The 61624-nt window shown below is 44.8% G+C and overlaps 1 protein-coding gene across 1 annotated transcript; it reads left to right on the top strand.

Annotated features, from left to right (window-relative positions):
* The first annotated feature begins 3977 nt into the window (after positions 1–3977).
* CDRT4 (CMT1A duplicated region transcript 4) lies at positions 3978–46395 on the top strand. The gene is made up of 5 exons (XM_072730400.1): positions 3978–4203; positions 10809–10981; positions 28195–28276; positions 40411–40485; positions 42558–46395. Exons 3-5 carry the CDS (start codon positions 28207–28209, stop codon positions 43013–43015), a joined length of 603 nt encoding a protein of 200 aa, XP_072586501.1. The 5' UTR covers positions 3978–4203; positions 10809–10981; positions 28195–28206; the 3' UTR covers positions 43016–46395.
* Positions 46396–61624: the final 15229 nt, after the last annotated feature.

The following is a 61624-nucleotide window of genomic DNA, read 5'->3' as shown; positions in this document are numbered from 1 at the left end:
GCATACACATATATGTATATTTATATGAATTCTATGTAATTCATTCTATCATCTATCTATCTATCTATCTATCTATCTATCATCATCATCATCATCATCAATCAATCATCTATCTATCATCCCCATGCTTATGGTACAGAATGTTTCACAATGCTTTCTTTCTTGTGTGTTAATCCCAGGATAAAAAACAACAACAAAATGACATCTAACCCGACTAGTAGTGATCCTGCTAGGATTCTTCTTACTTCCTTGAGCACTGTTAGAACCTCCCCTTGAGACTGCTGATCACCTGGCCCAGCAGCTTTGAGATCTGGGAAGAGAGGGGCAGAAGCTGGAGTTGAGGGCTACCCCAGCATGGTGGAGTTCGTGTCACAGATCAGATCTCCTCTATGGCAGATCCACCAGGAGTTGAACTGATGCACATTTCTCCCTCAGGCTAGTTTCTTAAACAAGTCCCCAACAGAGTGGTGAGAATTTATTTCATGTCAGGCACTGTTCTAGGTGCTGAGGATGCAAAAGTAAACAAGAGAAACAGAGTTGGATGTTAAAGAGCTTACATTCTAGTAGGGTTAATGGAGTCTCCATGTCATTCTGCGAAGCCAGCCCAATACCATAAGCCCTTGACCCATGTTTTAGTGAGAATGCAAGGTGTAGAATGGTCTTATTTTCATGTTACCCTTGTAGACCACGCCCATGTGCCTACCACCTCCTCTCAGAGTTCTTCAGGATTTTATGTCGTCTAGACCCTCTTCCAAAAAGACACAAAGTCCAGCAGCAGTCTAATTTTTAGTTGCAATTTTTGGCTGCTGTTGTCCTTATAATCTTAATATATCTGCAGGTACTTTCTGTACCTTGAACCAACATATATCATGAAAGCCTTTATCCTTTTATGCTTAGCAGATTTTAGCTCCATCGTGAAGAAAAAAAATTTTTTTTTTGAAGAAAAAATTTTTAATTGTTAAATGTACTACATCAAATGCATCAAACACAGAGTGTTTTGAATTTTTATTGGAAAAGTCTTTCGAGCTTTCAGGCTAGCCTCTCAGGAAAATGGAAATGACCTCTACTCTGTCCCAGGAAATGAGAATTCAGAGTGTCTTCTCACAGGAGACTGAAAAGTATCTGGATGGCCCTGGGAAATCTAAAAGCGCTCTTTGGGATGTGGGTGAGGTAAGGCAAGAAAGACTGGACCCCAGAGGACCCCTAGATTTGGGTGTCAGTCTGGCTGTTTCATAGCTGCATTGTTTAGGGTAAGGCCCACTGGACTCAGTTTCCTTTTCTAAGAACATTGAAAAAGAAAACCAATTTCATGGGGTTGTTTAGAGATGACACAAGACGCCTCTATGGGGTTTGGAGTGGGTACCAGTAGGGGGCGTCTAAGAACCAATGCCCCGAGAGCAGCTATGCTATGACCAAGAGGGCTTCCTATTGCAGAACTTCAATCTACAGATACTCCAAAAGGTTAATCCATTGTTGAATGAAAACCAAACTGAAATTAATCCAAATGATCAGTGCTATGTTAGGGGGAATTGATTAAACCTATAGAATTTGGGGACTCAAAGTCTGGCTCTGCCACTCTCTAGTTGTGTCTGGAAGCAAATTATGTACACTTTCTGTGCTTCAGACTCTTCACCTGTAAAATGGAGCACATATCTTATGAAGTTGCTGTTAGTTACTAAATAAGCACTTATAAAATGTTTAGATCAGGCCTGGCACATTATAAATTTTCATTATATTTTAGCTATTATTATAAATTCCCCATTTGGGAAGAGCTAATAACCCCAAGAGCACCTTGCAGCCTGGGAGAGTGGGTAGAGGATCATATTGGAATCATGATATTTAATTTCTGATATTTATGTATTTGAAACTCCAAATAATATGAAAAATTTCTATTTTCATTTTTCAAAAGAAGCATTAGATTAAAAAAGGTTGTCCTGCTACACAATAAGGTTAGGTTTGCCTTTTACTGTGTGCATTATTCCGCTCTTGCTCCATATGATGGTGAGTATACTCTATGTCAAATGTTTTCTGCTTGTAAATGGAGCTATTCCCCATATCAAGCCTGGCTAATCCGCTTATAAAGAAGAAGCTGAGAGCAAAATTCTTACATGTGCGTGGTCCTTGAACAGTTTAGGAACATTTCCAAATCCATTCTTTAATACTCAAAGCATCCTTGCAATATGAAGAGGGCAAGTGTTATTATGATCTTTCTTTTATAATGAAGAAATCGTGTGCTTTGAGAAGGAGAAGGAGCTTCCTAAGGCTCCTAGGTTAGTAGGAGGTGCCTGGAACAGGAATGCTTTGTGCCTGGGGCTTCTAGGTCATCAGTTGCTAGGGGAAAAATATGCCAGGAAGTAGACCACTGTTGTGCCAGGTCAGTAGGCAGGGACACGCCTTTTGGGATTATTATAGGCACCCAGCATCCTATAATCTAGGGCTAGAAAGGAAATGGAAAGATATCCAGTTTGTCTCCTATAGAAAAAGCCACCATCTCCTGGCACTGATCCATCTTAAAGGAATTTGGCAACGAAGTAGCAATTTATCAGCAGTCACTTCCCTGATACTTTCTGCGTAGGACTTTTGATGTGTGCCCGGGGTCTGTTGGAGGTCAAGAGAGCCACAGGCCACTCCAGAGTTCCTAGAATCGTAAGATGCAGAAATGACAAGTTTCCAAACTCTCTGTGATATCTTGGATGCTCACATTGAAAGTGTAACGTTTTTATGCTCCACATTATGGGTCATTGGGGAATTGCAAATTTAAACAGTGGGATATCTGCCACTACATACCTATTAGAATGGCCAAAATCTGGAACACCAATGACACCACATGCTGGTGATGATGTAGAGCAACATTGACGGTGGGAGTGCAGCCACTTTGGAAGACAGTTGGCAGTTTCTTACAAAATGAAACACACTCTTACTATATGATCCAGCGACTGTTTTCCTTGGTATTGATCCAGGTGAATGGAAACCCATGTCCACACAAAAAGCTGTACACAGATGCCTGTAGTTGCCTTATTTATAATTGCCCAAACTTGGAAGCATGCAAGATGTGTTTCAGTAGATAAATAGATAAATAAACTGTGGTACATTCAGACAATGGAATATTATTAGCGTTAAAAAAGGGCAGCCCAGGGCACCCAGCGGTTTAGCACCACCTTCAGCCCAGGGTGTGATCCTGGAGACCTGGGATCGAGTCCCATGTCGGGCTCCCTGCACGGAGCCTGCTTCTCCCTCTGCCTGTCTCTCTCTCTCTCTGTCATGAATAAATAAATAAAATCTTAAAAAAAATAAAAAGAAATGAGCTATCTGGCCATGAAAAGACATGGAAGGACCATAAATGCATTTTAATTATGAGTGAAAGAATCTGAAAAAGGTGCATACTGTGTGATTCCAACCATATGATTTTATGGGAAAAGCAAAACCATGGAGACAATAAAAAATCGATGTTTGACAGGGGAGGGAGAAGGGAGACAAATATGTAGAGCACGGTGGATTTTTAAGGCAGGGAAATATTCTGTATAATATTATAATAATAGACGTATGTCAGACATTGTCCAAACCCACAGAATATACGATACCAGGAGTGAACCCTACGAGAAACTATGGACTTTGGGTTATGATGATGTGTCAATATGGGTTCATCAATTGTAACATGTACCACTCTGGTGGGGGATATGATCATAGGGGAGATTATGCATGTGTGGGGGCAGGCGGTATATGGGAAATCTCTGTATCACCTTCTCAATCTTGTTTAAACTGAAAACCTCTAAAAAAAAGTTTTAATAAAAAGTAATGCTTTTCAATATGCTAAGAGTGTAGTGTAATATACTTGCACTATTTTAATTAACTATGGGACTTCTAAAAAAAAAATCATTCAATAATACACATGGGAGGTGGGGCAGGCACGTTGCCCGCCCTTTATGTCTTGGATACAGCAGTAACTAAAACACGGTTGCTACCCTCCACAAGCCACTGACCCACTGGAGTAAACAGATGTGAAGAGCCAACAATATTACAATGAGCTAAGTATGAACTGCATGTTAGGGGAGGTCCAAAGGAGGAGTGGCAAGCTTTGCCTGGAAGGATCAGAGAAGGCCTCACAGAGGTCTTGAATGGTGGGTAGAACTTTGCAAAGTAGAGAAGGAGACAGCATTCCAGATGGAGGGAACAGCTTGCATATTGCTGATGTAGCTGCAAAAGGTGAGGATCGTGGAGCGTCACGCTGATACCACCTACTTGGCTTATAGGGAAATCCTATGATATAAATCGGGTCGTAGTGGGCTTAGTCCCTTTTACAGGTAAGATTTTGCTTTCACTTTCATGCTTCCAACCCCTTATGAGGAACTTGAGTCCTTTCTCCTCCTGCTTGGTTCTGGGAGCTGAGGAGTGACATGGTACATGTACCTCACTGATGGGTCAGGAAGGGCCCCCAGTGGAGGCCATTTTGATGCAGGGGCCCTAACCTCTCAGTGCTCCAAGACTGTTGATTCAGAGAATTTGTTCTTTCTCCTGCCTCATCTCCCATTCCCACTGCCAGCACCCTGGGTAGTTCCAGAGTTTCTTCTGGGAGCGAGAACTTAGATTCACAGTCGCCAATGAAAAATGAAATTAAGTATGCGGATCTCTTGCAAAGTAAATTATGTAAAGCGTTCCACAGATAAAAGAAATTCCGATGGGTTTGCCTGCTATTCTGGATAACTCTATTACAGCATTCTTTCTTGAATTGAAAGCTCAACTAGGTGAGATGTGTCCTGTGTTCCAACTTGATAACATGATTCAAAGTTCTAGTTTTGGTGCACATCTAAAAGAAGCAACAGCAGTCCAAATGACTGGAGACACCAGAATTGGCAAGAAAGTGCCAGAGGAGCTGGAGGAGGAAGACTTATGTCTATATGGTTTGGCATTTATTACTGTCTTTGCTGTTTGGTATTTCCTTATTACCTAGCAACTGCCATGATTTGTGGATAGATCTATTACTCTTGAGTTGCTGGGCTCAGAAGGGAGAACAAGAAGGAAAGAATAAAGAGGAAGCATGTCTCAATCTGTGTATGTGTCTGTCCTCTATCTAGATAGCTCTTTACTTGGCCAGTTGTCCAGGCTATCATTATCTGTTATTACGTGTATCTTTTACCTATTCTTCTTGTCTAATCTTTGACATTTATTTGGAAAGATAATTCAGAAGATAGTTTCCTTTTTTTAAAAAAAAATAACAGCTTTTTGAGATATAACTCACATTCCAAACAATTCATCAGATTAAATTGTACAACTCAATGGTATTTTGTATGTTAGCAAGATTGCTAAAACATCCCCACAGTCAACTTTTAGGGCATTGTCATCACCCTAACAAAGAACCCCATAGCCTTTAGCTGGGGAGGTGTCCTCGGTTGTTTCATCCCCCACCCCCTGCCCCTGTCATTGGCAACTACTACTCTACTTTCTTTCTCTATGAATTTGCCTATTCCGGACATTTATATGAGTTGGTATCTTCTGTGATAGGCTACTTTCACTTAGCCTAATATTTTGAGGTTGACCAATATAGTAGCTCTTATGAGTCACGTAAGATGTAATAAAATGTTCTCCCTGTCATTGCATTTATGGAAGTAGGGAAGCAAACTCTGCATGCTGTATTGCCCAATAAACTATTGTGGAATTCAATTTTGCCGTATTTAAACTAAGATGTTAACACTGAATCTCCCACTAGGATTGGGACACAGTCCTGTCTTCCAAGGTTCTGGAGTCAAATTGCCTGGATTCAAATTCTAGCTCAGCCCACACACTTCATTGCTACTTGTGTGACCTTAAGCAAGTTATTCAACCTTTCTGAGACTCAGTTTACTCTTCTGAAAAATGTGTATTAAAATTTATACCCAATTTTCAGGGTGGCTATGAGTGCCAAGTGACGTAATAGACGTGAAGCTCTCGGCATATTGCCTGGCCCCTGATAAGTCCTGAATAAAGGCCAACAATTGTTGTCATTAATCTTTCAAAGAGCAGCACTCCATTAGGCACACGAGTGACTATACTACAGTACAAGTTCATTGAAAGACCTATGATCAAGGCCTGGGGCACAGTGAAGGGAGCAATCAATTGTGTGCAGGGTAAGGACCAGGGGAAAGGGAGCCTTCTTTTTTTTTTTTTTTTTTTTTTATGGATTGAAATATTGAGTCAATGTTCAGACCTACTGTTGTGTTTTAAAGATTTTCAAATTCAACACTTTTGAGCAGGCACTCATCCCTATAACTCCTTAATGAAGTAGGCTCATTTGTTGTGTACATTTTTGTTCCCAGCCTGATGGCCTTTGACCCATCTTTGGCCTGTGGTCTGCCTTTCCCTACTTGGTTGCAATTGGAATTTTGGAATTTTGCAGCACTCCAGAGGCCAATCACTCGTGCATATCTAAACATCTAAATATGCATTTATCCTCTTTCATCCTTTTGTTTTTTATTTTTCCCACAAGGGCAGCCCTTTGAAAATATTTTTAAAATAAAAAGTGAAAAAACCCCACAAAAAATGAAAACAGAGCCCAGAACCCTGTGGTTTTGTTTTTGTTTTCACTCTTATTACAGAATGGTCTCCAATACACACAAAAACAGAGACACAAGTACAATGAACCCTCATGTGCCCATTGACCACCTTCTACAGTTATCCACTTTTGCCCATCTATTTCGTGTATAACCTGTTTTCTTTGATTTTGCTTTCTTTCCCTTGAGGTTATAGAACTTTAAGGCTTTGAATTTTTTTTAAGGCTTTGAATTTTAAATTTTGTGATCATTGTGTATAATATTTGCCTCATTCACTAACAGAGACATAAAATTTCCATTACATAGATATTCCATATTTTAATCAGCACCCTTCTCCCTCTTTAAGCAGCAAGCATTGAGTTCATTTGCAGACTCTTGACATCATAAACAATGTCACCAGATGCATTTAGTTTTAAGCCATTGTGTTATTACTCGACCTTACCCGTTTTCTTGCCTGGGAAGTAGAATTATAGTGTAGAGTTAGTATTCCCCACCAAGAGCTAGAAGTTCGGTACATAGTTCAGTGGAGAAGACATTGCACTGAATTTTGCCACCCTACTCCCTTGATATAAGTTTTATCAGCTAGGGTTGGGTTCAAATGTGAGTGGCAGGAAATCCCAAACAGTGGCTTAGGCCAGATAGAAGTTCATTTCTTTCTTTCTTTTTTTTTTTTTTAAAAGATTTTATTTATTTATTTATGAGAGACATAGAGAGAGAGGCAGAGACACAGGCAGAGGGAGGAGAAGCGGGCTCCATGCAGGGAGCCCGATGCGGGACTCCATCCTGGGACTCCAGGATCACACCCTGGGCCGAAGGCGGGCGCTAAACCACTGAGCCACCCAGGGATCCCTAGAAGTTCATTTCTATCTCATGTGAGAACCTAGATGTATTGGCTCCAAAGTGGGAGTGAGCCTTCACAATGTCAAGAGCTTGAGCTCTTTAATTCGTTGTTCTGCTGCAAGTGGCTTTCATTCCAAGGTCATCACATGGTACAAAATGGCTGCTCTAGCTCCAGCTATCATGTCTATATTCTAGGCAGCAAGAAAGAGGAAAGGAAAGGACAAAGGTACACTCCTTCAGAGACTTTTCCTGAAAGTTGCACATACCACTTCTATCTACATTTCATGGGCAGAACTTAGTCTCATGGCTATCTAGTTGCAAGGGTGGTTGGGAGACAGTCATTATCTGGCATTAGATGTGAACTCAGCTACAAATCAGATATAAGCATTGTTCTACTAGTGCGTGAACAAGGTGCTGTGGCAGCTACCAATATGTTGGAGGGGAGATCAGGAAAGACTTCCTAAAATGAGATTATACTGGAACTTGCCTAAGACAGGCAAGGTTTGCTTTTTATGAGCTTAAGCTCACATAAGCTGAGAATGGGAAATTCAACTTAAAAAATGGAAATATTAAAATAGTTTCTAAAACTTTCTCATTTTCCAGAAAATTTTGTATTCAGTCCTTAGCAAGAGTTATTAGCCCAACTCAGGAATTACTTATTGAGTGGAAGAATGAATGCATCTGGGGAAAGTACTGTTGGGAATGGACTTCCAGGGCTGAGACCATGCATAGCCACTGTGGCAGACTTTGTTTTCTGAAGATAGCCATGACAACGCCTTTCACCTCACATGCTCTTTTGCAATTTGTCCTTGTCATTGCTCCAGAAGGTGTGATCTGTTGCCCTACACTTGTGAATCTGGGCAAATGCTGTGACTCCTCTGGCCAATAGAAGAGGGTGGAAATGAGGCTGTCCTAGTTCTAGGGGAAGTCCTTAACTGGCCTCCTGGCTCTTGGGACCACCCTGCTGGTGAGGAGGCCATGCCACACAGATGGGTCTGGAGGAAGAGACCATGGGGAGAGAGAGAAAGGAAGGGAGAGACTAGGGAGCATCAAAATGCCAGACAAGTAATAAAGAAGTCATCTTAGAAATGGACCCTCCCATCTCACTGCCCTGGCTGGTGCCCCATGGATTGGACAACTGTCCACCTGAGTCTTCCTTGAATTCTGGACCCACAAGTGTTCAGGTGAAATAAATGTGGTTTGTAGCACAGCCATGGATCTCTGGAAATCTACCTTGACATGCTATGTTATGGGGCATGCTGGGCTGTCCCTCTGTCTCCAGAGGGAGAGGGATAGAATCAAGCAGACACTGTGCTGAGCATGGAGCCCAATATGGGGCTTGATCTCACAACCCTGAAATCATGACCTGAGCCAAAAACCAAGAGTTGGATGCCCAACTGACTGAACCACCAAGGTGTCCCCTGTTTTCTCCTTCTTAAAGGAGTATGTTCTGGAGCTGGTACATCTTGATTCTTCTTCTGAGGAGCTGTGTCCATGGGCCACTCACTTGACTTCTCTGGTCTTAGTTTCTCCATTTGTGAAATAAGGATTTAAATAGTAGAACATCCATGTTAGGTCCATGTCACAGATTTTGAACATTGGATCAGTCAGTGTGTAGAAAGTTGAGAACAGTACCTGGCATAGGGTGCATGCACAGGTGACTGAAAGCCAACTCTTGAACCACCTGGGTGCTTTAACTCATTCTGCACTGAATGAAAGGAAGGAACCGTGCTTAGCACCTGCCAGTTGGGGGGTGACAAGGAGGGCCAGTGATCAGGCTGGCGAGGTACACTGAGGGACCTTGGAAGCCAATGGGTATCTCTGGGCTGGTGAGCACCAGGGTGACACAGCGGCTTGCACTGCACACTCACTTGGCTGGTCTCTCTCCCAGCCAATAGAAGCCGGTGGGTGAGCCCAGATGCACATCATGCTGACTCGTGGGGAATTTGCTGCCCACAGAGGAGGGAAAAATGCACCTCCCTAAAGCTAACAAAGGCCAGGCAAGCCCTGTGGGAGGAAAATAACTCGGGCTATAGATTTTCTTTTTGAGACTTGGAGTTTCGCCATGAACAACATAGACACAGATGTGATTAGCATCATGGCCTCCCGAAGCGCTGTCTGCATGCTGTCAGGTGGCAGGGTTGATGTCATGCCTCAATGTCGCTCTGGTTCTTTAACTCATTGTTCCAGGGGTCTGGCTCCCAGCTGAGCTTCAGCCCTTATTACCTGCAGTGCTGGGCCTATAAGTAGCTCAAGCAATCCCTTCAAGCTGCCAAAGGTTTTAGAAGTTTCATCTTTGAAGGGTCTTGTGAAACCATGGCGTAGGTCACCTACCTGTCCCCCACACTCCAAACCTATCCCTGCCCCTGACCTTTGCATACAAAGATGTCCACAGTCTTCTCTAGACTTCTCAAGAGAAAGGATGGAACTTTCTCACACCTCGTTTCCTTTCTTGCTCATGCATGTCCTACAGCATATCCAAACAGCCAGGCCAGGGATGCTCCATCTTTGTTTAGAGTATCCTCCATGATGACTGAGGAGGCTGGACCCATGGCCCCACTGACATGGGAGTTATGGACTGGGAATGGATGCAAAGACCTGGTGTCTGGAGAGGATGGCAAGGACAGAACAAGGTGACAAGGATCTGAGTGGGGCTCTGGCCTGTGGGCAGTCAGGAAAGGTGGGCTCATGTCATAGGCAGGGAGAAGACACATCAGAGCAATTACCAGTAGGGCCAGATGACTCTGTAACAGACAAATCCAGCCTGGCTTCAGGGTGCTGTCCCAAGTTGACACCTGCACTGACACCATCATGTTTCCCAGCTGGCTCTGTGCCTGTCCTCCTTGAATCTTGGAGGATCTTTCTGAGTTGGGGGTCACAGGTGAGGTTAGAAGCTGCACACATGCCCCACTGTAAACGTGGACAGGTCACTGGAGTGGAGGGGGAAGCGGCTGATTCCAAACAGCTTCTAGGTGATAGCAATTCTCTCTCTTGGTCATCCAAAGAGCATTTTGTTTCAGAAGAATGCTGTAAGGAGCTTGCCAGAAAGGTGAATTCTTGGGCTCTACCCTTCAGGCACTGAATCAGAAACTCCAGCCTGGGACCAATAAACTGTGCCTTAATAAGCTCTCTAGGTGATCCTGGCACTAAGGAAGTGGACCACTGGTCTCATCCATCTCTGTACCTGGCCAGGTGTGGTACAGAACAAGGGTGTGTTAACATGAATAAAATCAACATCTCATTTGCTCCTCTGCCATCAGAGATCCCAGACTGAAGGCCCAGCACATAGTAAGTATTCACTAAAGGGGCAGGAAGTGTTATTCCAGCACCAGGGTTTGAGGCCTACCTGGCTCCCCAAGGAGGAAGAGAACATGGACAGAAGATTCATGGGTGGTGGGCATGGTGACTGCTGATGTCACAATGCCCCCATTTACCCTGCGTCAGGCTCCTGGACCACCAGAAGGGGGCCAAGAGAGAGGATGGCCGGCAGCAGTGAGAAGACCAACCAGGAGGTGGCATCGAGGACTAGGGGGACATTTGCCAACAAAATATAAGCACTGGTCAGGAGAACCACCAAGATACCGGAGGAAGCATGAGGAATCATGGAGACCTCTCAGGTAAGAGTCTGGGTGGAACAGTAGGTGCCCCCGATGGGGAGAGTCCAGGGTGGAAGTGAAAACACACACACACACACACACACACACACACACACACACACACACGCACACACACACACAGCTACCAGCTGGGCACGTCCTTCACGGGAGACTTCTGTTGGTTTGAGGAATCCCAGGGTGTCAGGCCATCTTTTCCTCGAGTGGCTCCCAATTCTGGTCTCACGCCTCCTGAGGACATCCAACCCCCACCACCCAGATCCTGATTAACTTTGTTTGCAGAGGGCTTGAGTGTGAGTACATTAAAAAAACAAAACCAGAAACAAACCAGTCTGGTGATTCTGCTTTGCTGTCAGGGCGACAATTTTATTTAAATAGGTAAACAAAATAGACTCACACAATATAATCATGTTTTCTGGGAGGCAGGGGCAGGGGATCGTGTGTCATGTCTCCCCAGAGACACACGGCTTCTGGGCAGAGCTCAGTGTCAAGAGAATATTGAGCTAGGATTGGTAAATGCCTTCACTATTAAGAACCTATAGGAACCTATAGGTAAAAAGATCAATAGCCATGTGCATTATGGATTAAAAAAGTGAATATTCAAGTTGCTTATTTATAAATAAGAAGAAAAAATAAAAAGAAGAGAGTATAAAAGAAGACATTAAATAAAATAACACTCAGTGGGTGCCTGGGTGGCTCAGTTGGTCAAGCCCCTGCCTTCAGCTCAGGTCATGATCTCAGGGTCCTGGGATCAAGTCCTGTGTCTGGCTCCCTGCTCAGTGGGGGACTCTGCTTCTCCCTCTCCCTTTGCCCCTGCTCAATGTGCTCTCTCTCTCTCAAATAAGTAAAATCTTAAAAAAAAAAAAAAAAAAACACCACTCAGTAAACTGTATGATTAATGCAGGTACTGTGGTGTAGATGGGGTAGTGAGTAGAAGAGGGGCCTCTGGTGGCGCCAGCCTTATGGTGGTGTTTGTCGTGGTCACAGCCCCAGAAGCCACTCTGGTTTTGCACCTGCTTGAGCTACACTGAGTCCATCAGAGATGCAAGCACAAGGGAAGCCAGAGTTCTTGGGTTGAGATTCAGACTTCGGAGCACTTCCCTCCCTCTGTTTTAGCAGATGTTATCTGGGATGTCTTCCAAGGGCTGGCGGCTGGGACTTGTGCAAGGCACGCTGGTGGCTTCCTCCCCAGATCCCACAAAGCCCCCGTCTGCTGTGGGTGTAGCAATTCCAGCAGCCTTGCTTTGCCCTATTGCTGCCACCGCCATGAGGAGCCTGGACTCACCAGGCTGAGCAATGGATGGCCCCAGGCTTCCCTGCTCATTCCCTCTAGTCTAAGTAAGAGCCCCTTGGAGGCCTTATTGGAATCAGTTGTCAATGTGTGTATGTGTCTCTGTGTGCCTGTGAGTATGACTGTATGTTGGCTTATGTGTGTATATGCCTGTGTGTATATGTGTGTTTGTGTATTTTTGTATATGTACCTATGTGTGTGTATGTTTGTGTGCCTGTGTGTGTATATGTGCATGTATGTGTTTGTAATGTTTCTGTGTGTACTTGTGAGTTCTGGTGTTTTTATGTTGGCATAGGTGTTTGTCTGTGTCCCTGTGTATCTGTATCTGTTTGAGCATCTGAGTATATGCATGTTTATGTGTGTGCATGCCCCTGTGTGTATGTATATGTGTTTGTGTCTGTGTCTGTGTGTGGGTCTTGTGCATCTGTGTGTCTTTGCAAATGTCTGTGTGTCTTTCTATATGTGTGTATGCATGTGTTGTGTATTGGTGTCCCTGTGAGGATCTCTATATATGTGTGTGCGTCTGTGTGCATATGCATATGTATGCATGTGTCTGTGTGCATGTGTGCGTGTGTGCATGTGTGTGCCTGCCTGTGTGCCTGCGTGCCTCTGTGTGTGGATGCCTGCCCACCCCAACATTCTGAAGGCCCCCTCGCTGTGCCTTCTGCTTATTTGTCACCCCATGGGTTCCTTCTTGCCCAGTGGCTGTTGTGGAGCTGTGAGGATGGACGTCAGGCTGCAGGGCCGCGGGGAGTGAGGAAAAGAGTAGCAGCTGGTACAGGCCACTCCCTGGGGAATTTTGGCTGAGAAAAGGAGAAAAATAAAAGTCAGGGAAGCTTGGGGTCAAGGGAAGAATTTTTCAGAGGCGGGGAGACATGGGGCTGTTTGAACGCAGAAGAGGAGGGGCAGGGAACAGGGACTCTTGGAAAATGCTGGGGGGAGGCAGAGAGTGAGGCTGGATGGGAGAGGCTGAGGAGGATGGAACTAAAGGTGGGAGGAGAAGCGGATGTCTGCACCAACTTCTCTCCTCCCAGAACTTTTTATCAAGCTTTGAGATGGCAAATGCCCCCAGCATCTACCCACCTGCAAAGGAGGGACAGAAGCAAGTTTTGGAAAGGCTCAAACACTCAGTGAGGTTGATGTTATTGCTCATGTGCATGTCCAAGTTCATTTCCTTGTTTCACTCCTGCCAGGACCAAGCCTAGGCTAGCTGGTCTCAGTCTTTGACAGGCTCAAGATCTTTGAGAACATAGATGTATTAGTTTCTCACACTTGAAGGCTTGCCTGACTCATGGGTCTTAGCCCCTTCCTAGGCCCATCTTCATCTCTGTCTCCATGTCATCTCCAACTCTGTACCCATCTCTATCCCTTCACTCTCCCCATGTCTATCCCCATGCTCATCTCCATGCTCATCTCCATGCTCATCCCCATCTCCATCGCCAGCTCTGTATCCATCTCTATCCCTTCACTCTCTCCATACTTATCCTTATGCTTATCCCCATGCTCATCTCCATGCTCATCCCCATCTCCAACTCTGTGCCTATCCTCATCCCTAACCCCAGCCCCATGCTCATCTCCATCCCTATGTCTCTCCAGTACCCACTTTCCCAGAGAAATATGAGGGCAAAAGAGGTCAGTAAGCAGTCCAAAGTTATACTGCTGGTTAGCCATGTCCATGACTTGAACCTAACACCATCTGACACCAGTGATCAAGCTCTGAACTCCCATGTCGTACTACATGGCATTGGGTCCCTGGTGCCTGGCCCCTGTATGACCTCTGATCCTCTTAATGTCACTTACTGGCTCCTGAATTGGTCCTTTATTATTCAAACTTCAGCCCGCCTGTGCATCTCAGCTCAGACTTCTCTCCTAGCTACTGGCCCCTAGCTGGCCCAGAGCTCTGGTTCTTCTCCAGGATCTCATGGGACTTCCCCAGTCTTAATTTTCCCCAGGTCACCATATATCTAAAGACAGGACACACAGGCAGGTAGAAGGACAGGCTCCGAGGAAGGTGTCTAGGAGGAGGTATTTTAAGTTGAATGGACCAACATCATGTTCATGACCTGTAATAAATGGCACGATGGGGACCCCACTACAGAGAGAGAAGGTGGGCAGTAGAACCAACGGCTGCACAGAGGTTGGGGCTTGTGGAAAGTGCCAGGAAATCAGCGAGATAGAAAGAAAAGTTTTGCCAGGTGGCATTGAGTGCCTGGTTGCAGCCAGATGACAGGAATGTGCAGCAGGTCAGGCCTGCTGTCTGAGAAATTCTTGGCCTACTTTCATTTTCAATTTTCATTGTTTATCTCTAAAATAAATGTTTATTTTACCTTTATAATTTTTAAAAATATTTTATTTATTTATTTGAGACAGAGAGCTAGAGGAAGAGGGAGCACAAGCAGGAGGGTCAGAGGGAGAAGCAGACTCTCCACCAAACAGGGAGCCCAATGTAGGGCTTGATCCCAGGATGACCTGAGCTGAAGGTAGATGCTTAACGGACTGAGCCACCCAGGTGCCCCTTACCTTTATAATTTTTAAGGTTTTTAGAAATATGGGAAAGAATGATTTTGTTCTAGTTTTAGATGTTTTCTTTTGGCCTTAGGGAGACAAGGGGCAATTTGTTAATTCTAGTCTAAAAGTCACTGGCTGATGGCCAGGACTTCTTTGATTGGTGCAGGCCACCTGCGCTCCTTTTCCAGGCCCCATGTTCTTTTGCTAATGTGTTCTCTGGCCTCATGATCCATTATTTTACTCACAGTCATGAAGAATCACCCCGTGGCCCCTTGTTTATCCACTACGTCCAATCCTCTGTATCCTCTGGTGCCCCCATTCTCTGTATGAGTCTCTTCACTGATGCTAAAGTGAATCTCACAAGTGCACACACACAGCCCCCTACACTCACCCCCCATCCCACCCCTTTTTGAACAACTACTGTTCCATTTCTGCCCACCCCTCCTAACCCCCTCCCTTATCATCCTTGTATCTTAATTATTTAAAAAAGTTTGAAATATATGTCAAGTGCACAAAGCCATACAGCTTATATCTCTGTGACTTATTACAAGTGGACACCTGGTAACAGCCATCCTTGTCAAGAGGTAGGACACTGCCACCCCAGGACCCCTAATCCCCTCTCCCAGCCCATCCTCTCCCATTATTTACCTCTTCTTTAATCCTCAGAAGTAACTACTATTCTGATTTTGAAGTCATTATGCCCGTCGTTTTCACAGAGTAAGTGTATTCCTAAACACCGTATTTTTTTTAAAAGATTTTTATTTATTTATTCATGATAGACATAGAGAGAGAGAGAGAGAGGCAGAGACACAGGCAGAGGGAGAAGCAGGCTCCATGCACCGGGAGCCCGACGTGGGATTCGATCCCGGGTCTCCAGGATCGCGCCCTGGGCCAAAGGCAGGCGCCAAACCGCTGCGCCACCCAGGGATCCCTAAACACGGTATTTTGCCGGACTTCTTTCATTCACTATTATGCTCGTGAGATTCATTCATATGGTTGCACCCAGGTATCCCTTCTTTCTGTTGCTGCATAACGTTCTGTTCGATGGATGCACCATTGTGTATTTATCCGTTTTACTCTAGTTGGGTTTTTGGGTTATTTTCAATTTTTGGCCATCCTAAGTATCACAATTGGAAACTCTTTTGTTTTTTTTTAAAAATTTTTATTTATTTATGATAGTCACACACACACACACACACACACACACACACAGAGGCAGAGATATAGGCAGAGGGAGAAGCAGGCTCCATGTACCGGGAGCCCGACGTGGGATTCGATCAGGGGTCTCCAGGATCGCGCCCTGGGCCAAAGGCAGGCACTAAACCGCTGCGCCACCCAGGGATCCCTGGAAACTCTTTTGACTATGCATTTGCATGCTACACGTTTCTGGACCTGGGTGTGCAATTGCTAAGTTGAAGAGTGGCCGCATGTCTGCTTTAGTAGATGACGTCAAATTGTGTTCAGTTTACATTCCCACTGGTGGTGTTGCAAGCTCTACATCTTTCCTCCACTTGGTATTGTCAGTTTAAAAAATTGTAGCCATTCTCAGAGAGGTATAGTGGTATCTCATTGTGATATTAATGCACATTTCCTGTGGGTTGAGTACCTTCTCATTTGTTTATTGTGCCATTTGGATATTGTCTTTTGTAATGAGACTATTCAAGTTTCTCCATTAACTTTCTGTTTCTGTCTTTTTCTTATTTTTTTTTCAAGTTTCAAGTGTCTTTTTCTTATTGACTATTTTAAATTTTAATTCTTTAAAAAAAATTTTTTTTTAGGATTTTATTTTTAAGTATTCTCTGTACCCAAGGTGGGGCTTGAACTCACAACCCCGAGACCAAGAGTCACATGTTCCACCAACTGAGCCGGCCAGGTGCCCCTAAAAATTTGTAAAAAATATAATCTACATACAAGCCCTTTTTAGTTATATGGAGAACCATAAGCTTCTTAGAGGCTTGTTTTTCATTCTCTTAATGGTGTCTTCCAGTGAACAGAAATTCTTAACTTCAAGAAATCTTTTTCTACCTTGAGGGCATAAGATATTTTCTCCTATTATCTTCTAGAAGCTTTATTGTCTTCTAATAGTTAGAGGTAGGACCCACCGGGACTTGTGTTTTTGGGTATTATGAGAAGGCAATTATTTTTCCAGATGGATATCAAGTGATCTAGCACCATTTAATGAAGATACCATCCTTCACAAACTGCTCTGCAGAGCCATTAGGTGGGTCTTTTCTGAGCTTTCTATTCTATACGATTGTCTATTTATCCATTTTTGCACCAGTTCTACATTGTCTTAATTATTCTGGCTTTATCAGTTTTGAAATTCAGTGTAACACATTCCTCAAGTTTGTTCATCTTTGAGATTACCTTCTCTATCCTTCGCTCATTCTATATTGAAATAAACTTTAAAATCAGCCTGTTTCTACAAACAATCCTGTTGAGATTCTGTTTGAGATTATACTAAACCTATGGCCCATTTTAGGAGAATTGACATTCTTTACAATGAACATAGTACCTCCTTTCATTTATATAGATGTCTGAACATGTTTTTTTCAATAAGGTATAATTTTTCATAGAGGACTTATGCATCTTTTGTTAGATTTATTCCTAACTTCGATATCTTTGAAACAGGGTATCTTCTTAGACATTTTATATCATGTTTGTGGCTGATGTTTAGAAATGCAAATGATTTTGGTATGCTGTCTTTGTATCCAATAGCCTTGTTAAACTCACTAATGCTGATAGTTTATTTGTAGCTTAGTTTGGTTTTCTACATATGCAATCATGGCATATTAGTTAAGAACACTAGTTTTAGGAATACGATTGACTTGGTTTTGAATTTTTTTCTTAAAAATATGAATTACTTTACTTAAAGGAGGCTCTATGTCCAATGTGGGGCTTGAACTCATGACCCTGAGTTCAAGAGTCCCATGCTTTACTGACTAAGCCAACCAGGTACTCCCTTGGTTTTGATTTCTAACCTCATCATTTACTCAATGTAGGACTTTGAGAAAATCGCCTGTTTTTTTTGAGGCTATTTCTCTCTTTCCAGAGTGGTGATTTATTCTCATAGGTTTATGGTAGGGAATAAATGAGATGAAGCATGAATGAAGTATGTGTCATCCTGAGGCAGTGCTGCCACACACGGGCCTCCATTTGTGATTTGTCATTACATTCCTTATCCTGAATTTCCTCTTTCCCATTTAACTCCATAGCTCTCCAAATTCTGGCTTTTACCCTGTCATTTTATAGAATTGTTCTCATAGGTGTGTTCCTGACATCAACTTTAATGGACTGCCCGATTTTAGATGCCAGTTTCAAGTCCCAGGGACCAACTGTACATCAGGCTAACTGGCTATAAATGTGAGATTTCCCACAACCCCTTCATCTGGTTGGATAATTTGCAAGGATGACTTATATAACTCAAGAAAATGCTTTATTTATGTTTCCCAGTTTATATAGGATACAGTCAGGAATAGCCACATGGAAGAGAGGAGGGTGGCACAGAGCTTCCACGTCTCTTCCAGGCATATCACCTTTCCAGCACATAGATGCATTAACAAACATAGAAGTTCCCTGAACCCCATCACTTGGGGATTTTCATAGAGATTTCATTTTGTAGCCATGATTGATTAGATCAATGACCATCTAATGATTGAACTCAACGGCCAGCCCTTCTCCCTTTCATGGAGTTTGGGATGGGGCTGAGTGTGTCAACCTTCTAATTACCTAGTTAGTCTTTCTGCCCACCAGCTGCCATCCTAAAGCTATCTAGAGGGCAGCCCCGGTGGCGCAGCAGTTTAGTGCTGCCTGCAGGCTGGGGTGTGATCCTGGAGTCCCGGGATCGAGTCCCGTGTTGGGCTCCCTTCATGGAGCCTGCTTCTCCCTCTGCCTGTGTCTCTGCCTCTTCTCTCTCTCTCTCTGTGTCTCTATTAATAAATAAATAAATAAAAAATCTTTAAAAAAAGCTATCTAGAGCTTCTCTATGAGCCATCTCATGAGCATACAAGAGACAGTGAATTCCAAAGGTTTCAGGAGCTTTGTGCCAGGAATAAGGGACAAAGACCTATTTAAAAAAATATGTATCTATATACCACAGTCTTCTTTGCCTCCATTCCTTATATGTTGATTTTTTCCCCATGGTTCAGTTCTCATCCTTGTTCTCAATTTAATCTTTGGCCTTATCTTTTGCCAAATCTGTATAACCGTGAACATCTTCTTGGATACCAGGTTCATATGGACAGTTGCTCACTGGACTTGACTATCTGGCTTTTCTATAATGCTCTGAATGAAACAAAGCAGATTCTACCCAAGCCTTCTCTCTCTCTCTCTCTCTCTCTCTCTCTCTCTCTCTCTGTTGCTTATGTCTACCCCCTACTCAGAGAGCTGAACACCATTCTAGACCCTTCTTACTCCTTCAGCCCTATACTTAAATGTGGCCATGTTCTGTTCCCAATGTTCATTAATTTGGTTCAGTTTCTCATAATTTCCCCAGTTGGGGAAATTTCCCCCAGTTGGCAACACCAGCTTCATCTGGAAACTTGTTAGATTTGAGAATTCTGACACCAGCCCAGATCTATTGAACCAGAAACTCTGGGGCTGGCACCTGACAATCTGGATTTTACCAGGCTCTCTAGGTGATTCTGGCACTAGGAAAGTAGATCACTCATCTATCTCTATAATGGGCAAGTCTGATCCCCAGAATAACTGTTTGTTGAAATGAAATGAATTTGGATCTGCCCCCAGATGTCATCCTGACCTTCGTAGGCTGGGTGAGTCACCCCTGAAGTTTTCATGATACCTTGTGTCTCCCTTTGTCATAAACCCCCTTGTACTATAGTGGGACTGCCAATGGTAACACCCAGAAGGTAGGGATCTGCTGTATTAACCTTTTTCAGTGAGTGTTTATACAGTTTCAGGTCCTGGGATATATGTGGGAAGAGACAGACAAGCTCCTTTGTCCCACGGAACTGAAATTCTCAGAAGGCAGGCAGAAAATAAATTGTAAACAAACAAATTTAAGATAATTTCAAATGGTGATAAATTCTTTAATGGAAATAAGGTAATAGGATGGAGTTGGATTGAAGGGCTAGTTCAGATTGAAAGCTAGGGAAAGCCTTTCTGTCAAGGTGTCGCTGAGCTAAGGTCTAAATGATCAGAAGCCAGCTATGGGAGAATGTGCGGGGAAGACCATTGCAAGTAGAGGGAGTAGCTAGAATTTGATGAGTTTGAGGACAGAGAGAAGGGCAATGTGATTGAAGCAGGAAGGGAGAAAGAGAGGGAAACTTCATAGGAGTTTGGATTTCATTCCAAGGGCTATGTGGAAATGGTCTAGGAGGGATGTGAATACTGGTACATATTTTAGAAAGACTGCTCTGACTGCTGTGTGTATAAAATAAATTGTATGGAGACAGGGATAGAAGCAGGGAGCCAGTTTGGAGGCCATGTGAGTATCCTGGTGGGTGTGGAGGTAGCACTGCAAATGTTTAATCACGTGGATCCTGGTGCCCACGTTGAAATCCTGGGTCCGCCACATGAGGTATGGCTTTAAGCAAGTCATTGAACCTCTCCGGGCCTTCATTTTACCCTCTGTAAGAGGGCATAATAGTAGCACTTAACTCGTAGATTTGTTGGGACTGCTTAATGAGTTAATACATGTAAAACATGGGCACAACTCTATGAATTATTATTATTAGTAATAGCAGTTGTCATCATGATAGCATGGAGACAAAACAATGGATTCCGGATATTTCTACAAGCTGAGTTGACTTGACTTGATGATACATTGAATCTTAAGGATGCAGGGGAGGAGAAGAAAGACTCCCTGTTTTTTTTGGCAAAAGGTTTGTTTGTGGTGGTGTTTAATGAAATGGGGAAGACCAGTGGAGGAGCAGGTCCTGGTGTGTGTGTGTGTGTGTGTGTGTGTGTGTAGCCTTAGTGTAGCTCTGAGACACCCATAAAACATCTGAGAATTGATGTCTGGCAGGGGGTCCCATATATGAACCTGGAGTTGAGGGAAGGGGGCCTGGAGACACACATGAGGGAATCGTGGCACAGTGATGGTGTTAGATTGGGAGGGTGTGCAGATGGGGAAGAGAAGGGCACCCAGGATAGAGCACTGGGCTTTCTCACATTAAAAGTAGAGTAGAGGAGCAGGATCTGGCAAGGAGCCCGAAACTGCGGGCAGTGAGGGGGTGAAGCCAGGAGAGAGAAGAGGAAGTTTTGAGGGTGGCCAGCGGGATCTATTGCTGCCAGTAGGTCAGACAAGCTTGATACTAATACAAAGTAGATAATTGACTTTGGCAACTTGGAAGAAATTTGTTGAACAGATGAACAAAATTTAACTTCATCAGTTGGTCAGTTTATTTAAAAAATCAACTCAATTGGAAAGTCTGGTTGTATCCTCTCCTTGATGGGCAATGAGGATTAGCTGGTGAGGGGGAGCCCCAAAGACATCAGAGCAAACAGCCTCTCCAGAGCCGGGGTGGTTGCTGTCATGTAATAGATCTCACCAGCTTCATCGCTTATGACTGGAGAAATGGCTCTCTCCTTCAAAATAAAGTTTTGGGACCCACCAGTGACCAAACTGATGTGGAATCAGTGTTCCTGAAACTGGAATCAAAAATTTCCAGTGACACCACTTGTTTGGCATGGGTGTTTTGAATCTAGGAGCATGCTAACACACCATTTCTTTTTCTTTCTTTTCTTTTTAAAAGATTTTATTTATTTATTCACAGAAGACACACACACAAACACACAGAGAGAGAGAGAGAGAGAGAGAGAGATTGAGAGAGAGGCAGAGAGAGAAGGCAGAGGGAGAAGCAGGCTCCATGCAGGGAGCCCAACGTGGGACTTGATCCCGGGTCTCCAGGATCACTCCCTGGGCTGAAGGCGGTGCTAAACCGCTGAGCCACCCAGGCTGCCCTAACACACCATTTCTAAGACTTTCCCCGAAGCAGACCATTAACCTTTTATTTTTTATTTTTATTTATTTTTTAAAGGCTTTCTTTATTCTTGAGAGACACACAGAGAGAGGCAGAGACACAGGCAGAGGGAGAAGCAGGCTCCCTTTGGGGGACCCCATGTGGAACTCGATCCTGGGACCCTGGGATCATGACCTGCCGAAGGCAGATGCTCAACCACCGAGCCACCCAGGAGTCCTGACCATTAACCTTTTAAATTGATCTTTTCCCTGTTATCCAGTAAGGTGACAACAGATCACATCAGGGATTCTCACACTTCTTTGCACTTCAGCTTTGGCTGAGGGCTCATTAGGGTACAAGTGGCTGGGTGCCACCCCACAGTTTTTGATGCAGTTGACCAGGGTAGGACTGGAGAAATCACATTGCTGACAAGCTCCTAGGTGATGCCACCACCCCTGGCAGTGCTGTGGTCCCAGGACCACCCTTGACAACCTCTGGTCTGGATTATATGCACCCCTGAAAGCAGGGGTGGCGTTCACCTGGCTCAGTAGGAGGCACTCAATCAGTATTAAGTGGGGGGATTAAAAACTGCTTCTGTGGGTCCCTCGGAGCTGAGGAGTGGGTCAAGGACAGACAAGCTGTCACGTGATCTGCTGTGACCCCTAAACTCTTCGTGGAGCCTTCGGTAGCAAAGTCGCCATCTAGAGCTCTCTGTGTTGCTCTCCTCGCACTGTCCCTAACTTGCAGGTTTCGTCGTACACATCAGCAGAGCATTTTTAACAACTTGGTTCAAGCCTGCGTCTCCATGGGTGGAGTGGAGACAGAGTTTGAGGCAGAGGGACACAGTGACACAAGTGATTTCATGTGTAACCTTGTTCTTGGATCTATTATGCAGCCCCTGGCTGAAGCCAGTCCTTCCTGTGGCTTCTCCAGGGCCAGAGGGGATGGGGTGGGGACCTGGCACAGGGCTTTGGAGAGATGGAATTGGTTAAGCCTCAGCCCAAGCAGGGTGCAGGCTGGTGGCCCCAGCCCACGGAGCGCACACGTCTTCTGGTTAGAGACGCTGCACCCTCGCCGGGCGCACAGAGCCTTCTTTCTTCCTCCAGGAAAAGTGCCCCTTTCACAGCCCGCCACGGGCAGAGGAAATGGAAAATCCCGGAGCATCCCGAGCCCCTCTCAGTTTCCAAGGGCACTTTTGCCACCCGAGCCTCTCCCAAGTTCAGGGACAGGACAGGGCCGTCGTTGCCGCGGCCGGGTCCCGCCTTCGCCCAGGAGGGCAGAGGCCCGAGGCCCGCGCTGGCCTCCCAGCCCTGCCCCTGGCGGTCAGCAAAGGGCCCCGAGCTCGGGCCGCAGCCCCAAGCAGGGCAGCGAGAGCCATGGCTTTTCTGAGAAGCCGTTGATCTCAGCCCTGCTGGCTCTACATTCCTGGATGATGAGGGAGGGATTCCAGTGTTTACTTTGAACAATGTTTTCCTGTCTGAACCGACTGGGTGTTAAATTCTTCCAGATTTCTGGCTCTGTGGTGCAACTCCGACGGGACAGAAACAGGTTTACGGCAGTTGGCAGGGGAGCAGAAGCACAGTCCGTCTGGGCACCTTCTGCTTCTCGAATTTCCAGCGGTGGATGGAAAGAGGGTCAGAGCCAGCATCCTGGGCTCCGTGCCTGGAGGGGTTTGCTGTGGTCCCAACTGCAGAGCTCTGTGCTTGCGCCTTTCGCATTTCCCACCCTAGAGGGCAAAAGTTAGCTTTGCTTTTTTTTTCCGATGCACAGCAGGGAGCGAGAAAGAACAAGCTGAGTTTTGAAGGTCAGGCCTTGCAGTGTTTTCTTGGTTAGTACAAACACAGAAGTTGTGCTCAGAGGGAATTCATTTGGTGGGCTTTTGGGAGACCGGAGTGCATTCTGGTTCCTAGGGCATGGGGTATCAGGCGGTTCCAGAGATATACAAGGGGACAGAGCTGGATGGGAGAGACTGGAGACCCAAATCCTTAATTTTATATGGAGGGGAAACTGAGGCTTGGAGAGGCCTAGAGACACGAGGGCTAGAATGTTGGACTGGTGGGAACTGTCCCCAACAGAGCTGAATGGATCGCTCAGAACTGCAGGGGTTGGGGATCCTGGCAACTTGTAACCAGCCACTCGTTGCTGGGGACGATGACCACACAACCGTATGGGGCCATGGGAGATGGTCCTCATTCGGTTTTGATGCATCAGTGGTTTTAGAGACAGAAAACGTCGGTAAACCAATGGGATCCATTCAAAGACAAAGTTGCTCTGCGTTTCCAGCAGGCACAATAAATCGTGTTTTCATCTTGTGTTCTGAGCTGATGAGCCACAAGGGGAGCTCTCGTGGGACCCCCGCTAGGACACGCTCTCTTAGAGTTCTGGACAAATGCCAGCCTCTGGGCAGGTGCCTTTCTGCCTGTGGAATTAGAACAGCCTAAATCCAAGCAGGACATGAGGCAGCCGGTGGCCTTGAAACTCACATCATTTCAGACCTGTGCTTTTGGCCTCAGGAAACCTTCTCCTGGATCCCTTTTATATGTGTGTGTATGTGCGTGCGTGCGTGCGTGCAGGCTTGTGCATGCATAGGCAGGCAAGAAAGGTTGGTGGCAATCCCCCTGTCTTCAGGACTGAGGTGAAGCCCAGAGAGTATTTATATAGTGGGGTTGGATAAAATTGTTCCCTGATAGAACCTCACATTTCGATCGGGCTGCTTTCACAAAGCCATTCTGATGCCAAGGACATTTTTACCTGGTCTTAAAAAGAAATCTCTATAATTTCAGCTTCCTAAAGCTCTCAAGTACTGTGTAAGGCAAGTGCCCTAGCACCATCTTCACACCTTGCTCCATCCCTCACTCTATTCCTGACCCTCCGGCCACATTGTTACCTCTGCTGTGTCAAAATGGCCTCATCAAAACTGGCTTTTGGAGGATGCCTTTATTTCTATGGCATCTTATAGCCATAAATTCTTTGCTTAGATATATTCCCTTCTTCTAGTAGAAATTGCACGGTCCCCTAGGGATGGGAGTGGGATGATGCAGTGAAATCACTCCTGCTGCTGGCAGGGTAGGAAGCTCTATTCCGTCTTGGTCTCAGTGATTTCCCTGGAGTGTCTGGGAAGGGCCTTGTATCAGTTACCTCTTGCTGTGTAACAAATTACCTCGACTCAGTTGTTTAAAACAAACCTCTGTTATCTTGCAGTTTCAATCCATCAGGATGGACTGGTGTGATGTAATTTTGTGCCTCTGTGTCAAGGTCTCTCCACGAGGGTGCAGTCATGGCTATGGCTGGGGCTGTGGTCCCATCTGAAGGCTTAACTAGAGAGGATCTGCTTCCAATCTCACTCACACAGTTATTGGCCAGATTAAGTTTCTCACAGGCTGTTGAACTAAAGGTCTCTCTTCCTTGTTGGCTGTTGGCCACCAGGCTTCTCCATAATATGGCAGCAGGCTTCCCTCAGAATGAACAGGAGTGGCTCAGCAGTTGAGCGCCTGCCTTTGGCCCAGGGCATGATCCCAGAGTTCCGGGATTGAGTTCCACATCGGGCTACCTACATGGAGCTTGCCTCCCTCTGCCTATGTCTCTGCCTCTATCTCTCTGTGTTTCTCATGAATAAATAAGTAAAATCTTTTTTTAAAAAAGAATGAACAGGAGAGAGAAAGAGAGCACACTCAAGATGGAAACCACAGTTTTTGTAAACCAATCTCCGAGGTGACATTCCACCATTTTACCATATTCTGTTTGTTGGAAGTGAGTCACTAGATGCAGCTCATACTCAAGGGGAGGGTGTTTCATGAGGATGTGAATACCAGGAGGGAATCTTTGGGGGCCATCTTAGAGGCTGCCTACCATAGGCCTTTGGGCCCAGTTACTGTTGAGTCTGTTTGGCCTATGGGATCTGCCACTTTAGCCTTTCTGATGAGCGAGTGGCTATGAGAGGCAGAGGAGAAGCAGCTCTGTGTTTACTCTTACTCTTCCTGGAAGGCGGATACCTTCACAGGCATGGCCTTCTGAGGACTCCTCAGGTGCAAATGATCCTAAACTTCTAAACTAGGTACACTTGGGCTGCCTGGGTTGCTCAGTGGTTGAACAGAGCCTTTGGCTTAGGTGGTGATCCCAAGGTCTTGGGATTGAGTCCTGCATCGGGCTCCCTGCAGGGACCCTGCTTCTCCCTCTGCCTGTGTCTCTGCCTCTCTCTCTCTGTCTCTCATCAATCAATCAATCAATCAATCAATCAATCAAATAAGCAAGGTAACTTAAACTCCAGTCTCCCATCCCATCCCCCCTTCGCCCCAAGGAAAGCAGACAAGCCCAAGACAGGTCTCTCTCTGTGGTCTTTGTCATTTCTGAATAAAGCTCTAGGACACAGTTGCTTTCTCTAGAGTTCATCTAATGCTCAATTTGGGTGCCAATGTTACTTGGTATTCTTGTTCCCAAAATGAGCACTGGTCATAAACCAGAGAAAGGAATTTACACTATTAGTTCAGGGTCTTCAAAACAAAAGCAGACTGTTAGAAAGATCTTTTTGGATCATGAAATACTTTTGCCTGAATTAATTGGATCTTCCTAACCTCCATGAGGCAGGATGTTTCTCATACAGGATGTGAGAAAATGGAGGTTCAGAGAGATTAAATAAATTGCTCAAGATTGGACATAAAGAAATGAAGCTAGATTTTAAAATCAGTTCTCCTGACTCCAATTCCACCCTGAGTCCCTTTTAAAGTTGTTTGCATACCCGAGTCTCCAGATTATTTCTACTGGGAATCTGGCAAGACTTCTTGGCCAAGTTTGCTCATTAAGTCATTCTAGACCAGGACTACAGTGACCTGAGAAGAGAAGTAGAACCCAGCGGGGACAGGGCATATCATAGCTGAAATTTTCAGGGAAGACATGGCTGGTGACTTTAGAGAGTTATATGGTATTTGTGTATGCATGTGTGTACATGTGTGTGTGTGCATGCACATGTTTATGCATGCGTGTGTGTAGTTCATAGACTTTCTCATCCCAAGGACTATACCAGTGTTCTACTCAGGGCTGTGTGTGTATATGTGCATTCGAACACACACATGTCTGCAGGTGGAGACAGATGTATCAGACCTACCTGGGCTCGGGGATGATCCCCAGAGGGTGTCATTTTGGTGAGCAGGTGGTATAAGCAGGGCTGTTGGGACCTGAAAAGTGGGGTGAGATGGGTGAGATGTGGAGACAACAGTATGGCAGCATTTGTGTTAGAAGACTCCCTGAGCCCATCATCTGACTTCTCACTGCTCCAATCTCTTCCCTGATCTTCAACTCAATGTCCATTTTTGATAACACATTTGGTTAATTTCTCCAGCCTGACAACTAGACCACATAATGTTGTTTTGGCATTTTGGAAGATATCACAGTTCTGCATTCATGATGATGACCACAATCCAGCCAGTGGGCTCTTCCCATGTGCTGAGGCCTTGTGCCCAATGCCTTATATGAATTATCTCATGACAAAAATCCTCATGGCTATCCAAGGATATTGCCCCTATTTTATAGATGAGAACACAGAGATTAGGAAGATGAAGTATCTTATTTCTGGTCGCATAGCTAAGAAGTAACTGGACTGTCCTGAGCTCATGCTCTTTGTACTATGCCATACTTTGCTGCAAACAATTGTTTAGCAATGCAGCTTTGCCTTTAAGAACTTCGGCTAATTCCCTTATCAGTTGCCCTCTTGAAATGTTGAAATACACAACGATATCACAGAAACACAACAAGAACAGCAAGGGGAGAGCTGTTTTTCCTGTGGTGCTGCATGAGGGTGGACCTCAAAGGCAAGACCTTCGCTGGGCAGAGGATGTCCACACAACACACTCATAAGGGGCCTGTTCCCCAGATCTTAAAAGCATTTGATGCATTCCCCCACCATGCCAAGGAGACACGTTACAGCCCTCGTTTTTTTTTTTTTTTTTTAATTTTATTTTATGATAGTCACAGAGAGAGAGAGAGAGAGAGAGAGAGAGAGGCAGAGACACAGGCAGAGGGAGAAGCAGGCTCCATGCACCGGGAGCCTGATGTGGGATTCGATCCCGGGTCTCCAGGATCGCGCCCTGGGCCAAAGGCAGGCGCCAATCCACTGCGCCACCCAGGGATTCCCCAGCCCTTGTTTTTTAATTGGGTTTCCGGCTCAACAAAAACTCCTTTTGTCAGAACCTCAAAATTTCCTGGCATGTTACCTACACATATTTTCAATGTGGATAGCAGTGATGTTTCATTGTATAGTATTTGTGTATATTTGTGCCTAGAAAGATTCATTTGAAATTAGTAAATAAATATTTCTCCCCAATTTCAAGAGACCCACCCCTCCTTGACCTCTGGGGGATTACTGGCAATTACTACCTTCTCTTTTAACTGTAGGTAACAGTTTTCTATGTATTCAACTGTCCACTTCCCCCAAAATTAATGATATCAGTTACAATATATTATGTTTTACAAGTTTACCTTTCTCGTTCTATTTTCCCCAGAAACCTAGTTAAATGAACTGCGCCAGAGACTTACAAGAGCTTCCAGATGGGAGAAGGGAGGGCAGGAAGAGATCAGAACAAGGTAAGAAAGTCTGGCCTTAGGTCTTGATGGTAGCCAGTCTTCAAAGTAGGCAACATGTGGGCCAGGAGTTGACTGGAAATTAAAAATCTTACTTCTGACCTTTAAGAAACACAATGCAGGAAGGGAGACAGAGGTATACCGGATAAGTAACATGTAGTAAGATAAATGGCCCTGATCCTTGAGGTACAAGGGGGTGCACGTGTGAGCCCACCGGCAGGGGCTGGCCTGCCTCCCAAGGGAAATATCATTGGAATGGCCCTGGAAAGAGAGATAAAGGGACCAGTGAGATGGGGGTTGGGGATGTGGGGAGCATGGATCTAATTTATAATCATTCTGAGGGAAGAGAATATATCTGTTAAAGGGCAATTTCCTCCAGCATCTACAGATGGAAGATGCCCCAGGTGTGGCATCCTGTGCAGATGAGACCTGGCCCTGTCTGGTGGGAATGGAGGGGACAGGCACATGCTGGACCAGATCGGGATGCATACGCAGGTTAGGAGGGAAAGCAGAGTAGGGCTTGAGTTGGAATTTGGTATGTTTAGACCCTGTGGACTTTTCCTATTAGATAAGGTTTCGCCTTAGCTGCCTCATAAAGCCTGAATCCTGGATGGTCATGGCTCCATGTGCTTGCATCCTACAAGGGAGGTGTATCATTCCCACATTATAGATGGGGAAAACTTAAGTCAGAGAGAGAGAGAGACATGGGAGAAGTGATTGGCCCCCTGGATAGGCATTTAGAATTCCCCTAAGAATTCCTGGGGAAATTGCTGTGGCTATTGCAGGAGCATTCATTTATCTAATGATTTTGATCCCAGTGCCTGGGGACAGAGAATGTGATGAATGAGATCCCTGCTTTTATGGAACCTACCTTCTCATTGGTTAGGAGAAAATAAACAGATGAATAAATCATGGGATATATCAGTCAGGGATGGTGCCATGCATAGAATTGAAATGGGAGATGTGGTAGTGATTGGAGGCTACTCTAGGTTGTCATAGAAGGTCTCATTGAAGAATTCATATTTAGGATGGATCCTGATTCATAGGAAGGAACAACTCAAGTGGAAATCAGGGAAAAGTGCATCCCAGGCAGAGGGAGAGGCTGTAGAACGCTAATATGGGAACAACTTTTTGGGCTTGAGAAGATGAGGAAGACCAGAGAGGCTCTGCAGTGAGTGGTGGGAGGGTGACACTGGCTGAGACCAAAAGGGTAGGCAGGGGCTAGATCAAGGAGAGCTTTGTAGGCCAAGGTAAGGAATTTGCATTGCATCCCAAATGGAACACAGAGCACTGGGGGTACTGGAAGTGGAATGATTTAATTTTAGTTATATTTAAAAATGACCACTCTGAGTCTTTTGTGGAGAAGGAATAGTAAGGATGTGAGTGGAGACAGGGAGACCAGTGAGCAGGTATCCAGGGGTCCAGTGAATCGATGTTGATGTCTTGGACTAGGGTGGAGATGAAGAGAAGTTATATAATGGCAGTGTGGGGGGGTGGGGAGAAGATAATGAACTGGATGTATTAAGTAAAGAAGCAGGAGGAATCGAAGATAGTCTTGAGATTTTAAAATTGGGTGATATGGTGAACAATGGTGCCTTTGAGATGGAAAAGACAGGAGAGGAGCATTTTAGGGAGTAAAGTGGAGAGTTCTGTTTGAGCCATGAAAAATTTGATGTAGACATACAAATGATGATGCAGAGATGACAGTTGGATAATATGCGTTTGGTCTTTGGGGAAGGAGTCAGGTTAGTGCTAAAATTTGGCAAACAGATGAGCTTTGAGGCCAAAGAACTCATTGATGTCATCCTGGGGACATATGGAGAAAGGAGCCCAGAAACCATCAGGGGAATCTGAAAAGGAGGTTGACAAATGACATGGGAGGAAAACGGGTCCATGTAGCATCGTGGAAACCAAGTAGGAAGATGTTTCAAGAACATGATGGTGGTCAACTGGTCAACTATTACTCATGACCACTGCATTTTGGAAGATAAGAGGGGGGAGAAGCCTGGTATGCAGAGGAAGGGCTTTTTTTGACAAGAATATGGGCACTTTATCCATCATATTGGGAGGGAAGGCAGCATACATGCATCATTCATGAGATGATGAGGAAACCAAATATTGATGATGGGGTTATGATGGTACAACAGAAGCCAGTGTGCCAGAAACTGAGGTTGTCAGTGGCTGAGAAGAGAGGCTGGCAACAACCAGGTGGGAAGTGGTGGTAGAGTCTGATAACATGAGCTTCAAAGGAGAAGGGAAGAAACTGGCTTGAGAATGGCAGTGGGGAGTAAGGAGGATGAATTCCCACCTCTAGGTCCAGAAACTTCTGGATTTCTGGGTCATGAGAGGAAAAACAGCCCTCCCTCGAGAGGAGAGAGGGTACATCCTTTGGTGATGATCTGACAAAGCATTCTTGGCAGAAAGTCCCAGGGGCAGGGGTGTCTCCAAATTTCAGTTTCTTATCCTCAGCTTTTCAAAATTTTTTAAAAAAGGATGCTATTTATTTATTTGATAGAGAGAGCTCGCACAAGCAGGGGGAGTAGCAGGGAGAGGGAGATGGAGAAGTAGGCACCCTGCTGAGTAGGGAGCCGGATGCGGGGCTCAATCCCAGGACCCTGGGATCATGACCTGAGCCAAAGGCAGTCACCTAACTGACTGAGCCAGCTTTTCAGATTTTGAACACAATTTTATCAGTTTACTCAAGGCTCTGAATAAACCCCACACCTTTTGATCCCTAACAATTTTCTTCACATATTGTTGTAAATGCTATTTATAATAGGGTTATGTTTGCCTTCCTCTAAGAGCACAGGGGAAGGACAGATTCTCACCCTGGGAGGGTTGGGAAACTTTCTCTCAATGGTTAAGTTATGTTCTGGGTTTTGGGGGACATGCAGCCCCTTAGAAGTGGGAAGTGAGAAGAAGACTCAGGACAAAGGCATGTGGTATATGCCCAGGGCTTGGCCAGTGTGGGGAACAGAAGGGCATCGAATGTACGTGTGTGTGTGTGTGTGTGTGTGTGTGTGTGTGTGTGTGTGTGTGAGGGATTGGGAGGTGATATTGGTAGGAGCCCAGATTGGGAGGCTCTTCTGGGACTAGATTTTAAGGAAGGTTCATTTTTGGAAATTGGTAGCAAATAATTTTTGAGCAGAGGTATGACATGATCAGAACCTTCTCAGTTGTTTTTCTCTGGTGAGAATGTCAGGCTTGGCGTGGTGCTTGAAGGAGCATTCCGTAAATATTTGTTGAATGGATGAATAAATATATTTATAAATGATAATTCTTGTGGCCGCCGTATGGAGGATGAGCTAGAGGGAAAAAGAATAGAGGTGGGAAGACATATTTGAGGAACAGAGCCTGAATTTGGGGCGTGAGAGGGAAGGAGGAGTTGAGTTTCTACCTTGAGTGTCAGGAAGGATGATGATGTGATTGACAGAAGCAGGGCATGGAGCTGGAGGAGATGTTTGTGGAAGTATGGGTCAGGAAAAGACACTGACTTGGGTTTCAAATAGATTTAAATTTGATAAAAAGTCAAAACACTTAGAGAAATTTGTTTAATATGCTGCTGGAAATGAGAATATATTCTCAGAAGACAGGTAGGTCCCAGGAACATGTTTAGGTTAACTATCAAGGTCCTAGTGATACCGAAGAGGTAGAGTGATATGGTTTTGGGGAAGTGATTTTGACCACATTCAGTGGAAAATGATTAATAATTCAGGATGACAATATAATAACTTATAATGGGACATATACCTGAGTAATTTGATATGTCAATTTTCAGAAGACTGCTGAGTAAACAAGAGCAAAAGGGACCACTTTTGTCAACCTCCAAAACCAGTGAGGCCCCCCTCTTCTATTCAGTCACTTCTCAGAGAACAAATATGGGCCTTCCCAGGTCCACAGCATCCTCCTTTGGTGCACTGCTAGAAGAAACTTGTAAACTTTGGAAAGATCTTTTTCATACTTCCTTGCTTTCTCACTAGAAAGGATGATGCACAATTTGACAATTTCTTGATGCCTCAGGTACCTTATCAAGAGCATATATGATTTCATTTGGGAGCAATAATGCTCGAGTGGTCTCACTACAGCTAGCGGGTGGAGTGGGGAATTGGAATTGATGGCTCCTTCACTAAATGGCTCATGCTCATTGCATTTTTGTGGGGAATTGGTTTGCTTTTTGAGGTTTTTTGGTTCCCTCAGCAGTCACTCAGTGCTTTGACAATTGGCTGGAATGCTTTTTACCTCCTTGTTTGGAGATAGTTGTTGAGTGGCTTTCACATGGCTCCCATGCCTTGAGCTCAAGGCACCATATCTTGAAAATTTAGAGTATCTTTCATTGATCTCATTGCTGCCTCCTCACTAACACACACAGTCTTAAAGCATTGCAGCAAGCAGACTGCTTTTGGGGGGCAATATCCCTGTGCATAGCTGGTCTTGTCCTCAGAGAGCTGATACTTTTAAAACTTCTCTCATGACCCTTCGGACTGGGGTGGCAGTGGGAGAGGTTTTAGCTACAGTTCTCCTGCCTGCAGTTTGCCTCATGTTGGCACTGGGAGCCATCGCTCACAGATTTTGTATTAGTTTCCAACCTTATCACTATGGGTTGTGCTCCAGTGAATGATAGACCTTGGTAGGACCCCTAGAGACCATGGCCACAAATATCCTAGTTGCACTTTGTCCATGAAGACAGGGGAGCAGGGAGGAGACTAATCACCTCTCCGGGATGAGAGGGAAATGGCTTTGGCAGTACTGAGATCTTTGGGAGACTAAACACCAGCAGCCGACATTTCCTGAGCACCTTGCTATATTCAGGTTTATAAACAACAGAAGGGCACCAATGCATTCTCCATTTTAAAAGACACTGCCATCACTTACAGTGGCTAAAATTGGAACACTTTAAAATTCCTCAATGCAGGCATGATTCATAATAGTTCATTCACTTGATGGATTACTAAGCAGCCTCTAAAATAACCATGAGGAATCTCTAAGAACGCGAGAAAATACAATCTAATGTCAGGGCAAAAATGATGGATTCAGAAGGATGTGTACAGTTTTTGGCCATAACCATGTAAACAAAGAACAAGAGCACACAAATAAATGTTGTTTGATGGTTATGGGATTTTAAGATTAAAAAACAATGTTTTCCAAGCTTTCTATAATGCTGATGTAGAATTTCTATTATGAGGCTACATACAAATGAATACAACAAAATGCAACTGCCCATTATTGACATGATACATGCCTTGAATTGCTTTTCTAGGAAAGGTGATGATTTGTTCTGATTCCTCCCTGTATGCTAGTGCACAAGGGGACTGGCCACATGCAGGAAGGAGTATGGGACTATGCTAATGACATAGGGCTGTCTTGGCACAGCATTGAAATTAGCCTCCTTCACCTCACCTTCCATTTGTAATAGTGCTGAGTATCCCTCTTCAAAGCTTTCCTTCCTCTCCTCCTTCCCAGATGTCACTTCTTCTATTATGTTCATTTCCATTTTGTAAGTTGTCTTAGGTAGGACTGAAGTTGTTGCTGAGTATGAACGAGGAGATCCAGGACAAAGTATTGTCAAACTCTTAGTTTTCAGGAGGATGATTTGTTTGGATTGAGGTTCAGGTGGGGACAAACTCATCCCAGACATTTGAGAGTTGTGATTTAATCATAATTGGGAGTTTTCTGGGTCCCAAGAGTTGGATGCACCGTGCGATGTGTGAATTTTCTCACATTCTGGCATAAGCTGGGGTAACTGTGTGGTACTGAGGACTTGCTGTCAATGGGACTGATGGAATAATTGAATCCTATAGATTTGCTTTGGTGCTTTGCTTCTAGGCCAAGTTGCAAATGCAAATCCTCTTCTTCAAAACAAACACTGGCCTGGATTCTAGTGCTCTGAACATTTCAAAAGGGGGTGGTCTGGCCCATTGATTGAGGCCAGTCCTGGGAAATGCCGGCCTGTTTCCCCCATGTGTTCTCTAGGTTTACAATGTCCCATTGTTCCAGTGAAGCAGGACTTCCTTTTTCTGATTGATTAAACACTGTGGGGCCACACATTTTCATAGTCCCATTGCTCATGAGCCAGCTGTCAGGCAGAGAGGGTCTCGGAGCAACAAATTCCTGAAAGCCTTTCAGTTTTGATTTCCTGAATCTGAAATTATAATACTATTTCTTGCTGCTTGTTTTTTCCACATTTTTCCTACCTGTCTAGCCTATCCATGTACAAGTGTCCCCAAAATGTCCATTGGAAGGAAAAGGTTGAAAAGCTCTCTTCTTGATTATGACTGTTTGGCTTGTTCCAGAAATTTGATGTTAAAATTTGGAACTTGATCTAAAGATAATATGACTGTATGAGCTTTGTGTCTAATGGGTCTTCATATTACATCTTAAAAATGGAAATTTTAATATTTATGACTGAATAGACCTTGGGTAAATATAAGATTCAGATCTGTAGCTCTAGCTGATTGGTATACAAAGCCCAATGCTGCTTCCCATAGCGGATTTGTAAAGTGCTCATTTAGCGGACTCAATGCTATAGTTCAGATGCAGAAAGGATCCCATATGGAAACAGCCTCTATGATCTGCATACTGGAAGAAGAATGTGGGCCTTGAGCATGTCACTCCCATTAGCCCTGCAACACTGAGGCTAGCATTGAAACCATGCTTGTCCACATTTCCCTTGTCTTTCAAGACTCAGCACTAATTCTTCTTGAATCTGTTTCTTGACATCCCTTGCCACCCAGTCTGAGCTAGGAATCTTGTGGTCTGTCTTCTTCAAGGTGCTGTGAGTTCCTTGAACCAAGGCTGTGCCTCATTCTGCTTTGTGTCTTTAGTACCCACTGCAATACCTGGTACTTGAAGATGCTCAGTAACCATCTGCAGGATGGCTGCTGGGACTTGCTTTGGCCTATGCACAGGGACTTGTCTACTTTTTTTCTCTTGACAATGAAGATAACATGGATTATTCTTTTTGATTTGTTATTGGCACAGAAAACAAATCTGCCCTGTGAGCCTTTGACATTGAGGAGGATAGAGACTCCAAAGCAAGAGGTGAATGTGGAGCATTCACAAGGTGAATGTATGTATAGAAACATTTTCAAGAAGCAATGTATCCCCTTCCCACCACCAAAAATGCTGAATCAGTAATGCCAGGTCTGTGTTAGAAGATGGGTAATTCTTTTTTTTTTTTCTTAAGATTTTATTTATTTATTTGATAGAAAGACAGAGATGGCAACAGAGAGCATGAATGAGGAGGAGAGGGAGAAGCAGGCTCCCACTGAGTAGGGAGGATCCCAGGACCCTGAGATTGTGACCTAAGCTGAAGGCAACCGTTTAACTGACTGAGCCACCAGGGTGCCCCAAAGATGGGCAATTCTGATTAGACTCCCACCTCCCCACCCCAGATGAAGTTAGAGATAGTTGCTTCCCTTAGAGAGAGGGATTGTCTGTATTAGAACATGCTGACAATGACCAACTGTGCTGCCCATCGTGTGCAACTTAACAGAGAGCAATAATGGGCTTGTTTCTCCTCTCCTTGGAGTAGAGTGTATGTGTTTGGGGAGATGAGGTTGGGAAGGTGGCCAGCACATTGTTGCATAAGGAGAGAGGAAGATCACTTGCTCCTCCCCACTCACTCTCCTCTGTCTTAACAGTTCTAGGATTCCCCACATTCCCCAGCATCAGTGTCTCTAAAGACACATCAAACCATTATCTTGTGTGTATCCCCCTAGAGCCCAAGAAGTAGAGATGAGGCTATGATAAGTAGAGATGAGTTTCCATAGCGTTCCCGGGATAGGCAAGGTAGAGAGGTGGAAAGAGTCATGAAGAGAGAGGGCTAATGGGAAGCCTGTTGGATGTGCGCTGTATTTCCCTAGAATGCTGGGGGTCAGAGCATGCATTTGGCCTGTAAGGGAGGAGGCTCTATGTGTCTCCCAGGCAGGGCACTTGGGATGGACGTCAGCACATCAACCACACACTGCACCAAGTTGATTTATGCCCAGGAACATTTCTGCTGATTTTAGAGATAAACCTTCCAAGATGCTAATAGCCTAAGTAGCAGCTTCCTCTCCAGCCAAAATAAATGAAGAGTAGCCAGAGGGCAGAAAAGGAAACAGAGGGCAGGGGAGGATATGCGAGGCTGTGGGGAAGAGGGGGATAACACGCAGAGGTGAAACAAAACTCAGCATCAGTTTCCTGTTTGGGAAATTGTTCTCCTTCTGGGGCCAGCCAATACTCCTAGGTATGGCTCAAGGAGAAGAGTGGGAGATGAGATGCAAACAAGACAAGATGCCTGCAGATTGGAGCAGGGGAGAGAGGAAAGAGGCTGAAGAGAGGAAAATGGGTCTAGTTTCCAAGTGGAGCACAAGGCCCTTATGTAGGCTTATTCTTTTTGGTATGGGCACTTTCTTGGGACCAAGCCTCTGACGCTGATTTCAGAGGAAGTGAGTCATCGAAGATCTGGCTATACCTTGAGCAAGTTCATCCTTCCATCGTCTTATGTCATCACTGTCTCTGCTGCTCAGAGTTCCAAAACAAGGCTGCAGAAGGACATTGCTTTAGAATCCACACAAATGTTTTCCTGGTTACTGGGTCCATGACTTGCTCTACCCAATGAATGAGTGGATGGACATAGGGATGATGCCCTGGTCAAGTGAGATGAGGGGATACTGAATAGCAATCTCCCTTTGGAGGGTTACAGAGCAAGGTAACATATTAGAGTCTCTGAGAAGTGCTGCACTAAAGGAATTTGTTTAACAGACTATTTCTCAAACTTCCCTGACTAAGGGCAGGCCTGCTGTATTTATATTGCTCAACAACATGGATTATGTGAATGGTGCCCCCCTGGATTAAACAATCTATGTGGCCTTATAAAGGGTGTAAGGGTGACTCTTACACCTTACAGGGTGACCCTCGACATGGACAATCCCCCCCTCCCTTTAAGTAATACCAATTAACATCTTGAGAGTTTCTTGTATTCTCTGGGACACGGTTTAGGAAACACTGGATTAAGATAATGTTTTGCCCATCATGAGTGTGCAAATGACATTACTTCCACAGCGTTAGTGGCCTAAAACGTCTGAGTGGGGTTGACTTGTGTCAATGCACTCATCCATCAGTTTTGCCTGGAATCCACAAAATCCCTTTGCGAGATGGTTTCCTGAGATAAGGATGCAGCTTGTGGCCACAGAGGGTGAGATTAGCTTTGCATGAGAACACCATCCAGAGCCAGTTTTCTTAGCTCAGTGTTTAAAGGCTCTGGCTGTCCTTTGATCTAAGTAAATTCTGATTTTGGCAGGTGGTAGTGGAAATGTACTATAGTCCTTTTAAATGTTTAAAGGCCACTGGCATTCAGTACTATGAATATATTTATACATATCTATTCAAGAATCCTTCAATGAAAGTACGTCTTGAAACTGCAGAAGGCCTGAATGATCCCCCGAACCTATTTCTTATTTCTAAGTAGTGAACACTCTGTAAATCTTCCGTGATTTTTGATTGGGTTCCTAGAACAGTGGCTCCCAAAACTTGCTGCACATTAGAACCAAGCTTTTTGATTCTGATGGCTGTATTCCATCCCATTCCAAGTAAATCACAGTGCTGCAGGTGGAGCCAGCATATGAATTTTTAAAAGATCCCTGGTAATTCCAGTGTGCAGCAAAGTTGGAGGACTGCCAGTTTAGAAGCACTTTCATTTCTGGACAGTTTATTCTAACGGCCATACCTCTGTGAGAGAAACAGGGCAAAGATTCATCTTCATCTCCCAAGTGAGATAATGGAGGTCCTAAGAGGTTAAGGAACATGATCAAGGTCACAAATTTGTGTCAGATTCCAGGTACGTGTCATTCCTTTGATTTTATTTAGGCCAAGGCCAGCATATCAGATGAGATTCTGGAAATGGTGGGACAAGAGATTGGTGGGAGGAGCTGGGCTTGAAAATCCAGTGTATTGAACATAGGCCTTTGTGCCTGTAGGAGAAACAAGAAACCCACTTCAATCTTATGCCTCCAGCCCCTCCCATCAATGCTGTTTCTGTCTGTAGACTGCTGCTCTGCATTTCATTTATAGGGATACAAAATGGAACCTTTGTGCCAGAGTTGAAGGAAATTATAAAAGCCCACAGCTTGTCTTCAGACTTAATGTCAACTATTTGTCTCCTTTATTTTCAAACAAACAAGTCCTCCCCATGAGTTCTGAGGCGGTCTCAAACATTCCCTGCCTTGGGTTTGTAGTTCTCTGGTTCCTGCATCAGCAGGTATGGCAAAAACTTACCATTCCATAGAATTGTTGATCATCCACAGAAGGCTGTGGGATCCAGTGAGATATGGTGAAAGGCTTTGAGGAAGATGTTGGGTTACACAAATGCACGCTGGCACTGAAACAAATAATTTGCTAAGACCTGAACCTCTTTGAGGCTTCAAGCTTTATTAACTAGAAACTTAGAAGCAAGAATGAATGGCATTATCCAAAATTCCCCAAATATCATGAATTCAAAACATTATCCCATCATCCAGCATGATGGATTAATCCTATTGTACATATGGAGAGAGGTACAAACACATTTTTAACAGTTATACAGATATGGGGGATAAGCCAAGAATCTCTTCCATTGGAGGTGAACAGGCATGGGATGACATCCTCTACATTACTGGAGACTTGGGATGGGTGGCTTGTAATTCTGAGATCTATGGTGGGTCTCAGAAGGAGAAAAGGAACTTTCTTTTTTAGTTGTTTATTATTACCTGAAGCTATAGGTTAGAGGTCTGTGTGAACATCATTTCTTCTCTAACTTCAGAAAAATGATACTGTAAATTCTCCTAAAAATGTGTTGTGAAAGCTTACCTCTCAGATGGAACAGTAGGGACTCCATAAGGCCTGGATCTAAATAGGCTTGACAAAAAGTAGAATTTTTTTTTAAAGAGTATGAAAAAATGTCTAGGACGCTATCCTTTGTTAAGTGTGTTATAATAAAATGCTGACACTGGTGATAACTTACTTTAGAAACATAGTAGGATTTAAGGTTGACCTTGTCAGTAACATATTTGCATTCCACAAAGGTTCCTGGGTTAGGAGGCAAAAAAGGAGATGGAAAACCTGGGAATTTGCTTATCTTAGGGGAGTGTTTCACATCTGAACAAGTCAACCCTTGCAGATGTTGCAGCAGAAACATGTAGAATCATTATTCAGTCTAAACCAGCACTACTTAGTGTGTGGTCCCCAGACCAGCAGCCTCTCCTGGGAGCTTCCTGAAAGTGCAAATTCTTTGGTCCCCAGAGCAGATCTACTGAATCAGAATCGCAGGAGTGTGGGTCACCGAGTGTCCGTCCGTGCTTTTACAAGCTCCCCAGGCAATGGTAGTGTTCACTCAAGTTTCAGAAGCCCTGCTTGCGACTGGTGGTTCTCATGGTGTGGTCTCCTGACTCACAGCCCCAGCATCACCTGGGAACTTGTTAAAAACCATCTGAGACTTTTTTCACTGGACATTGGCAGGGGGTGGTAGAAATGCTCCACGACATTTCAAATGTTCAAGGGCCACAGAAATATCCCATTCCGAACACACAAAATGATGAGTTCTTGGCTAAAAACTCTCAGATGCGCATTTTCCAGTCTTAGAACTGGAAAGGAATTACAGAGGTCTCTAGGACCTGTTTCTTGTCAGTAGGAGTTAATTATAAAACCTTATACATCGTCAGCATTTCCCTCCCCACCTCTGATGTTGAACATGGATTGTTGAATCAGGAACTCTAGAGGCAGGGCTCAGCACTCTGTGTTTTAACAAGTCCTCTGGGCTGATGCACCTGCCAGTTTCAGAACCATTGGAACACGGTTCCCATCAAACTGTCTACACACATGGCCATGTAGAGCACTGAGAGTTTTCTATTTCATCCTGTTCTTGGGGCCTGTGCATTGACTCCTGACAGCTGCCCTTCGCTGCCACTCCTCCTCTCCCCAGTGGCAGTGGAGAAGTGTAGCCAGGATATAGAAACTTGGCCCAGTCCATGACCATGGTTGGACCCTGGCAGAGTAGATGACATTTACTGTGACCTCTTGTGCTGAGCCCACCTTGCATCTTCCCAGCTCCATGGATGGTGCATCCTCTTCTCTCAGGTCACCCTGTGGTAGCCCTGGCTAACAAGTGTATTTTCCCCAAGGTATTTGGACCTTCGGTATGAAGAACTCTTTAGTGATGGAGGTGATTGATGCAAGAAAGATGAAGACAGAGGAAGGTAGGGCTTGGGGCCTTAGCAGTGGGAGCTCCTGCTACTAGCTGAGAGCTAAAGCTAAAGATCTGGGGTGGGAAGACATAGAGGTAGGGCTTGAGGTGGCCACTCTTGTTACACAGAGTATGTAGCATGCCCTGGAGAGGAAGGAGGGCTGCTCCTCTATTTTGCTTCAGTTGAGTATAGTTTCACCCTATACAAGCAAATGCCTTAACCTGCAAGATCTTTGCATTTTTTTTTAAAATTTTTTTTTAATTTATTTATGATAGTCACAGAGAGAGAGAGAGAGGCAGAGACACAGGCAGAGGGAGAAGCAGGCTCCATGCACCGGGAGCCCGACGTGGGATTCGATCCCGGGCCTCCAGGATCGCGCCCCGGGCCAAAGGCAGGCGCCAAACCGCTGCGCCACCCAGGGATCCCCGATCTCTGCATTTTTAAAAAAAAGACTTTAATTTTAAGTAATCTCTACACCGAACGTGGGGCTCGAACTCACAACCCTGAGACCAGTAGTTGTATGCTCTACTGACCAAGCCAGCCCAGCGCCCCCAGATCTTTGCATTTTGCATTTGCTTTGAGGAGACAAAAATGAACCATTGGGTCTGCACTTGGAAGCTTTAATGTGCATTTTTTTAGGGAGAGGTGATGTCACACATCTTGCCTTCCTCAGGCAGAATGATACACAACTCTTGCAGGGAGATGAAGCCCTTCACAACACTTTCTCTACTGACAGATCTGTCCCTAGATGAGTTTCAGCTCCTGAATGTCCATGAGGCAGCCTGGGAATAACTATATGATCTGCATTTTCTCTGATTATCCCAAGTGATGGTGTTTTTCACTGAATTTAGGTTGGAGATGGCAAGAGCAACCTTTTAACTTTCTTGTCTCTCAACCCCCTATTGAAATGATCAAAGTATGCACCATTTGAGAAAACAGGGAATGTAGCACCAGCGGGAGAGACATCATGAGGCATTTCTGCTTGATGGAGTGAAGTTGCAAAAGGAAGAGGTAGGGACTGACCTGCCCATGATTTGGTATCTATAAAGGAACAGGCTGCTTGGCAAACTCATGAATAGAATTTTCTAGTAAAGCTTCCTTAACCCAAATACCCAAAAACTTCTGGCCAGCACTATAGTGAAAAGCTAAGGATTTCTGAGCCTGTTAGATTTGACTTCAAATCCACTGTTTGCTAGTTATGCAAGCTAGTCAGCCTTGGTCTCATCCTCAGCTAACTGGAGGATAACACCCATTGAAAGGTATAACAGGGATTAAATGAAACAATCCAGGCAAGGACACATGGCCAAAATGTTCATAGTTACCATTTACTGACTATTACATGCCAGGTACTGTGCTAACAGCTTCACATAACTTATTTCCTTTAACCCACAAAGGCTCTATGAAGTTGGTCTTATTCTCACCATGATTTTACACACAAGGCGACTAAGGTTTAGAAAGGCTAAGGGGCTTCTCCAGATTCACAGTGATTATGCAAATATAGAAAGAATTTGGACTCAACCAGTCTAATTGCAAAGCCCAAGCTTTCAGGCCCTAAACTGAACTGCTCCAAGTTTTATTTAATCCTTACCATTGCCTCATGGTAACCATTTTGTTGGTGAAAAAAAATAGAAGTTCAGAATCTAAATAATTTGATGTTATACAAAGATCTGAAGCCAAGCCTGCTGGACTCCCAAGTTCCCTACCCTTTACTGCCATGCTGTTCTTTCATTGATGCATACCATGAAATGTCATTCTGTCTTCCATCTTTTTTTTTTTAAGATTTTACTTATTTATTCATGAGAAACACACAGTTTCAGAGGCAGAGAAACAGGCAGAGGGAGTCCGATGTGGGACTCGATCCTGGGACTCCAGGATCATGTCCTGAGCCAAAGGCAGATGCTCAACCACTGAGTCACCCAGGTGTCCCTGTCTCCCGTCTTTGGATTCAATTTTTTCCCCCACTGAAAACACGGGGTATAAGGCCAATTATGCAAGAGGGGAAAAATTCAAAATGTGGTTCTTTGAAGAACTGAATGATTGTATGCAAGTGCTGCTAAATCATGTATATTTCTATTTTCTGGTAGAACTCACAGAAAACATTGGGCTTCCCCTGAATATGCTTGAAAAACACAGCCCTTGGCCAGCCTATGTCACATATATGTCTCCAATGGTGAAAAGACTCATTGAGAAAAGCAAAGCTAGAGACCTGGAATGCAAGCAAGCATTTGAGGAAAGCCAACGGACATCCAGGCAGAGCAAGCCTTCCAGCATCACACACCTGAAAAGGAGAAAGTCATCTAAGTCCTCTGGAAATGTGGTGTTGAAGGACACGAGGTCAGAGGCCATGTTATCGATGTGGAGCTCGTACTCTGTACCGACTGTGGGTCCTACTGTTATCCCGGAGCCAATGTGCCTTCATACGGATTCCAGAGAAAATCCCACTGCAAACTATAACAAGATCATCTTCCCTCGAAAACCTATGATGAGGATGCTTCCGTACAGCTCCCTTCTAGCCAGCAAGGAAAAACATTCAAATATTTAGCAGGGAGTCCCTGCTGTCATCCCCCCAAGATTGTACAGCAATTAAGCTCCATTTGCCACAAATTTCACTATGTCCTTTAAATGTGAACTTATCTCTGCTTGTGCACAAGTTGGCTGAGATAAACCAGATCTGAATGTGGGTCGTGGGTGGGTGGGCACGCGCCCTCGAGCATCACAGTCAGATGGGCTGGGAAGCCCCACGCTCTACTTCCTGCCATAGATGCCTGGAACCTGAGGGTGAATTAGTCCCAGTCCAGGCAGGGCACAGAAATCACGCCAGTTATGATGCCAGAGATAATCTGATGTAAAGAATTACTAATCAGGTAACGGAAAAGGAGGAAGAGAACACAAGGGTATTTGTGGAAGTAGCCACCTGCAGGAGGCAGGTTTCCTGGCTGGGAGAACAAAGGGAACATATTGAACTCATGAAAAGTTAGGCATTTGGAGAAGGGGCATGTGGGATGAATCTCAGATTTCTGAAGCGGAGGAGACAGGGATGCTTCTCAACTGGTACTGGTGTCGCTGAGCTTGGAAGAAAGTTCCAGAGGGGTTGGTACCTTAGTCTCTGAGGAGGGGAAGCTGTTTGGCTGAGGTTGGTTCTGTGATTGTTAAGAAAACCAAAAAGTGGACTCCAATGCTTCTGGAAGAAACTGACACTGCCCAAGTGAACAAGAAGCGTTGCCAGTGGAGACAGACAGGGACAGGAAGCCCACAGAGGTAAACAGGAAGCAAACTAGGAGAGAATTCCTTCCTCCTCTTCCAGTCTCACAGGTTCCCCCACCCTGGAACCATGACGGGCAGAGCCTATCAGAGACGAAAGCAGGAATGTGGTTTGGGGAATCCCAAATCCCAGCATCTCAGCATAGGATAAAAGGATACACTTGAAGCCAAGAGAGCATTAGCTTCAGAACTCTAGCATGGTGGTGTGCTGGGTGATTCCACCTTGCTCCACCTGGCACCTGAGCTTCGTATTGAGATGTTTTTTTTCCTTGGTAGGTTTACAAAGTAGCAGTGGGGGTGTGAGTGTCCCCTGGCTGAGAAGTAGGGGATTTTCTCCCCTGTACTACTTAAAGACTTGCCTTGTGGAGTAGAGTTGGCAGGGGAGAAGTTGCTGGCTAGACCCCAGCTGTTATTTGTCAGACCACACTTAGCATTGGTCGTGCTCTGGGCAGTTCCCAATTGGCCCCAAAGCAAGCGATGTTAAACTTAGTCTCAGGGCGGACAGACTTTGTCTTTAGAGGCAAAGGGAATCTGGTTATGATAGGGAGACCTAGCTGATCTCACAATTGGGGTTTATCTAGAGAGCAATGCAAGGCTTCGTTGGCAGCTTTTCTTTTCTTTGACTTCACCTGAATTTCTGTGTTTCCATTCATGAAGTGGTTAAGAGCCATCGTGCTTCCCCTCATGGAGATGTAGAGGATGTGGTGGGCAAGTTGATATAGATGCCATTGGAAGAAGTCAGATCTGCCCTCCACGTGTATTGTCACCATATGGGAGTCTTGCAGAAACTTTGGCACTCACGTTTGGTGCTGTGAGTAGTGTTGGCCCAGCCACATAAATTAGGAGCTCCGGACCTATTCCTGGATTGTCAGCTTTCGGCCAGAATGAATTCTTGCAAAAATATAGGTGGCCTCCAGTGAATCTGAATGACTGTATTTTGCATCCGTGGATCATTTATAGACACAGAGGCAGGTGAGAAATTCCTCCAACAAGAATTTTTATCTCTTCTAGCCTTTTATGGGAGTTTATAGCCATGGAGTAGATTTGGGAATGGATTTGTCTATTCTGGGAGCACCAGCGATGTCTCTGAGGTTCTCATGAACAAAGCTAGTCCCACCAAATGTCTAACATTGCGTGTTAGAATTTATAAAGATTTGGGATTATTTCTTCCAACCCTTCTGAGGGTGGAGTAGTTCTGGTCGTTTTTTTTTTTTTTTTGAGTTTTCTAGGTGTTTAATAGTTTTTACAAAAGAATCTGTATACTCTCTAAAGTGATTGCTTTATAGGTAACATTGTTTAGATTAAGTTAATTCTCAGCCTATTATAACAACACGAGCATGAGTGGAAGGACGTTATTAACACCTTATGTTGTGATGAAGATTGCTTGTATCTGGGACTATAGTCCAGACATGCTGCCTCCTAAGATAGTTTTAAGAAAGAAAAAGTTTAATTCTTTTTGAATTAGGGGACACTACTTGAGCCCAAGCTGGGGTTCACAGCCCAGCCACTGTGGGCATCTGGCCAGCCATGACTAACCTTTGCATGAGCACCGAGGGGGCTACAGGGAAAAAGCAGTTGAACAAGACCAGCTGGACCCAGTATTGAAGCCTCAGTCATTGGGGGAGGGAGGATGATCCTCAGTAATCCATGGTGCTTACATTTATCTTCTGCTCCAGACCTCCCTGAGCGTGATGGAGGTGGGGACCCGTGAGTCAAACTCCTAAAAGGCTCTTTTCCTAAAACCCTAGAAAGCCCTGGAGTATGTACAGAAAGGGGGAGGAGAGCTTCTCGATTTCACAACACAGCAGCATGCAGGGTCCCACTCACTGTCCTGGGTCTGGCAGAGGCCAGTGGAGGCTTGGTGGCACCAGCTTTGCTCACAAGAACCTGAGAGAGATCCCCGAGGCTCCCAGAACAGGCACATAGCCCTTCTGGGGGCTGAACTCTGACCCAAGCAGGCAGGGGCATGGAATGGAATAGGGATTCTTCCTAATGTAACCTCATCCTTGGCCAGTCCCAGCTGGAGCGGTCTGGGCTATCCCCGGGTCCTCTGAACATGTTGAACTTCCGTCTCTAAGAGGGGACTAGCTTTCTCTGATGTTCCACAGCCTCTTCTAATTTCTCTCCTTGGCATCTGGAATTTTCTGTTTGGCAGGAGAGCTGCTTCACTTAGTCTCTCTGCTGTAGTAGGTTTATGAAACACCAGAATCTGTATTTTGCTGGCCCTTCTGCGTTGCTCTGTAACCAAGGCCTCATTCCAACACATACCGAGTAGCTGTTTTTGAACAAATTCTTTGGCTCCTGCGCACAATATGGTATTTACCCATTTGCAAATTCCACCGTTGGTGTTTAAACAGTAATGCTTGACCTCGACCGCTGGTCATTTTCACTCTGGTGGGTCTGTAAAGACATCAGATAGTCCCGCATTCTGCGATGTCTCAGCCGTGACCCAGGACCACGTCTTGAAGATTAAGCTGCTTGACCAATAAGATGCTGCCAGAAAGCCCTCCAGGAGGTAACTGTGCAAACCTGAGGTGTGTGCAAGCCAAATAGTTGGGGGTGGCCTGGGAGTTCTCTGACTGGCATGGGAGGCCTCGTGGGACCAAGACAGAGGGGCCTTCAAGAGTGGTGGACTTTAATAAACATCATGTGTGACCAGCACAGCATGAGCAGCTAATCTTCTTCCTTTTCTTGACCCAAGGTCTTCATGTAGGAGGCATGAAGGCGTTGCTGTGGTCCCCTTAGTCATTTTTGTTAGGACAGGGAGAACAAAATACAGGTCCCCGAAGGTAGGGATTTTGACCCTCAGGCTTTGATAAGGGTCCTCGGAGGTAGCCGAGAAGTTCCACAGAACAAGAGATACAGCTCAGGAATCCCAACCATGTGTGTGTGGAGACAGAAAACCAGAAGCAGCAGGAATCCCAGGCCCGCAACCTCGCTCCATGGGTCAACAGAGGTGGTAAAAAGATCATAAAAGTGCTTTCTTTGTGAGATGTGTGCGAGCAAATGGACACATCTAGACAATGTGGCTCTTTTCAGCCTGGGCTGAGTCATTCATTCCTAGAAGCTTTTTGGTATCCCCACCCTTCTCGAGTGACCGTACATTTTCAGAGCCCGCACTTTATCAGTGCCAGATAAGAGAGGACAGAATGAGAGAGTAGTGAGGGTGGAGAGGGTTGGGGGAGGGAGTAAACAGGGACCTGAGATGGTGATCCCCTGTCATCAGAGCCTGGACTGAAGCTCAGGCCTGGGTTTATGTTTGTCAAGTAATCAGGAAATACTTCCTCTTCCTCCCTCTTCCTCACCACCCCCTCCTCCATCCCAAGCTCTTACCCAGGACCCAGAGCTACAGCCAGCTACTGAGGTTACACTACAGCATGAGAGATTTCTCTGGGACTTTGGGGGTGGGGTGCAGTCAGGGCCAGTAGAGTACAGAAACACCTCAATTTTAGGTGGAACCTGCTGCCCACCCCCCTATTCTGTGCTTTGATCCAAACCACGACCTGGTTTCTATACAGTACAGGGAAGAATAAACAGTGTCATGAAAAAGATATTGGACCTGGTGTCGAGAGCCCCATCTCTTCTCTCACGCTTTATATTCTAGGGCAAATGAAAATCCCCAGCCCACCCAATGCCCTTCTAGAAAGCACATCTTGCTGGGGGCCTTGCAAGTCTCATGGAATCAACTCATTTCCTGTCTAGACTCAGTTGCTCAGCCCCCAAAACACTGCATTATTTGGGGTCCACAAATAATGTGCAAGACAAAGATGTGCAAAGACACCACATTTCAGGCAAACCGCCTCGTTAGAATCATTTCTGTGTGCCTGCCAGTCGGGAAGACTCCTGTGGAGAGTGAAATTAGTACCAGAGAAAGAGATAGCTGGAAAGAAGCTCACCTGAGTGTGCCAGGCCCTCTGCACACACTTTTGTGTGTTATAGATTGTCCTTGTGCATTTTACTGTCCTTAGGATTGTATCCTTGCTGGCCTAGCTGGCTAGCTAACACTGGGGTCAGTGAACTCCTTTGGGATGGGAACACGGGCTCTCATTCCCAAGCTAGGCTGCTCCCCTGTTCCCACATCGTTTTCTCTACCCGAGTTTCACCGAGGCAGGCAGTCCTGATGGTGTACCCTCAAGCAGGGCAGGTGTATTCAGTTAGTGGCCCTGACCCGCAGGTTCAGCTATGACACCCTCTTCTGTGAAGCAGCTTTATTGGAACCCCCTCCTTACCAGGCATGCGTACTCCGAGCCCATCCCCTGTGTGCCGCTGGACCAGCAGAGCTTGGGTGGAGAGGCTGAGTGCCATGGGATCTGGGTAAGGTCAGTCCCACTGCCACGCTGCCAGAGCCTGGCACATAGTAGGTGCTCAACTACTTCTTGAGCAGAAGTAGTTTTACAACGGCAAGTCCTAACACCCCAAACAAAATGCCCTGGGGAGAGATGGTTTCTTTCCTAATGTCCAGAGGCTGGAAAAACCACTTGACCAGAAAAGTTTGCATTGAGTTGGCAGCTTTGCTATAAAGTTCCTTCTAGACCTGATACAACGATTCAGGTAAAAAAATATAGCATGTACCCCTGACATGTCCTTCCTTATAGGATCTCGGGGGCCCAAGAGGCAGGCTCTGAAAACTGAACATCTGGTTCCTCTGTTTAATGACCAACCCATGTGTCTATGATGGTTCTAAATTGACATTATTTTCTCTCTCACCTTTGTCAGAAGGGATGCAATTTCCCAGACCTGATTCCTCCTCCCCCTTCCCACATTTGCAGCCATGCCAATGGGAACAGAGTGCTCGCTTGTGCTGGGGGCCCCAGCCGTGAAGGTGGCATGCTCAGGCTTACCTCTGGGAGTGGAGACGGCGGACAATCACAATCCTGGTGCACGTTACACAGAAGCCCTGGGGTTCTGTGACAGCGTATTTTCCTTAGGCTCCTGACCTGTTCCCTCCAATCTCATGAAAAAGGGATTACGGAAAGAGGCAAGATTAGTATCAGGACAGCTGCTCATAAAAAAAAATTTGCCATGAGCAAATTTTTTGGCCACGTTGAATTTTTTTAGTGGCCTGGTGAGTTTTTCAAACTTTGCAAAGCTGCCTCCAGTTTATGCTTGGCCCCAATTCTCATGTTTGTTTCTGTTGCACCATGGAGTCATCATCCAGCTCGGGCATGCTTTGGGGTTGGGGCTCTCCCTCTCAACCCCTCGCAGCAACACAGAGACAGTGCTTACATTTGCACACTGCTTGTTCCAGGACACTCACTCCTTGCCTGCCTTTCTGTCCTGGAAGACTGGCCTGGGCAGGTTCAAAGGAGACCTCAGGGCTCTTTTACTGTCCCGACTGGACCCTGGGCAAGGAGCCAGGCCCAGGCATCCAGCACTGGCCCCTGGCCCTTTGGACCTGAATGGGACTTCCCTGAGTCTCCAGAGCAAAAGGATCATCAGGTCTACCTTTCCACTTCTCTACGTCTTCTCTACGACAGACAGCCCTACTTCCTACCACCTTTTCCAGGTTTCTGTAGGCTCCTCTGTGGACTTGGGGCAAGGTGTGTTTCCACCCACGGAGAAAGCAGTGCGCTGTTTCATGGCTCCCCCTTCTTGACATTGCCCTTGCACCATCTGCTTCCTCCCTCGACTCTCTTCCCTTCCATTCGATCTTAAATTAATTAATTAATTTTTGTCATTTCAAAGTTAAATGATGTTGGTTTTAAGTGACTCGGCCTCCCTGAAATATAAGTGATCAAGGTGACTTTGAACTCACAAACTTTAGGAGATGCATGTCCCCTTAATGTTCAGATACCAAGAGTCTGAGCCTCCAACCCAAAGACAACAGGAAGTCCCCAGGTACTTTGTGGGGGTAACTCTGAGGAATGCTTGTATATTCCAGAAAACCTTCGTTGTGGCCATTGGTCAGTCTGTACCTATAATCACCTTGGTGATCATAACTAATGATACTGTATTACATACAGCATTGCCTCTAGGTCCTAGGTCAGTGCTGTCTGGCTTCTTCCCAACCTAGCCTTTGGGTGTCCATGAAGCCTCCTGAAGCACAGCTCTGTCCAGATGGTAACAGTCAATGAGTCTACTCTGAAGACTCGGAATCACAGAAGCACAGTAATTGATACCAGAAGCATCTACTCTGGGAGGCCTACAAATCTTAATCTGATTTCTGTTACCTAGTGAGGAACAGCTCGACTTCCAACACAGATCTCAGTGCATCTTCATTAACTCACAATCCAGGCCTAATTGCACCTTACTCCCGGAGATCCAAAAGCCGCTTCCCTCCTCCTTGTCAATAGCCCTGTCAATAGCCTCCCTCTGTTCTTGATTGCAAATAAAATTGCCACCAGGAATACCAACTGCCCCTTATTCATAAGATATGGTTTAGTTTCCCTGGCCTGGAAAAGACAATCACAATATAGTGCATTTGGGACTTCAGAACACTTCAGCAGAACAGAGGGCTTTTGTTTCACCCTCTTTATGGTCCTGCTTCCAAAGTGTGAGGAAGTTATACCTTCTGATGACCAAAAGTGAGTAGCTCTTGGACACACACACAATAGCAGCAACTCCACTCCCATGGCCATCACCTTCACCACCACCACTAATGCCACCACCATGACCATCAGCTTCACCACCATCACCACCACCACCATCTTCATCTGTAGCCCTATCTTTGCCACCATCACCACCAAATCACCACTGAACATATTTGTGGAAGTGCAGCCCTTATTTACTTATTCAGAACAGCCTCAATAAAAGATCTATTTTATAAATCCGACAAAGAAAGACAAATAGGGCAGGATATCACTTATACATGGATTCTAAAAAAGCTGAACTCGGAGAAACAGATGTAGAGTGGTTTCCAGGGGCCTGGGAGTGGGAAGTGGGGAGATATTGGTCAAAGGATACAAATTTCCAGTTACAAGGTTAACAAGTTCTAGGGATCAATGTATAACCTGGTGATTATAACTAATGATACTGTATTATATACTTGAAAGTTATTAAGAAGATTTAAAATTTTCTTGCTATAATAATAAGTAATTAGGCGACAGAATGGAGGTGTTAACTAATGCTATGGTAGTAATCATTTTGCAATACATAAATGTATCAAATCAACACATTATATACCTTAAACTTACACAATGTTATATATCAATTATATCTCAAGAAAGCTGGGAAAAAAGACCACGAGAGACATCTGAATTTCACTGACACTGGACACCCTACATCAATATCCTGTACATCTACACAATCAACAAATTCTCCAAAGTGATCTCTCACAGAAGTAAAGGAGGAATTGACCCCCAGACAAGGGCTGAACTTCTAGATGGCAGAAACAATCACAGTTCTTCATTTGAGTCCCACAAATAGAATTCAGGAGTTCATGAACTTGGATGTCAAAAAAAATTACATCTTTCCACCGACCTCTCAGTGAGTTTTAGCACTTGGGTGAAGTGTTCACAGTACCTACAACTTTGTCACTGGTAGGAATTACAGACATTTTCACACCGCATGATGGTTGTGGACATCTTGAAGTATTGTGCATGCTTATTGCTCATTACTTTTTTGAAGTGATGATAGGCATTAGGCTTGCTGCTACATCTTGTTACATAATGCATGAATAAAACCCATAGGACAAAAACATCTGTTTTATTTTATTTTTTTTTAATTTTTTTTTTATTTATGATAGTCACAGAGAGAGAGAGAGAGAGAGAGAGGCAGAGACACAGGCAGAGGGAGAAGCAGGCTCCATGCACCGGGAGCCCAATGTGGGATTCGATCCCGGGTCTCCAGGATCGCGCCTTGGGCCAAAGACAGGCGCCAAACCGCTGCGCCACCCAGGGATCCCAAAAACATCTGTTTTAAACAATATTTTGATTATTTCATTTTAAAATAATTAGTTTCCTTTTTTGGTCCTATGCATCTTATATAAAAGATGTTAAGAACCCCTGACATAGATTCAGCTTTTGTGACTTCAATACATTTTTGATCTTCTTTTATTGAGCATCTAGAGTAAATAGTGGAAATCTCTCCCTCTTGATGTCTACTCAGCACGTAATCATTGTTTACAGTTGGCATATAACCTTGTAGACTCTTTTTCAAAGCAGATACAGATATATTTAGTATATGTATATACATAATATACACGTATCATAATACATATGGCCTTTTTTTTAATGGAATCACTCACTATCCATATTCTGCAGCTTGCTTTTTTCGCTTGACAGCTCTTCCCATTGAGGTACATAAATTGCCTCCATCCTTTTGGATCGCTTTGAGGGGCCAGAGTTCCTTTACCCATTCCTAATGGATGTGCAGGTTGATTCCAATTTCCCTCCTATTCTGATTATTGCTGCAGTGAACCTGGATGCTTTCCCTGAGGGATCCTCTCTCCTCACCTTCTCATGCCCATGTCCTTGAGTGTCTCAGCCACTTTTGAGGATCTGTTCCTGAGGAAATTGAGGTGAGTGGGCTATCATGTAGGGGAGCCCCATATTTGAGCTGCTTTTGCCATAAGCTCTTGAGACACCCATGTGCCTGTCATTGGGAGAGTTCTGGCCTCTAAAATGCTCAAGCAGGATGATCAGAGATGCTGATGCTCAGGTGATCTCACAACAGGATAACTGTGAATCAAAACAGGGGTAGTAACTACTTCACTCTTCTTTTTATGGCCTCTAGGCCCTGCACAGCATCTTATTCAGGGGTCCTTGTACAGTTGCACAGGCTGAGTACTACACCACTTCACAATGATGGGGGGAGGGACACAGGTTCACATAGACTCTAATGTGAATGAAACTCCTTGAGTAGCATAACATGACAATCCTGGCCTGTTAGGTAGAAATGGCTATATTAATGTATTTATTTATTTATTATTTAAAAATTTTATTTAAATTCAATTAATTAACATATAAAGTATTATTGGTTTTAGATGTAGAGATCACTGATTCATCAGCCTTATTTAATTCTCAGTGCTCATTACATCATGTGACTTCCTTAATATATATCACCCAGTTACCCCATCGCCTCACATTCCTCACCTCTAGTGACCCTCAGTTTGTTTCCTATGATTAAGATGATTGTCTTTACAAAGACAGGACCTTACAAAATACATTTTTTTTAAAAGATTTTAAGTAATCTGTACACCCAATGTGGGACTTGAACCTATAACCCTGAGATCAAGGTCACACACTCTACCAACTGTGCCAGCCATGTAGCACATTTCCTTGGTTTTTGTCACTTAACAATACATCGTCATGGATGTGCTTAAAGTCAACAGGTAGAGATCTAAATCACTCTTCTCAATAGCTGGGTGACACTCCATGGTAATCAGTGCTTCCTGATTCGATTTGGTTGTTTGATTTCTATAAAATATTGGAGCTCTAGACTTCCTTTCTCCCCTACCTGCCCTCAGATTTGGCTCGGTGTAACAATGACTTATGTTTGTATGAAACATCTAAATTTTCAGTGTGATCACACACTTTACTTAATACTTCAATTACCCTGAGATGGGGAAGATCCAGGTTAAGAGATGTCATGGGCTCACACAAGCAGAAAAATTGCATCTGACTCCCAGACCTCAGTTTTCCTCACCAGACAGCATGGCCTCTCCACACAGGCATCTATCAGCCCAGCCTGATTCACAGTTCCTGCCCTAGATCATCTGTGGGCTGGCAGTTCACAGCTCTTCCAGTGAGTGCATGGGACAGCCACCCACCTGAGGATGCATGTGCCCAGAAAATAACCATGGAACTCTGCCCTGTAGAACCAGAGCTCACGCTCATCAGTGCTGCCAACTTCCTGAAAGACACTACACAGCCTGGAGTTCAGTCAGCAAGTGGAGTTTGGGCTGTAGTCCCCCAAAGGGCATGCATGTGATAGGAGCCCTCCTGTAAGTCTGGGACCTTACAGTGTGCCATGCAAGATGGGGCTGTGGGGTTTCTGAGATGGCTCTTCATTGGCCTACAGCCAGACAAAGACTCCCCTGAAAATTGTGACAGATATCCAAGAATGTAGGCCTCTTATATTTTCAGGAATCTGCTGAAAATTGTTTTAATAAACACAAGGCTACAATGACTACCGGGTGAATGGTGCCACCTGGAGTTGTGCGATTGTACCACCCCTCTGTGACCATATAGGGTAGCTCCTAAAGGAAGTGATCTTGACTTGACCTATGAGGGCAAGTAGGATTTAGTCTGGCAAGTGTGCATGTGGTGTGTGTGTGTGTGTGTGTGTGTGTGTGTGTGTAGGGGATGGGGAGGCATTTCACTTACCAAAAACTGCATTGGCTAAGATGTGGAAATAGAGCAGTATTTAAAAAAATATGCCCACAAGGGCACCTGGGTGGTTCAGTCAGTTAAGTGTCTGCTTTCAGCTCAGGTCATGATCCTGGGACCTGGGGAGTCTGCTTCTCCCTTTGTTCCTCACCTTGCTCTCTCTCTCTTGTTCTCTCTCTCTCTCAAATAAATAGATAAAATCTTAAAAAAAAATATGTCCACAAATCCTTTGATACTCCCTCCTTCAAGACGCAGAGCTTGTTTTCTTCCTTTTGAGTGTGAGGCTGGACTTAGTGACCCCCTTCTAATGAGTGGCATCGCAGCAGAAGTGGTGGTATGTCCCCTGTAAGGTTAGGTTATAAAAAGACTGTGACTTTAGTCTTGGGTGCCCACTCTCTGCCTTGGATCACTTGCTGTGTGAGCCACACATCATATGAACAGCCCTATGGAGAAGTCCATGAAGCCTTCTGCCAACAGCCATGCGAGAGAGCCCAAAAGCAGATTCTCCAACCCCCTCAAGGGACTGTGGCCCTGGCCAACACCTCTGAGATCTCATGAGGGACTTTAAGCCAGAAGTGTCTGGCTTCCTAAATTCTTCACCACAAAAACTGTGATGTAATAAGCATTGATTGCTTCAAGCTGTTAAATTTTGGAGTAATTTTTTACAGACCACTAGATAATTCAGTGGGAAGAAGTTTAGTTCACTTGAGACATTAAAAGAAGGTCGAAGTGGCTGAGCAGAAGCAGTGGTTTTCACACCTCAGAGTTCTTGCAAATTGCCTTATGCATGTGCTAAAATGCAGATTCCTGGGGCCCACACTGAGAGAACATGATTTAGTAGGTCTGATGGGGGCCCAGAGATCTGCACTTTAAACAAGAATTTCAGATAATTCCAATGCAGGTGGTCTGAAAAGCACTTTGAGATGCTCACTTTGGGAAGGTTGATGGGCTGAATGATCCAAGTTGAAGCTAGGAGGTGGGTAGGTAGAGGGTAAAGGTGGGTCACCTCGAAAAACCAAAACCACAACCAAACCTCTCTCCTAAGAACAACGGACAGCCATGGCAGGGCTTGAGGCAGAGCAACAGCTGAATCTAAAAGCAGAGGCAAAAACTGGTTTGGGTTTCCTTTCTCACTGACTTGGCTTATCAATAACTCAATGCTCAGTCTTAAAAGATGGAGCAGATGAGGGAAAGTAGGATAAAAGGCTTGTCTTTGAGGACCTCACAAACATTTTTTAAAAGTATATGTAGGAAGTTTCATACAAGGGAGAGCTGTTCCCTTCAAAGTCATCAATGTGAAAGGTTGTGTTCTTATTACAACAAAGTTGGGCCTGCTCAGAGCTTCTGGGCTCCATTTGCAGTAACTCATTTTCTGGGTTGGGTCATGGGCTATCCCCACAACCAGTTGCTTTAGAACTACAGAGTAATTGAGTGAGTAGATTTGTTCGAGATCATTTTATGAAGATCCTTTAATCTCACGCAATCATTTTGAAGATGAGGAGACAGAAGGTCAGAGAGGCCCAGTGATGTGGTCGAGTATTTGATTTCAACACACCCAAAGCTTGCAGGTCCACTGCTGACATCTGCCATAGACCAGGGAAGTGGGCCTAGTGGCCTGAGTGCTGAGCATCTCCTGGTAGACGGATGAAGGTAGGTGGAATTCCCTGGAGAGAATTTTCTGAAAGAGGTGAGGGTTTCAGAACCAGGCTTGAAGAGACAGAGTGATATGAATGGGTGTGGAGGACAGGGTAGGGCATCCTGGGTATATTCAAAAGTGGACTGCTATCTACAATTCTTTTTTTTTTTTTTTAAGATTTATTTACTTATTTTTAGAGAGAGAATGTGCAAGTGGGGGGAGGGGCAGAGGGAGATGGAGAGAGAATCTCAAGGGAGACTCCCTGCTGACATGGTGCTCCACCTCACGACCCTGTGACCATGACCTGAGCCGAAATCAAGAGTCAGATGCTTAACCAACAGATCCACCCAGGTGCCCCTCTATAAATCTTTTCCTTAAAAATATTCATGAACCATAGGTTTTCCTAAAAATTTTTTCAAAACACATCCCCCACACCCTGCTGCCCAGCACACATTAGGCAGATGATGTTTGCATCTATGCCCTCCTTCCAGGGCGTTCTTGGCTTTGTGTGGGTTCTAGGAGAGGCAGGACTTGGGTTTTGTGCAACTTCCTGAACTCATCTCTTAGCATCACTCTGTTCCCTTCTATTTATACCATCTTTGTGTGCAGTGCATTGAAGGACAGCTCACATCCCCTCTAACTCCTGTACATGCCAAAGGCGTCCTGCCCCAGACACCTGCACCTCTCTACCTGGGAGCTTTCTCCCAATGCCCTGGAGGGGAACCTAACCTGACATGTCACCCAGGCAACCTGGAGATTATTGAGCCATCCAGGAATGGGGTGGGGTCCCTTTCTGGGGGATGGTCTTTCATTTTGTGTTCTACACAAGGCAAAAGGGTTCTTAATGGAAAAAACATTTTCCACAGGAAAACGAAGAAAACAGGCCACAGAATATGATGTAAAGTAATTCTCTCCCATACCTCCCTGCCGGCCTCCCACTCTTTCCCTCCCTGGAAGTGACCACCATTAGGTATGGTGTGCATCTGTTTGGAAATTTTCTATTTTCTTAAAACTTGGGGTCAGATCATGTCATATCTCTGCATGTTAAGCCAGAGTCCCTCAAACAGCTGATGCTCATCGATGCCCTCTCTCCTCTGGACCACCTCTCCCCTGCTCTCCTTGGCACCCATTGCTTCAGCCTTTCTGGCCCTGGGCTCTTCCTCTATCCTGCCACTGGGGCCTTTGCCCTTGCTGCTCCTCCTGGCAGGCCTGCTCTTCCCTATCCAGGTGTGAAGCCCCTCTCCCTCATCTTCCTCAAGCCTTGGCTTTTCTCAGAGACCTTGACTGACAGGGGCACCCCTCCCTATACCCCTCACTCATCTTTTTATTGTTGTCCACATGTGACTTATGGCCAATGACCTATTCCAATTACTCTTCTCCCCATTGATATAAGAAACTAAAATCGAATATAATAAGGATGTGAGCTCCATAAAGGCTGATATGAGAAAATTTCGTCTATTTTGTTCACTGCTTAGAAAAGCTGCTCACATGTGGCAGCTGCTCAGTAAAGCTTTGTTGAACAAACAAACAAGTGTGTACCCAAATGCACACGAGCACACGTCATACAACATACGTGTTGTTCTGCTCCTTGTTTTTTCCAGTTAGCGACCTTGGAGGCTATTTCTCTTAGAACACATAACCACCGCATCCGTTTACCCAGCTGCGGAGTATACTTTTGTGTGAATGCTCACAATGCATGCAAGCAGCATTTAACCAATTTAACCTCTCGGTGAGTGTGTAGGGGGGCTCCAGGCTCTAGCTAGGGCCGACAAAGCTGCAGATGCCCTGTCTCTGCTCACATGCATGAGGACATCTGCACGACGAGTTCCTGGAAGTGCAGCTGCCGTGTCTGTGCATTCTTACTTGGACAGATATTTGGAAAAGGTCACACCTGTCTACACTTCTTTCCATATCCAAGGCCAATGTTGGCTTCTGCACATCTTCTGCAACACTGCATATTATCAAAGTTTTGATCTTTGTCAACCTAATTGGTAACAACACAAATTTTTTAAACAAATTTTATAGATCTGAATTTGCTTTTTTTGTTTTCTTTGCATTTGTTTATACGCCATTTAGCTTCCCTTTCGTGTGTGTCAACTTCTTGTTTATATGTTTTGCTCATTAAAAAACTTGAGTTGTTGGCCTTTGGCTTGTGGTTCCTGAGTCCTGTTTTCATGGTAAGCCCTTTATATATTTGTCCTTTATCCATAACTTGTATTCCAAATATTTTCCCCATCTTTTCATTTGTATTCTGACATCATTTTTGGTATGGATGAAACGTTAAATATTTATATAGTCAACCTCATCGGTATTTTTATTTGTGGCTTCTTAGTTTTGTCTTAATTAGGAAGACTTTCTCCTCTTCCAAGATTTCATTAAAAATGATCTCATGTTCTTTTCTGGTACTTTCATGACTTTTCTCTTTTTTAAACACGTAGTATGAGAGCATTTAGTATAAGGACATAAAGAAGATTCAGTTTAATTCTTCCCTTTATGGTTGGCCGGCTTTTCCAATAATATTTGTAGAATAATCCATTATCCCTTAATGATTGCCCTTTTTTACACATTAAATTATTCTGTTTTCCAGTATCTTTTGGGACTCTTCATTTTGGCTCATTGATCTGTCTGCTTGTTTATGTGCCAGAATCAAATTGTTTTCATTAATGCAGCTTTGAAATCTCTCTTACCTTCTGATAAGACTAAGCACAGAGGGTTTTTCTGTATTTTTTTTTTTTTCTGATTGTCAGTGAGACTTTGGCAAGAATGAAAGCGATTTTTAGGTAGTAAAATTGCCCTCTTTTCTCTTAGGTGATCAGAATGGTGCGTGGAATGTAAGCTCCTTGTTAGCTGACAAGAATTTTTTATTTTTAGGATTTTTTATTCATTTACTCATGAGAGACACAGAGAGAGGCAGAGACACAGGCAGAGGGAGAAGCAGGCTCCCTACAGGGAGCCCAATGCAGGACTCGATCCCAGGACCCTAGGATCCCGACCTGAGCCAAAGGCAGATGCTCAGCCTCTGAGCCACTCAGGTGTCCCACCCACCTTCCTTCTTAAAGGTTCTATTTCATAACAAGATGATCAAACAATAAAAGCTGCATTCCTTCACCACCCTGGAGGTCATAAACCGGTAGGAGCTGTGCTGTGGCTGCAGCCAAACCGGTAGGAGCTGTGCTGTGGCTTAGGTTATCTCTAGCAGGTGTGATAGGGAGGGTCAAAACATGAATTTACCAATTCATGTAGCCAGTTAAGGTAATGCCTTTTGCACTTAAAAATACATAATACCAAAAATAGGAGAAGAATGCAAATCAGAAAAAAAAATCCCGCTCTTGGCACCCTTGGAATACAACTGTGGCAAATAATTCTATCAAAAACTAAAAAAACTCAAAAACTAACCAACCAAAAAACCCCAAAAAACAAAAAAACCCAGCCCACAAAAAACCCTGAAAGCATGAAGCATGGGGCTAAGGCTAGAGGGCTGACATGCAGCCACAGCTAGTGTAGAAATGGCTAGCTTTCCTTGGTTCCTTCCTGACCTGCCGTAGGGCTGCCTGAAGTCCCTGGACACCGATCCAGTGGGAGCTTGGTATGAAGTTAATGTTTTGTGTGGGTGAGGTGTAGGAAGCAAAAACAGATATTTAGACATTTTTTTCCTCTTGCTTTTTTCTCATAGAATATTCCTGGCTTCCACGGGAACAGGCCTCCATTGTGCGCCACTGCCCTGGGCTGCTTGGCAAGGGTGCTGTCTGCAGCCTCATGAGAGACCCTCTTGGAGAGTGTGTGAGGACCCTGGGGAGAACTCTGATCCTCCAAGAAGCAGCCACAAGACATACCCAGACTCACCCCTACTCTGACCTGGGCTGAGCATGCACGAGTCATGGGCCAGCTGCCTTCTGCTCCCCTCTTCTAAGCATCTAGTGCCACAGAACCATCCAAGCCTCATGAACAGGAAATAAAGGTGCCCAGAGCTTGGCACTTGTAAGCCAAGATGAGCCCACCTCATTTACATGCACAGTGAACACCATTCAGTGCCAGGCACGCTTTTCCCCTTTTCTCAAAGACCACGCTGAGATATGTGTGAAATGGACAAAGGCAGGTGAGGAAGAACTGGGCTGTGAATACTACTCAGGTGTTACCTGCCCTCAGCCCAGTGAAACCTCAGAGCCCTCCCTGGCAGCTCAGTGTCAAGCTCAGCTGACAGGTGTTTTGCTGGACGTGTCTCAGGGGTAGGGCAAGAGGGGCCAATGCACCTGTACATGAGCGGGCCTGTGGGACATCCTGCTGGGTGCTGGTGCTGATGTGCCCTGGGGCTCCAGTTGACCATCTGGTTGGCTCTAGTGGGTCTCTGCATTCTCGAGCCTTCGGACTCAGGCTGAACTATACCTAATTTTTCAGTTTACAGAGGGTAGACGATAGGATCTCACAGCCTCCATAAGCACATGAGCCAATTCCTATAATAAATGTCCTCTTCAACATCTCTCTATATGTCCTACTAGTTCTGCTTCTGTAGAGAACACTGATTATTTCTCCTGGGGAGATCAATGGTGTAAGTCCTGGTCTGAGTTAGAAAGTCAGAGAACCAAGGGCACCAATGGGCTCCAGCTCAAGCAGAGGGAGACAATTCACCCTTCCTTCACTGTTTTGTTCTCTTCATTCAGGCTCTCAGTGCCTTGGATGAGGTCCACCTGCATTCACTCGGTCTACACATTCAAATGGTAATCTCTTCTGGAGTCATGCTCAGAAATTACACTTTACCTCTCCAGGCATCCTTTAGCTTAGTCAAAAAAAATTTTTTTTAAATAGATTTTATTTCTTTATTCATGAGAGACACACAGAGAGAGGCAGAGACACAGATAGAGGGAGAAGCAGGTTCCTCACAGGGAGGACTCGATCCCAGGACCCCAAGATCATGCCCTGAGCCAAAGGCAGATGCTCAACCGCTGAGCCACCCAGGTACCCCAGCTTAGTCAAAGTGACACAAAAAATGAACCATCACAGCCATCCATGGGGTCTGGTAAACTGAGGTGTTGGTGTCAAGAGACGAATGTGTGGCAATGACTTCCCCAGTAGAGAATTCAGTACCCAATATTCTTAGCTCTACCTACACACGTGCTCACCAAGTAGGGGCCTCTGTCAGCTGTCCAATGGACATCTGCTTCCTGTGGCTGTTGAAAAGATTAAATGAGATCATGTGTGTAGTAATGATGGTAATTATGGTTGTGTTTATGTATCGAGTGCTTACTACGTGCAGGGACTGCTCTAAGTCAAGTTTGTGTGTATTACTTCATTCACTCTTCACAAAACCTGTCAGGAAGGTATTTTTATTGCTCCAATTTCTATTGATAAATCACAGTGAGGGACTAAGATTCAGTGAGCTTGCAAAGGCCCTAGCCCATAGAAAAAAAATCTCAGGAAATGTGGTGGCTGGAGCAGCCACTTGCACTAGCTGATAAGAGCCAACTGCATCCATCTCTTTGCAGCTCCATGTAGATGACATGTTAGCAGCTTGCGATTGACTACAGGGGGAGTATACACACCAGAGGAATAAGCAAACACTATAAATCAGGGCTTCCCCCCGCCTTTTTTTTTCATTAAAAAACCCACTTCACCTCTGTGACCACTAATATTACATGTCTCTGTATATTTCTGGGCCTAGAAATAATCTTAGAATCAGTTCGTACTAAAATCAATACACTACAAAGAAGGTGCCCTCCCTAATTTCTTAAATGGAGGATGTATTTTCAACAGACAATCCAAGCAGGGAAGAGTTCCACTTCTGTGGGCTTTCACTGTGGGAGCAGGAGAAAGCCTTACAGGGGGTCTATGATGAGGAGCAAATGGTTTGCAGGAAACTCCAGGTACAGGTTGGAAAGTCACAGATGATTTGTCATCACCAGGTAGGTTGAGTCTCACAGCATTTTTCTGAATAAGTCCCAGAAAGCAAAGATATTGTCCAGTGGTAGATCATTTGAGGGGAGGAGGGGAG

The sequence above is a fragment of the Vulpes vulpes genome, chromosome 12 (genome assembly GCF_048418805.1).
Source record: "Vulpes vulpes isolate BD-2025 chromosome 12, VulVul3, whole genome shotgun sequence".
Taxonomy (NCBI): domain Eukaryota; kingdom Metazoa; phylum Chordata; class Mammalia; order Carnivora; family Canidae; genus Vulpes; species Vulpes vulpes.
This window is presented reverse-complemented; position numbering and strand designations above follow the sequence as displayed.

Excerpts from the sequence above, each read along its gene's own strand:
- CDRT4 (XM_072730400.1), top strand. The coding sequence starts at position 28,207 with ATGAACTGCGCCAGAGACTTACAAGAGCTTCCAGATGGGAGAAGGGAG. Across the intron at positions 28,277-40,410 it reads CAGGAAGAGATCAGAACAAG|GTATTTGGACCTTCGGTATG; the intron begins GTAAGAAAGTCT and ends ATTTTCCCCAAG. Across the intron at positions 40,486-42,557 it reads AAAGATGAAGACAGAGGAAG|AACTCACAGAAAACATTGGG; the intron begins GTAGGGCTTGGG and ends ATTTTCTGGTAG.